This window comes from Triturus cristatus, chromosome 12 (genome assembly GCF_964204655.1).
Source record: "Triturus cristatus chromosome 12, aTriCri1.1, whole genome shotgun sequence".
In the NCBI taxonomy this organism is placed as follows: domain Eukaryota; kingdom Metazoa; phylum Chordata; class Amphibia; order Caudata; family Salamandridae; genus Triturus; species Triturus cristatus.
Genome location: NC_140595.1, coordinates 126,368,563 through 126,440,651, shown reverse-complemented (window position 1 = coordinate 126,440,651; position 72,089 = coordinate 126,368,563). Strand labels below are relative to the sequence as shown.

The 72,089-nt window shown below is 46.0% G+C and overlaps 1 protein-coding gene across 1 annotated transcript; it reads right to left on the bottom strand.

The window, feature by feature from the left end:
* Positions 1 to 14,925: 14,925 nt before the first annotated feature.
* Positions 14,926 to 46,754, bottom strand: LOC146772862 (RNA-binding protein 8A). Its single transcript, XM_085637495.1, has 6 exons — positions 46,568 to 46,754; positions 41,110 to 41,169; positions 27,779 to 27,856; positions 21,243 to 21,379; positions 20,670 to 20,806; positions 14,926 to 15,410 (listed from the first exon to the last, which is right to left on the bottom strand). The coding sequence occupies exons 1-6, from the start codon at positions 46,632 to 46,634 to the stop codon at positions 15,365 to 15,367; spliced, it is 525 nt and encodes a 174-aa protein (XP_085493621.1). The 5' UTR covers positions 46,635 to 46,754; the 3' UTR covers positions 14,926 to 15,364.
* Positions 46,755 to 72,089: the final 25,335 nt, after the last annotated feature.

The window sequence follows — 72,089 nt, the reverse complement described above, 5'->3', positions numbered from 1 at the left end:
CTGTTGTGTGAGGAAGTGGGGAGTCCCCAGGAGCAGGGCGATAACAGCAGGCAGTTGTCCTGTTCACAGGAGTCCCTGTACTGGACTTGGAGCAGCATGTCTGTAAGAGCCTCATTAAATGGGAGAAGCGATTCTGAAGGAGTCACCCCTGATAGAAGCACTTCCGGTGAGACATTCGTCTTGAACTGGGGTGGTGTGGTGAGCAAAATAACGATGGATTAAACCCAGATCTGTGACTGGGGGTGAGTGTTTTGCCATTGTGCAACATTCCGTCCATCATCTTGTGTGTTTTGCTGTTAACCCTATGTGGGAAGGGTATGCCCAGACGTGGGTCCCGTGCTCACTACGCCACTGGAGTCAAGCTATCCTGGCTGATGACGGCTGATAGCCAGAAACCGGTCCTAGGATGCTTGATTCCGGTCCAGGGAAGACATGGCTTGGCAGTTCGGGCTGGACTGTTCCCATGAGGCACAGGGTCAAGACTGATTTGCATATGGCCATGTCTGAACTGGGGTGGTGTGGTGAGCAAAATAACGATGGATTAAACCCAGATCTGTGACTGGGGGTGAGTGTTTTGCCATTGTGCAACATTCCGTCCATCATCTTGTGTGTTTTGACATTCGTCTTGACCACCACAGAGGGCAGGCTGAGGTCCAAGACTTCCACCGTCCTTCTTACCACCATTGCAAATGCCGCTCCCTCCTCTGTAGCCACGGTAGGGGGTAGAAAGCATGCCAGTCTCTGGAGGTGTTCAGTCTGTTGGCTTTCCCCAAATCCTCACACCAGTCCATGTTTGAATCAAAAGGCTGGTATTCTTCAGGGTCCATCGACCCTCTCTCCAATCCTCCTAGAGTCCTAGCCCTTAAGAATAGGGCTCAGGCTCAGGCCTGGAAAGCATGGCTCCAGTCTGCACCAGAGTCTGTGTCAGGCAACGCCCACCTGGTCCCATGTCGGAGCCGGGGATCAGAATGGGTCGGTGGTACCAGCATCAGGACCAGGGTCGAGAAAGGGCTAAGTTATACAAGCCGTGCTGGTCCAGATCCTTCCGTGGATCCAGGGGGCCAGACTGGTGCTGGGGTTGGAACTGTCAGCATAGATCCAGTAGCAGCCCCTCCTGAACCCGCAGGGCCCGAAGCTGCACCAGCAGGAGAGGGCCTCTCAAATACGAGGTGCTTGGCCTCAAAACTCATGAAATTGAGCGGGGGTTGCTCAGGCGCCTGTAAATTCTAGGAAGCGCAGACCCAACCCAGGTGCTGGCTCAAGGAGCAGAGCCAGGCCTGGACATTCGATGCTCCCTCATCTTATCGGCTGACAGACAAGGTGAAGCTCTTCTTTTTGTGGTGGACTTACCAGAGCGAACCAACCACTTCAAGTTTTTGGTCTCCGTGACTGATCCCGGGACCTTCCACTTGACCAGGATGGTGATCACTGCGGCGTCGCACGTTGAGCCACCAGGAGCTTGAGGGACCATTCTTTCAAGGCCTTCGGGTTCATGGCACAACAGTTTACTCAGGTCTTAAGCTCATGGTTGTGCTCCAGGCACCAAAAGGCATACAAGATGAGAGTTCGTCATCAACCTTGGTCGGTGACAGGCACCGCAGGGCTTGAAGTAGGCCTTCCTAGAAGAACTCTCAGAAAACGTTGGACACAAGTTAAAAAAAGCTCAGTCTCAGTCAAAAAGTGATTGAAGGATAGCTCTCTCCAGATCTGCTAGCACTGGCGTGGAAACAAAAGAACTGACGTCAGCACTGGGATAGCACCTAAATAGCCACTGAGCACATCACAACTGGCACGCATGGCGCTGAGTGGAGCTAATCGATGTCACTTACCATCACGCAGAGGTACTACTCATGCAAAAAATTCCAGATCCAGTCTAATGCCTTGGGATAATTTTACGGTAAGGAATCTTCGGCTAGAAGACACGATCAGATTGAGTGTGCACCAAACATAGTTACGTCCACCCCTGCCTCAGCCAGTAACCATTTTACCCAACATGCCAAGTGGCAGAGGACACTGGACCAAAGGGTTTGTGCAGAGTAATCAACAACTTCTCCGAAGGATCAGGTCTGATCAATCGGGTTACCAGCTTGTAAACTTTAAGGTACTGGACAACACACAAGTGCGGATTGTCAGAAAGCTATGATAGGTAACACATTTAGAGACTGTTTGTGTGCCTGGAATGTTGGAAAGATACTCCTTCTGGAGTAAACACTCAACCTGCAGCGTCAAGAGCTTTGACGTCCAAGACTCTGCTGCAGGAGATGAGGCAAAGAAGGGTAGTCAATTTGGCTGTCAACCGCTTAGGCGATAGAAGGGAGTTGTCTGTCCAGTTTTGTATGAATCAAAGCAATACATTTACATCCCAAACAACAGAATATCGAACCCTCAGGGGTTTTGAGACTTGGATGCCATGCATGACCCTGAAAACCAAAGGATGTTCTCCGACTGGTTTACCATCCAGGGGATTATGACAAGAGGAAAAGGCCGAATGGAACTTTTTCACTGATCGATAAGCCATACCATCTGCTGTGAGAGTAGGCAAACAATTCACTACATGGAGTACAACTGCCCAATGGGAACAATACGTTGTGGATCACACCAGCTGACCCATAGATGCCATACCAAAGCACATTGTTTATGGGTGTTGGAAGACCATGACTGGCAGACCTGTAGTTCAGCTTGTTGCGAAAGTCCCAGAAAGTTCCAGCGCCTCCTGAAAAGTACCAAGCCATTAGACGGAGGTTCTTGCAGAACTAAGGGTTGTGGATTCTCGGAAGGGTCTATCAGAAGTTCTTGCATTAGAAGAGGCTATACTGGAAGATCACAGGACAGATCCATCAGAGTTAGGTACCGAGATTGAGATCTTCAGAGAAGGGTCACGAGAACCACGTTCGCTATCTCACACCTCACTTGAGCTACCACTCGAGGAATCATAAGGAAGGGGGTAAAGGCACCCTGGGGGTGAGTGCTTGCAATGTTCAACACTCCGTCCATCATTCCCTTTGGTTTTGCTTGGTTCGCCATAAGTTGGCAGGGTATGCTCAGACGTGAGTCCCTTGCTCACTTTGCCACTGGATTCAAGCAAGCCTGGCTGAAGACGGCTGAAATGTCAGAAACCGGTCCTAGGAAGCTTGTTTCCGGTCCAGGGAAGACATGGCTTGGCAGTTCGGGCTGGACTGTTCCCATGAGGCACCGGGTCAGACTGATTTGCATATGGCCATGTCTGAACTGGGGTGGCAGAGTGGGCTAATTGCTGGCAGAGAAAACTGAGGTGATGTGGTTTGGGAATAACACCAGTTTTCGGACTCCTTCCTGGTGGCCGGACTTAATGGGGAAGGCCCCCGTGCCAACTAGAAAGGTTAAGAACCTGGGAATTATACTGGACGACAAACTGACCTTAGGGCTTCAAGTAAATGAATTAGCTTCTAAAACCAGCTATACTATTAAAATGCTGAGAAAAGTCCTGCCCTTATTGCCTAGGGACAGCAGACAAACTGTAGTTGGTGCGCTGGTAATGTCCAGATTGGACTCCACCTCAACATGCAATTAAAAGGATTAAAAAAACTGCAGAATGCAGCAGTTAGATAACTCATGGGCCCTTCAAATTTTTGCTCCGTTTCCAAAGAAAGGAAAGCCTTACACTGGCTCCCAGTAAAGAGCCGTATACAATTTAAAGCACTATGCTTAGCCTTTAAGGCCTTACATGGCATAGGTCCAGAGTTTCTACAGCAGAGACTGCACGGGTACGTCCCAGGCAGACATCTGCGGTCTAAAGATGCCAACCTGGCTTGGGTGCCTCGTATAAAGAAAGCCCGTTGGGGAGGCAAAAGTTTTATCCATGGCACAGCGAAGGCTTGGAATGAACTGCCTCGCTATTTGAGATCTATCACAGAGCTCTTACCTTTTCGTAAGGAATTAAAAACCTGGCTCTTTTCTAAAGAGTAGGCCGCCTCCTTTTTACTCTTTACCTGCCAATCTCAGAGAATCAAGAAGCGCCAGGACACCTCCGGGTATTTGTTGCGCTCTACAAATGACATTAACATTAACGAACGGTGATTGATTAAACTCAGATCAGTTGACTGGGGGTGAGTGCTTGCAATGTTCAACACTCCGTCCATCATTCCCTTTATTATTGCATAATATCACTGAATTACACAACCTGTACCTGCAAGCCTTTAAATACAGGAGATGCCGTTGCTATTTAAGGCCACGGGGTGGTAGTGGTAGTCTCTCGAGTGGTGCGCACGTGGCCATCACGCAACGCAAAAGTGATTGCGATCAAACGCGCTGCGAGCGATGCGCTTATTGAGCATGAGGAATGCCATATGGCGCCTCTGCTCAAGCGCGCACATGCACTGCAAGCTGTAGCATTTTTTGAAGCCCTTACTTAAAAGTCTCGCCAGACCAGCGCACGCGCTGGGTCAGGTAAGACCTAAAAACAGTTGAGCAAATTTACAACTATAAAAAAATTCACAGTGATATAAAGAGTAGAAAAATATCATAGAGAGTCCAGGTGCGATTAAGACACTGCATGCATATCCTGTAGTGTAAGACCTTTGAGAATGGAGAGCAAGTCATACCATCATAAAGGACATGGTGGCTTCAGCAGCCTTCGATAGATGTACACCATGAGGATTAAACATAGAAACACTTCGGAAGAAATAAGAAAAACAAGGGAGAACCAGGAGTATATAGGGCCTGGGAGGAGGGTAGAACCAATTATGGTAAGAGGGTGGTGGGCACTAGAGCAATCATACTCACTTATGCGTAGTTTTTACGGAGAAGGGGGGACCACTATCAGTTTTCCGCGTCGTGGGGGGGGAGGTCCTCTCGGGTGGTATCTCTAGAGAATGGTAGGAGAGTCCTCAAAAAGTTCAAGAGCACGCAGTCTAGGAGGGACGTAGCAGGCATGTTCAGTTTATGGTCTATAAGAGGCTTCCAAGTGTGTTTGAACTTAGTATCTGTATAGGTGAGGCGGGCTGTCAGCAATTATATTGCCATGACATGTCATAGGCGCAAGAATCATGCAGAGATTGGGGGGGGTGGGGAGATGTTGACTTCCATTGGAGGGCTATAGATTGTTTCGCAGCTCCCAGCATCTGCATAAGGCACCAATCGGAGTGTGTCATGGCTTTGAGTTGCAGTGGTCACATACCTAGTAAGATTACATGGGGGGAGTTTGGTATAGGGAACCCCACTGTGATCTTGATGTGGCTTAGGACCTCTTTCCAGAACACCGTCAATAGTGGTCATATCCACCAGATATGAATGAAGTCCCCTGTCGCCGATTGACATCTCAAGCATAGGGGGGGGAGAAAGTAAGAAGCATTTTCTGTAGGCACGAAAGGGTGTAGTACCAGCGAGTCATTCGTTTATATGCTGAGTCGCGTTGGGTGGTGCTCCTATAAATTCTAGGGATGTCACACCATAGTTGTTCCCAGTTTTGTCGGGAGAGCTCTTCTCCTGTGTCAGCTACCCATTGCTTTTGGTATTTATGGGGGTGGTTGGGCTATGCATGTTGTAGCACCCGATATGTGTGAGATATTAGGCAGCGGTGCCCTCAAAGGTTTGGAGCAAGGACTCAAAGGGGGTCAGCGGTCTAGTGGAGTGAGCAACCAGTGGCGAAGTCTGTCGGCTTCAGTGATATGGAAAGATTGCTTGCATTGGTCAAATGTTTTAAACGCAACACCCTCAAAGAGGTCCTGGATAACTTGACACTCCCCCCGACTCCAGGATAGAAATGCGTATGGTTGTAAAGCCAGGGGGGGAACATGGGATTGCAAGTGATAGGTGTATTAGGTGGGGGGAAGGTTGTCAGGCCTCTAGAAATCATGATCCTGTCCCATATCTCGAGAACTGTTTTCATGGGGGTTGCTATGTATGCACTTTGGAGTCGCACTGTTCTGGAGAGCCAGGCTATGTCCCACAAGGGCCTGCAATCTACTGTCCGGTCCTTGTGGAACCAGTGTTTTTCCGTTCTCATGAACCACCCATTCAGATATATATCGAAGATGGGATGCCCAATAATATCATAGAAGATTAGGGCAGACGAGACCACCGCGATCCTGAGGCAGCATAAGCACTTTGTTCAAAAAGGGAAGGCGACCCTTACCCTAAAAGAAGGCGGTTAGGCCCGGTTATATCCTTCATTTTGAAATGGCAATAACAAACCCAGTTGTTGAATTCCCGGAGGTTCAGAACAAGCCTGTGACCTCCTCCCTGCTTTGGAACTAAGATGGTATTGCAGAAACCTATTAAGTGCCCAGATGCTGGGTAAATAGAGCATTTGGCCATAAGACCCCAAATCTCCTATGAAATAACCGCCTGGTCTGGAAGGAAGAAGACAAGAGGGCAGGGAGGAACATGATGAGACAGGGTTCCATAAAACTATCTGATAGCCCTGCATGGTTTGGAAGATCCAGGTGTCATGAGTATTCTGAGCCCAATTGTGTATGAAGAGACGTAACCCCCTCCCCCCCCCCCCCCAATGTTACCCGAGGAGAAATCAGGCTCATCTGTAATTGACACTTTTACTCTGCTGTGCACTCCAGATCGGGAGCTGACCCTCCCAGGCCTGGCTCTGTGGGAGCAGGTGGGGTAGAAGTTATCACTGCCGTAATTCTGCTAGGTGTTACCTGGGAGATTGTCAAATCCTCGTTGGAGGCTTCAGAAGAAGGCACGGCCAGGCAAGCAACTCCTGGCCCCGGCAAAAAGGTTGGAGTGGAAGACTCTTTTGAGGGAGGATTGGACCTTGTCAAGAGCTGTAAAAGTATTGCTACATTTGCCCAGGTGTTAGATGAAGTGTTTACCAAATAGGTGGTGGGTGGCTACAGGCCCGGCTTCTGCAAAAGCTAATTCAGAATGTTTTGGGTCTATGCGCGGATTGACTTTGGGACGGATAGGACTCCCCGTTTCCTTGGCATCGACTTATCACTAGGGTCTTTGCCAGCAGCCCAGTGACATCTAGCAAGCGATCATGGCATGATTGCCAGGCTCTATCAACGCCTTTTTAGTGTCTTCTAAGAACTTTTTAAGTAAAGTATTCATGTTATCAACTTGCAGAGTATCAGAGACCTTGCTTTCCAACATCGAGTGAAGGCATTCTGTTAAGAGCCTAGCTCGTATCTTTGTTGAATGGTTGGCATACGTAGGCATGCATGCATGTGGTTACTTCATAGCGTGGGGTCCAGTCGCATGGTCAACGGTGTACATGTCCTCCGGGTCAAAGTCAAGGAGATCTGACTGAGACAGATCCTGCGCTGGGGTAGATCGTCTCCTCTTGGACAGGATGATCATCCGGGGTGAGGAGATGGATCAGCCTCGGTGTCGCTATCTTGAGGCAAAGGGCTTGGGGGAAGAGGGGCAGAAGGTGGTTCGGAGACAGCATAGGTGCTGTAAATGTGGTCCATCAAAACGGATTAGGTCAGACAGGCAAAAACGTCAGTTTGTTGAAGCTTATCCTCCTGGGTCCAAAGTGGTTCGTGGGAGGTGCCTGGAGTTGGCTAAAAGAGGTGGGGCAGAATAGGAGGGGGGACTAGGAACACGTTATGCAATCACGTGAAGCTGGCAAGTAAATGGTTAGGGCCTTGGCCACTGAGGTTTGGACTGATGATTCTAATGCCTGAACTAGTTCCTACCCCAGTCTGCACTCATCCGGATGATAGGGTTTAACTTGGGCCAGAGTGGCAGACTGATCGATAGCGGAGTATAAGCAACAATCTATATGTGCACCCCAAGGATATATGGAGGAGAGTAGGGTATATCGGGTATAATCTGGGGGGTAGCAAGGACCCGAATACTGTTAATAAGGAGGTGATGAAGGAAAAGGTGGAGAAACATCAAGCCAGATGCAAAGATTGGTAGGATTGGAAGACAGGGAAATGGGTTTTAGTCCGAAAACCCAACAAGTCTGAATGAGTTTGATACATTTCACAAACCAGGAAAAAGAAAAAAAAACTAAAAAAACAATTGACACTTTTTTTGTTGTAATTCTAGAAGACGAGGGTATGTGGAGCATGGATAGATTAACACCCGAGAAACCTGCTTCCCAACAAAGAATCTGCACATGTGGTGAAAAATGAAACCATAAATACCAAATTTAGTCTAAGAACAAAAAGGAAAATCCATTCTCCTGGATGGCTTAAAAACCATGAGGTGTCATAACTCTGTTCTGATGTATGTAGTTTTTCTTTAATGAACATGAACATTTTTTCAGAATTCTTCCTTTACAGTGTGATAAAATACCACTTTGTTGTGTGTGGTTGAGTTTTATATTTTAGTGTTCAATAATGATTTTGTTTTAATGATTGATTGTTAGTTATTATAAGAGGGGATATGTGTTAAAATCTTGATACAGTTCCTATGTTTACCCCCCCCCCCCCATCTCTACTATGAGGTCTCATCTTTGAAACTTTCAGGCAGAGCGGTTACAGAATGTTGGGGATTTGTGTCAAATGGTGTGGCACAGCTGAGCTGGCAAGGCTGGAGAAATCTATTCCTTTGTACTTAATAAAGCTTACTAAACCTACATTGCTGCAGTACCATCTTTTCAGTGTTAGACATATGCAAATACACACACAGTCAATGAAAATGATATACACTACTCAATAGACTGCTGTAATAGTCTGTACCTCAATCTGAAACAAAACCATCTGTTCAGACTGCAGATGGTACAAAACGCGGCAGCGAGACTGCTGACAGGCTCTCCTAAGTATGTTTCAGTTCGAGAAGAAATAAGGAAACTCCACTGGCTCCCGTTTCACAGACGCTCTCAATTTAAGGCCATGTGTACGGTGTTCAAGGCATTGGCCCAGAGTCTGAGGGACTGTTTCAGGCGGTATGTGCCAGGGAGGGCACTGCGCTCTGCGGAGAACAACCTAGTGGTGGTTCCCAGGATAAAAAAGGCCAGCTGGGGTGGAAAGATGTTTTCCTATGGCACGGCCACCGCATGGAATTGCCTTCCAGCACATCTTAGGAAAGCGGAGGAACTTCTGTCTTTCAGGAGGGGGCTGAAGACCTGGTTGTTCAGGGATTAGACCCTCGTTCTTCTGGGATGCTCAGCATGACAGCACCAGGACACCCTCGGGTATTAGTGCGCTTTATAAGCTCCTAAATAAATAAATAAGGAGATCCACACCAATTTTTACAAAAAATAACATGCATCGTTATATATATTTAGCCACCAGAATCAATACGCTCGGGTTAGTACGTTTCAAGGTAGAAATACTTGTAGGTTTTAAAAATGGACACAATGCAATTTTCACATGTGGCAATCTTAGCCTGTGGGAGGAAAAACAAAGACTGCATACAAGTTTTGTAGCGACTTGTGAGACCAATCTTTAGGACTTCAGGTGCCCGGGTGCAGTGGTGCAATACAGCGTCGGGTGCCCAATGTTAGTCTATGGGGATCACTCTTCATGAAAAGAGGCTTAAGGTTTGGACTGGGAGGACAGTCCGCTGAACCAAAAGGAGGGCTCAGGACACACGAAGCTCAAGGACATTGGGCCCCCTTTGGTTCTCTTCTCCATGGGCGACTGGTGCAGAGGTACTTTGTGGCCTCTGGTTTTTGTCACCAGAGACACTCGCGCTTGAGGGGTCCTGCACACAAAGGCTGCAGGCAATGTCGTGAAGTCCAGAGATGGCAAGTTCAAGGTGGCCTGTCTCTGGAGGGTCGAGGGACCACGCTGGCACAGCTGGCCAACTTCAGCTTGGGATAGGTGGCTCTGGTGCAGTGGTGTTTTCAGGTGCCAGGTTTTGGCAGTCCAGACCCCTCAAAGGTCTCTTGGGGTGTCTGCAGGGGAGCAGCTCTGCTGCTCCACAGGAGTTCCTGGTTTGTGCGAAAACGGCACTTGTCAAGATAAAATTTAAACATTCCTATTTCAATGGATCTCAAATAGGATTTCGCTTTGGCAAATTACATTTCTTTGATACCTAAACAGAACGCTATTTTTAATAGCCAACACACAACCTGAATCTTGAAGGAGCTATTCAGTGCTGTGCTTCCGACTCTTAAAATCCGATGCATAGCAGAATACAGATGAAACATGCTGAGATCAATACATGTCAATCATTAAAGCAATAGTATGCTCTAAATCTACATATGCGTGAGAGTTATTTTTAATAAGCTGTAAGAGAATTAATGGTTTTAAAGGACGTGTTAGACTAACAACTTGTGAGTGCTGACTGGTCCTAGCCAGCCTGCCACCACAGATGAGTTTCTGACCTCCAGAGGTGAGAAGCTTTGTTCTCAGGAGGTCAGGAAGAAAGCCTTTCCGACAGAGGGTATTAACAACCCCTCCCACAGAATGGCTCACAAATAAGGTTTTCGGTGAAACAGTAAAAATGAGCCGCACAGTAGAATTAACGTGGAATTAGGCAGATGTGATCTCGGGTTGAGGAAGGAAGCCTGGCGTGTTTGAGGCTTTTGGGCGCGGGGTATGTGATCAGATGTACGTTTTATGTTACCAGTCGATGAGATTCGTGGACTTAAATACAAATTATAATTGTAATCGGTGAAGTTCGCGGACCCAGAGTGACGCACTCAGTGTCCCAGCTCATGGACTATATTAACAATCTCGTCGGGTCTCGTCTCCCGCGCTCTTCGCTTCCCGCCCTGCGTGTGTGAGTCCTTTCGTCTTCACGCAACCCTGGAAGGGCCGATCTGAAGGGTTCTGTTCGAAGCCGGGGTGGTACGGTTAGTGCCAAGTACCTACGAAGGGCACACAGAGAGAGGGATTTTACGCTGCCCGTTCTCCTAAACTCTGAGCTCAGACACACCCGGCCCTGAACACCGCAGAGACACTGTCAGAAACTGACAAGTGCTCGTAGGTGCACCGCTGGACCTCCAGGACAGACCAGGTATCGGTACACCGCTAGTCCAGTGCCGGACTGGGCATCGGTAATTTATTTATTTGGTTAGTTTTGTAGAGCGCACAGCTACCCACCTAGGGTTTCCCAGCGCTGAAAAAACAGACAGAAGACCCTGAAGTACAATAAAGTGTAGCTATTGATTAAATAGCCAGGTTTTTACAGACCTACGAAAATTCATGAAAGAGGGTTCATTGCAAATGGCAGTTGGAAGAGAGTTCCAGAGCACTGGACCCAAATAGCCAAAGGAGCGGCCACCCACTCTAGTCAATTTGACTCTGGGCACCATGAATTTACCCTGGGAGGCCGAGCGCAATGCCCGAGATGGTATAGAAGGATGGACCAAAGATTGTAAGTATTTAGGCGACAAACCACTTTTAATTTTATGCATAAAACACAGTGCTTTAAACTTCACACGGTTAGTGATCGTAAGCCAGTGAAGTTTGTGAAGAGCACTGGAGGTAGAAGAGTTTTTGGGGAGGTGGCATAGAAGCCTAGCTGCAGAATTTCGAATCACTTGAAGCTTTCGGGTAACATCCTTATTTGATCCCAAATAAAGAATGTTTCCATAGTCCATTCTTGAAGTCACAAGAGCCTGGACTACGGTTTTCTGGAGGGAAACCGGAAGCATCCAAATGATTTTCCTCAGCCATTTTAAAATAGTGAAACAAGTGGCCGCCACCTTCACAGCCTGATGTTTCATGGAGAGATTATCATCAATCAAAACTCCCAAATTGCGGACAAAAGCAGAGGGTTGAGGAAGAGTGCCCATCTCACAAGGCCAGTGCTGAGGACCCCAGAGATTTTTATTTTTCCCAAAAATGAGGACCTCGGTCTTTTCACCATTCAGCTTAAGGAGATTGTCATGCATCCATGATGCAATGTTTCTTAAACCGGTCTGGAGGACCGAGGGACCGCCTATCTGGCCCGAAGAAAGGAAAAACCAATCTGGGTGTCATCCGCATAGGAGAACAAAGACAACCCAGATTCGTCAGCTATCGTAGCCAAAGGTCTAACATACAAGTTAAACAAAAGGGGACTCAGAATAGAACCCTGAGGCACTCCATGGGCAGCAGGATAGATTATAGAAGAGGCACTGGATGAAAAAACTTGAAACGTCCGCTTCGTGAGAAAAGATGTGATCCAATCCAGTGCAGTGCCCGTAATACCAAAGGATTGCAGGGAGTTTAGTAATACAAAGTGGGACACCGTACCAAATGCCGCGCTCAAATCGAGCAATATCAGGGCTACAGTGTCACCACAATCCAACCGCTGCCGTAGTGCCCCTGCTACTCCAAGTAGAGTTGTCTCAGTGGAGAAACCTGCCCTAAATCCCGATCGAGACGGATGTAAAAGGTTAGAAGCGTCCACAAACAGATTAAGTTGTTGATAGACATGTTTCTCCAAAATTTTGGAGTAGATAGGAAGCAGAGAAATTGGTCTAAAATTAGACAGCTGGGCGGGATCAGCATTTGTCTTTTTCAGCAACAGGAGGACCATCGCATGTTTCCAATCTGAAGGGACGGTTGCTTCTACAATAGAGGCATTTAATAGCTGCATAATGAGTATAGTAACCCACTGCACCGTCTAAACCTACAACAGAACTGGTCATCGGCAGTCCCAGAGGTGCACCACCGGTCCCTCTAGGACCAAGGACGAACTGAGACTCACCCCGGAGGTAAAACATTGGCCCTTACAATCTACAGGCAAAACGGAACTTCACCGGCCCAAGAGGTACACCACGGGAACCTTCCAGATCCACGGCAGAACCGGGCTTCACCAGTCCCCGAGCTACACCCCCAGTCCATGCAGGCCCACGGCAGAACCGTGCATTCCCCCGGCACACAATGCCGCCAGCTCTTCCAGACCCACGGTGGGGAGAGCACGGCCGGCGTGCATGGCAAGAAAGGGCGGGCGCCTTTACTTCTCGCTTCACTTGCACATCTTAAAGTCAGTTTAAAGCATTCAGACTGAAGTACTGCAACAATGTCACAAAAAGCCTGTTCCTTCTTTTTCCACATTTTTCTTTCCTAAGTAGTTATGCAAAGCAAATTTTTTTCTTTCTTTCTTCCCTCTATTGCCTGCCCCTTTTTCTGTTCATTCTCCTACTTTTCGCGGGCTAATCTGTTGCTCATCCGACTTTTGAAATAAAGCACATGAGCAGGAATCCCATTTACTGTAGCCAAAATAAATAAACGTGGGTAAGATTTCTGGTTGCTAACGCGGGGGCCCTTCAGAATGATGTAAGTCTTTAAACAGGGATCTGGCAATGCAATAGGTGTGGCTTTTGGTATTGCAAATAACAATGGCTTTTAATTTTTTTAAAGGCATTGCCATTTACAATGCCAATAGCGCCAAAATTCGCAGTTGGGAGACCTATTGCATTGTAAATGTTTGTTTATATTTGATCTATTTGCATCAGTCTTCTCCAGGGCAATTTGACATTTTGAAAACCTTCAAAACTCACCTGTTCAAATAGCCATCCAGTGAAGTCCGAATGCCATTATGCCTTACAGTGAGTTGGTTTTCAGGTCTTAAAAAAATACAGACACATTTTATAAAATGCAACACAGCATACAGATTACAACGCCGTTTGCAGTGCTTAAAAGCCTTGCATCTTTTACAGGGCAGAGAAAACTGTACACAGCACAACTATATGCCCGACAAAACCAGTCTAAAAAGGACAGGACAAGTAGCAGACATACTACCAAATTGTACCAGATTATGCCAATGAGGAAATAAAAACATTTGAAAAAATGGGCAAAAATAGATATCTCAAGCCCCAACCACTTGATGGCACAATAATGCACAACAGGGGAATCCAGAGAGATTCAGTTTACAAAAGAGGCAACACATTGAGCCGTTTCTAAGAGAGGAGCAGGCTTTATTGTGACTGGACCAGAGCAGGAGACGAAACGGAGCAGGAGCCTTGTTAAAATGTGCATGTGTTTGGGAAAGGTGCATAAGTGAGGGCTTCTTACCAGTCTGTGAAATTAGTCGAGTTTGTATGAGTGACCAGAACGAATGGGCCTTTAAGTAATGGAGACATCTCTCCTCTTCAAGGAACAGGTTGGCTTAGGCTGCAGATGGGGAAGGGGAGGGTATGGAACATACTAGATTGTGCAGGAGGTACTGGATCGTGCAGGAGAATGGAGCTAGACTGAGGATAGCATGAACGTGATCAACAGTTGGCACAATGGGTGTCTTGAAGGGCTAAAATCTGAAGAGGCGTTGTCTGCACAGGGTGGGCTTAGAGTACGAAACTGAGGTTTCAGGGAAACCAGTGGATCAGTTATAGCGGGCACTTTCCTTTGACTCATGCAGTGTGTGCTACGTACAAGTGGAAAATGCTTCATGGTTTCCAGTTTTGATTAGCTTAATCAAACAATATGCTTACCCAAACGTGAATCACCAAAATACAGTTCAAGGATATGCCACTTGCACTTCCCAAACACGCGGAACCTTAAGAAGTGTTAAATGTTGCTGTTCAAATGCCTCTTTTTAGAACTACAGTATCTAGGTGTTAGGTATGTGTAGCATGCATGAGTAATCAGCAGAGATCTGACCTACAGGTGGAATGGGTGCTGTACAGTGTTGGATGTGTGGACGTCCCACCTGGAGTCCTTTTGAGAGCTCCTGAAGGAAAGGGTTGAGCTTCTTTAACATCTAGACCCTGGTGCGGTGTTTGTATATATGGAATTGTTTATATGGGGTTCTACATTGTTATATATACTTATCGGACTTAACCTTCTATATGTGGACAGCAAATACTACCGTAGCAAATAAGCACCACTTGGACAATTTCCCCTAAAGTTCTTTTTCTGGTCTAAGAGAGCAGTTGCATAGACTTAGAAAAGGCTGCACAGCCAGTTCATTTCTAAAGAAACGGAAATGTGTCACAGCGCTGATGCTCTTATAGTGTGCGCTTTATAACCGGTATTGGAACCATGAAACGATCCCGTGCAGTTAAAAAAATCCAACAGCTCTTTGGTCTTGATGTCGAGGATCCAGTGAAGGGGAACTTATACCTTGATTTATAGAAAGCAATGGAGCTAGGTTACATCAGTACACTTTATTCAGGTTAGTACAGGCCTCTACATGAACACTTTTGGTGGGAGGGGAGTTGTATCCTCCAGTTCAAAGGCTGAACTATTTTCTTCATAAACTAGTTTTCACAAATAATTTCCCATTTGTTCGTTGATAAGCCTGTCTCCGTGAGACCAGCTGAATTTTTATAACATGAACATAGGGATAAAAATGCACCCACTTTGTGGGTTTCACATGTATCTCCAGTCAAAACATTTACACACTACATAAAAAGCATCCGATGTGGACTGAATGAAAATAATAAAAATATAGCCATGTACAGATGGGGAAAAAAATAATTCAGTACTGGCTGCAGCTTACACAAATGTGTGTATTTATTTAAAACTGAAGTCCCGAAAACGTGCTCGGACGCAATTCACATCCAAAGATTCACAAGGAAAAAATTGACAGTTTAACGCCGTCTCCTTTCTGGTGTCCTGCTCCTCCTGCGTCCGCTCCTGAAAAAGAAAAACACATTTAATTTTGCAGCAAACAAAACACAGAGGCAAGCAAAAACATTCAACGCCACAAAAACTAGGAGTAAAAGAGTCTCTCCTCGGAAGAGTTTTCAGGAGTAACAAATTAAAAAGATTGCCACTTACAGATGTTAGTAATGTGCAATTGTACTATAATCTTGATTTTAGAAAAAAGAAAAAGAAAATGTAGTCAGGCAGAAACCCTGGCCTTCCCCCCACAATTCTGAATTTGGAAATTCGGCAAAAGATAACATTTCTATCCAGGGTCAAAAGGTTCAAACTCTAAGAGACGAGCAGGCACACATCATTTGTTTTATAAAAGGAAAATCTGATGGGGACTATTTTTTTTTTACCATGCTAGAGTCCCAACTGGTTGTCCCAGGGTATTTTCTTTTCGTTCTCATGCAGTAAAAAACGTGTTTCCAAACACTTTCATCCAGGTCTACAGTGGAATACCCTTTATAAGACTGCAGGAGGCTAGTGATCAGGCGCAATGTTTAAATAAAGGTTCAGGAAGGAACAGTATAAATGGAACAGTGTCATGTTACAATAAAGAATGTTCAATAGAGCATTGTCGCTGTATCAGGACAAGGCTCCTGGATGAAGAGTCAAAAACTAGCTGTAGTGCAAAAATAAAATACCACAATACTATAGCTTATCAATAACGGTTTTAACTCACACACCCTTCTTTGCCATTTTTTGCCAATGTTTTACTTTCGAATACCAAACTTAACACAATTTCCGTAAACAGTGTTTAGGATATACTAAAGAAAAAAAAAGTATGACTGCCAATTAGTGAACTAGTTTAAGAAATACAGGAAATGGCAACTGAAGGGATAGGACAGTAGCCAGTGAAATTACAATATTTATTGGAGAGTGTGAAGAAAAGTTAAAAGTATACCATTAAATTTTTCTAATCTCACCAATTCTACAAAACTGTTGTAAAGGAAAATAGAATTTAGGGCTAAAACGTGTTTGGTGAATAACTAAGATTCTAACCAAGTTATTCACATTAGACAAAAGCTTGTAATCTAATTTGAAAGGCAGGAAGCAGCACATATTGACAGGTAAATAAATGCTGAAACCGATCTGGCATCTACCAGGCCGCTCTTATGCCAAGGTATCGTTTGAGGAGGGAGCCTCTGAAGCAGCTGGAGCTAGTACGCAAAAAGCAAGGGGAAAAAAAATCCCAGAGCAGGCATGCAACCACTGGGCCTCTGGCAATGAGGGATTGCATGCCCTGCCCATGAAACTCCCATGAAGACTCAGGACTCGTTACTAGAAAATTCAAAGAATAAGAATCATTGTGTTTATTAGCAACAATTCAGGTTCTTCAACAATAATGCAACGCATGGAAACATATGTCCAGTTCTAAACTACAAAAGAGTAAGGGAGATGCCAGTTTAGCAAACAATTACCAATGTTTTGGAAAAGGAAAGCGTAAAACCAGCTGAAAGAAATTCAGGCATTTCCTGAGCCCAAATACTTGCTGAGACTCATGTCATTTAAATATACAAAGTGAGGTTTTAGACCCCAAGATAAGTGTATCGCATTAAACAAGATGTATGCTTTAAGTGGAATCAGTGATTTACCAAGAAATTTTGCAATGCTTGAATGTTTTTAAGTACAAGTCGAGGAATGAGCAGCAGCATTAGCAAATGCTATTGTTAACAAAGACGACCATTTTTTGCCTGCGCTGAAAGTTGCACATGAAATGCAACGATGTCGTTACATTGGCGTATTTTAAAAATCATGTTTTTGTAAAGTAAGCAATGACTGGGAGACTCAAAAGTTAATGGCGTGCTTCACCAGTGCTATGATACATGTCCCATGCTTTAAAGTCTTTCAAATGAGAAATTTTCTAGCTCTGTTACGGTGAAAACCCTCAAATGTTCCCGATAGGGAAAAGCTACAGCGTTTTTAAAATCGGGGGCCAACAAAATGGAAGCAATAAGTGAAATAATCTAGGATTTTCTATCTAGTGTTTCAGCCGAAAAGCGTTTATTCCGTCAGCATCAATAACAAGCAGCATGGCAAAGTCAATTGGTTCCCCCTTTGGGACTTGTAGGCTTTGCCAATGCCTTTTGGTGATGCAGCATCAACAAATTAGTATGCAACATGGCCAAAAGTAACAAGCACTTGCAGTGCAATAGGTCTTGCATTTGCGAGAGTTTGAGCTATTGGCATTGCAAATGATAATGCCTTTTATTTATGTGTCTATAAAACCTGCAAGTGGCGTTTACGCACCGCTTGCAGGTTTTGTAAACACATAAATAAAAGGCATTATCATTTATAATGACAATAGAGCCAACTCTTGCAAATGCGAGACCTATTGCACTGCAAGTGCTTGTTTCAGAAGGGATCTGTTCGCTGCTGGAGCTGGGGGATGCTAGCGTGTGCACTTTGAGCACAGAAGGCAGTGACCCCATGCCAGTTCTTCCCCTTATTAGGAAATAATGATCTGTTTAACCATAGTGCTTGAAAACCCTCAAAAATAAAATAAGCAAGGATACTATAGCAGAGAGATCCCACTGTGATACAGAGGAAAAGGCGAGTGTGTGGCAAGCAGAAAGGAGATACAGCGTTAGCAGCCAGTGCTGTCATTTGTTCCTGCCAGGCATGTGGGCCTGTTTATTTATCAATGGCAACCCGTTGTATTTCAAGATGCCATGTCTCAATTCTTCAAAAACAGCTGTACAAGCCTCGCCAGGCAGCAAAACACCCCTGCAAGCAGGACAAATTTATAATATGCACCTTGGCCAGCTATCTGCAAGCACTCACATCTCCAGGTGGGCAGTGGTTTGTTTTCAATGAAAAAAAAACCTTGCAAATTAAATATATATGGACTTACTGTAAGCAAATATTATTAAAAATGGAACGAGCTGGACAATAAATATATCTGCCAGGCAGTGCATGCAGTGGTCTGCAACTGAAAATGAACTGAATCTATTAACTAGCTCAATGCAAAAAGTAATGCCACGGCGGCCCGTGAAGCGGGCGCTCTGGTTAATTAAGTACAATACGCATTGACCATGATCAGACTCACAGCTTGAGAATGGGTGTCTGGATAAGATTATAAAAGAATAAAAACAAAAAGCAATCACCTAATGTTACAGAAAGCTGTGGGCCCCATGATCCCCATTGTAGGCGCTTCATTGGAAAAGTCCATCAGACGTCCGGGGCTAGGCATCATCTACGATGGGAAATGTTGCATCGGGGAGGTCACTTCCCCCTGTCTTAGTATTCCTTTCTGCCCGGGAAAGAGCACCTCCGCTCGCGCTGGTATTTGGTGTTTGTAGAACTCCCACTGCTCTTTGAGACTCTCCGGTTTCAGTCTAAGTCGAACCAGTGAACCGCAAAGATGTGTCTGTTTAGAAGGCAACTGCGCCAATTCAGGCTAGTCAGACCCAATGCGGGTGTACACTGGAGCAAACAAAAAGTTTGCTTCTCCCTAGCTAACTCTACCTGGGGAGCATACAATCTTGTTTCTGTAGGGTGCTTGAAAGTAAAACGGATCTTGCCTTGGTTAAGCATAGTGAGAAAATAGAGATTGTGGAAACAGGGGAATCAAAAGCTATAGGTGATCAAGCATTAGGTAAAACAAATGCCTTCTCAATAGCAGGTTTAAGGTTGTATGCGGAGCGCTGCGCCCCTATTTAAAGTATACAGCCTGCATCAGTTGCTAGGCTGAAGGAATGGAGAAAGTTGCCAGGGAAACCACTTGCATTCTTTGGAAGACAACCTCCTCTCTGATAGTCGCGGTTGTTTGTAAAGTGCAGAGGTTGCCTACACACAGAACAAGAAAGTGAACGAGCGGTGTGCGCTCGCTGGGGAAAACAAGCAGACAGCGAAGCAGTGAAATCATTTGTAACCTGACCCAAAACAGGTGGCAGACTGCGCGCGCTGCTGACTTTATAGCTGGAGAACAGGGTTCGAGCCTCGGCGTGGGCTGCATTATTTAATTATTAAAAATAAACAGTGATCTCGAAGTGGGGGCGGGGAGAGAAATTAAAAAAATTACACATGTAGAGGGAGACAGAAAATTAAAAAAAAAACACAGCTGAGAGGAACAAATGTAGCATCTGAAACCAAGTACAACAAACGGTGCGAGGAGGTGGCTCAACAAATAACGCTGCCGACTTTGGAGCAGGAAAACAGGGTTCGAACCTTGGTGTGGGCTGCATCATTTAAGCGTGATTTAATTATGAATAAATTAAACTTAAATAAACAGGGTCGGGTAAGTGCAGGAAGCTGCCAGATGTGGAAATGCGAGCAGCAAAGAAAAAAAGTAGTCCCTAAATAAAAATATAACAGCCAGCAATGTAAGTTAGTAAACTGTAGTTGGTCGATGCTTCTTCCTCCAGAAATGGAAGAAAAAGGAAGTGATGTATCGGACCACAAGCAAACAATAAACAAGATAAGAACAGCAATGCCAGATTCCACCAATGGCAAGCGACAAAACAAAGACAAATGCAACGGGTGGAGTTTCAGTAGTAATACTGACTACTTGATGCCTCATAGAGGCAGGGCATGCGCTGCCTATGCGAGACCTAAAAAATACATAATAGTAATACAATAAATGAATGTAGGAACAATTCAGCCAAAAAGGTGCAGTGATGCCGCGGCATTATTTTGCAGGTGTGCGCATGCATTATGACGCTTGCACAAGCATGCACCATAATGCAAGTGCACCTAAAAAATAAAGCAAGCGCCCCATTTTTTTTTATTTACAGATTGAAGATAGACCAGTAAATTTTAAAAAACAATGATTAAGCAACAGAAAGTGAATAGGGGGCAGGGAATTTGGCAAGGGGAGAAGCACAGAAGAGGTGAAAACACTAGACAGAGCAACACCGAACACACCATGGAGAAGCACACAAGGAAGAGAGCTCAAAAACATGCACTCTCATCGAGAGATTAAGGAAAAAGATGCAAGCAGTTCCCTGAAAGTGAGCAGCGGAAGCATAGAACCCAGCCAGTCAGAGAGATAGTAAAGAAAGTATGATGGAGGAGACGGACAACCACAACATGGTAGTTGGGACAAGAAAAACCACTGAATACGAAGCCAGCAAATGACAGTGACAAAGCCAACCAATCGTAAGCACAAGGGGTCTGTAAGATCTGCAAGTTCTTGGTACACTTACAATCGGTCCTTTGAAACCAGTAAGCTTGCTCTGTCTGGTAGACTTGAGCTAAAAATGGAGGATTATAATAGTTCAGTAGTGAGAATTATATTCTTACCTCCGCTTTCCTTTTGGAGGTCCTCTGACAAAACCCCAATCTACATTGATTGGCTGGCCCATTAAGTCCTGACCATTGAGGCCTTCCATTGCTGCCAGGGCCTCTTTATATGTTTCATATTCCACAAGGGCATAACCCTGCAACAAGAGTTTGGAAGAAAATTATAACAAACAACCTTACAGTGCCATGCCCCAACCTTTCTTACACATGGATTGCGACAGAATAATTAATGAACTATCAAACAACAAACTCCATTTTAAGTTAAAACGGAGAAGTGGCCCAGCTGCCACTGTGCTGGTCTGTAAGCTAGTGCCACGAAGTACACATATTCAGTGCACATACCGTTTGCTTTCATTTTACTAGTGCTTTTTCAGTAACTTATTTCACATTAAGAAGGCCAAGCATTTCTGTTTCCTAAAAAGATCAGTACTCCTTAACAATTTTCCAAAGAGAACACACAAACTGTGATATCCCAATTACAAGCAGTCAGCATAGGTACATTCACCATACAATGTTCTAAAGCATAAAGAGGGTTATTGTAAGCTCTAGGAAGACATTTATATTCCTTTGTACCTTTAGATAACCGGTTCTCCTGTCCAGGTTCAAGTGAATGTTTTTAATCTCGCCGAACTCTGCAAATTTGTCATGAACATCCTCTTCTGTGGCTTCTTCATGAACACCAGTTATAAAAAGAATCCAGCCTTCGACAGCTAATGCCACACGAAAGAGAAAAAAGAAAGGCCTCAAAACACATGCACGTTTCAATAATATGCAAAAAGGAAAATTGATGGACAGAATGTTAAACAAAGCCAAACATTCACCCCAGTACAGAGATCTGGGCCTAAATCCATTGTTTTTTTTGCTCCCCATGCCATTCCAGTTTAAACCCAGCCACAAGTTAATCAGTCTTGACCCTGCTTCCGATGGGAACAGTCCAGCCCGAACTGCCAAGCCAGGTCCTCCCTGGACTGGTAAACATCCTGGGAACGGATTCGGGGTTCCACCCCTCATCAGCCAGGCTAGCTTGATTTCAGTGACACGGAGAGCACGGGACCCCCGTCTGGGCATACCTGCCGCACTCAGGTTGACAAATGAAAAAGAACAATTGATGGACAGAATGTTGAACAATGTCAAACATTCACCCCAGTACAGAAACCTGGGTCTACAGCCATCTTTTTTTTTGCTCCTCATGCCATTCCAGTTTAATCCAAGCCATATGCAAATAAGTCTAAGTGACCAACTGGCAGTCATCAGTAGGTAGTAAGAATGTAGTTTCCATAGGAAGAGCATTTATTCATTTGCAAATAAATTTGGCATCATTTGACGAATCCTCGCAAAAGTTTCAAAACTAGTTTAAATCTCACTTTAGCAGCGGTCTTGAAAGTTTCGGGGTGATCCTTCAAACGGGGGCCGAGAAAAAGGGGGGGGGGGCCGAAAAGGCGCATTCCCCATACTCATTTCTATGGGAGCTTTAGACAAAGCTACATCCCAAACTGCTGAACGGAATTACATCAAATTAGACAGAAAGGTAGCTGTTGGTCCAGAAAGTGACCTTTTTGTGAGTTGGTTTAAATCCGTTCAGTAGGTTATTAGTGAGGTTATCAGTGAGGTCACTGACCAGGTCATTAGTGATATATTGTGTGAGGTTATAAGCAGTGCATTGCGGGGGAGTAAGTTATAGTTAGCTCAGGTAAATATAGCTGCCGAATTTCACTGGTTGTCTATGAGTGACATCAGAGCCTAACTATAACTTCCTTGTAACCAGTGAATTTCTAATGTGTTTTTAGATTCTTATTCCTAACTGCACTCAGGAGGGAGTGAATAAGGTATTTACTCACGTTGCTCTAGGCCCTGCAACGCGTTTCGGCCACTGGCATGGGGAAGTCATTGTGATACATACATCTTCAATACCAAAAGAACCACCTATTCGCAATGTTCAAGCATAAACATAAATGACAGACTGGATTCCAGTAAGGTATCAGAGTATATAAACTGTGTAGGCCATCTTATAATGTGCACCATAACTTTCTAAATGTTCCAGCGTGTGCTTAATCGTAGCTTAACAGCGCGACTGCAAAATTATACAACAATTCATAGCATGTCGACAGTTCAATGTGTATGGCGAATAGTGCGGGGGTGAGCCATCTGTGCAGAGGTAGAGGCGTCGAGACCAGGAGGCATCTAATCCATGATAGGGGAAGTCAGCGGTGAGGCGTCTGTTCTAGAGAGCCGATGCGAAGTCAAAGAGTTTGATAAGTCACCCTTGTTGGTAATCAGCTCCACAATAACAGGATGCTAGCGGGAAGGCCGATAACTGCAAGCGTCGGAGCTGCGGTGCAGGCAGGACGGTGTGTTGAGCACTTCACGAGCAGGGCCCCCGGCATCAGTCCAGGCCGCAGAATCACTGGCGGCGGACAGTGTCAGTTGTTTTTCTTGCTTTGCAGCACTGACCAAACAATTCTCAGGGCCCAGGAACTGGAATTGGCACCCTTTTGAATGCAGGAGTCCACACAGGATTTCAGGTTCTGGTCAGTGGGTTGCAGGTGAAGTCTTGTGTCCCTGAGACTTCAGAACAGGAGGACAGCACACACAAGCCCTTGGAGATTCTTCTTCAAGCAGGTTCACAGCAAAGTACCCGTTTTTGTCCTTTCCTTGGCAGAAGCTGGAACTGCAGGCCAACCCAGCAAAGCACACAGCAAAGGGGCAGAACTCCTCAGAGCTCTCCAGCTCTTCTCCTTGGCAAAGGTTCCTCTTGAGTCCAGACGTGATCTAATTTTCTGGGGTTTAAGGTCCAATACTTCTAACACATTCTCTTTGTGGCAAGGGTCTCTGAGCCCAGTCCAAACCAGTTATTCCTCTCTTGTGCAGCATCACTACAGGAGGTAGATACAGCATTGTGCAGAGGAGACACTGCCTATTCAGGGGCTGGTGAAACTCCTCCCACCACTCTAAATGCAACCAAGGTCTATTCAGCTCAACTTCAAGTCACCTAGGAAAGGCAGGACACACCGTAACCCCATCTTGTGGCGGTCTACAGTGAATGTACATCCCCAGCTTCTGTTACTCGAAAACCAGACTGTCAATCCACAAACAGAAGAGGCACACAGAAGGGTTAAACAAAAAAAGCCTATTTTCTAAAAATTGACTTTTCAAACACACAATTTAAACACCATCTCCCTAAACACATGCATGATTAAATTCGGAGTTCAGAGAGCCTAAACTCCATTCCTCCATCTTGTCCCAATGGAAATACTAGTAAGATGTTACAAAGCAACTCACATGTTAGCCTATAGGACAGATAACCTTTCAATTGTATTTCACTATCAGGACATATGACACATACCAGTACATGTCCAACCTTTCAAATACACTGCGCCCTGGCCATGGGGGTACCTTGGGCCTACTTGAGGGGTGCCTTACATGTAAGAAAAGAGAAGGCTAGGGCCTGGCAAGTGGGTGCACTTGCCAGGTCGACATAGCAGTTCAAAACAGCACGCGCAGAAACTGCAGTGGCAGGTCTGAGATACATTTATAGGGCTACTCACGTGGGTGGCAGAATCAGTGCTGCAGGCCCACTAGTAGCATTTAATTTACAGGCCCTGGCACACTCAGTGCACTTTACTAGAGACTTACCAGCAAATCAAATAAGTTCATGGATAACCAATCATATTCATAATGTACACAGAAAGCATCTGCACTTTAGCACCGATTAGCAGTGGTAAAGTGCCCAGAGTCCTAAAGCCAACTAAAACAGGTCAGGAAAAATAGGAGGAAGACGCAAAAAGTTTGGGGATAACCCTGCAAAAAGGGACATATCCAACTGCAAGTGACCAAAATGCGTTGTAGTGGATGAAGCACATGAATAAACTCCTTATTCACTGCCTCCAGAGTGAGCGTGACTTGTTTGCATTAGAGTGTTTCGACTTTATTTTTACAGGGCGCCACATCCGCCACCACGCAACAACCCCGGGAGACAGCACAGCAACTGCGGACTCCGAGCATGAGCTCTATATATATATATAAAAAAAAAAATCAGTGGGAAAAAAAATTATATATAGTTGGAGGGATGGTATAGTTACTCACATTTCACTCGTACAAAACTAGTGAAATTCAGAAGTTTTAGTTAACCTTGCTAACTATAACTTGCGCCCGCAATGTAATGCTTATGACTTCACATATTACAACAGTTATATTGTGGTCAGTGACATCAAGGATGTTTCCATATCTCAATAAAGCATTAAAGACTACTATTTTCACTGTCAATGATGCAGTAAGTTGTTTCATAATGTAGGCTGAACAGGTGTTAGGGGGCAAAAGATGGTTTAGCATGAGTAAGCAACTCCACAAGTGAGATTTCCTTGAAAGAAAATAAGAATAGCATCTAACTTCATAGGTCTTTCCCCAGGACGAAAGCATTCAAGATGGGAGAAGGAAAGGGAGTTGGATTTTTTTTTTTTATGTCATAGCTTACCTTATATATATATATAAAAGAAAAAAGTCAAATACAAATTAGAGGGAAGGGAGAGGGAGTGTGTGTGTGTGTCAGTCACAGTGGGCAGCAAAAAAAAAAAAAGGGGGGTCCCAGGATTCTTGACATCTGCTAGAATTCCTCTGTCCGCAAATACTTGATGAAATAAAATAAATGATGAAGACTCAGCAGATGTGACAAGCTTTTAAATTAATTGATATGTAAACCTTTAATATCCTCACAGTAATGACTTCCTCCAAGCAACCATCTACACTTAAGAGCAAACCAAAACTCTGATGATGTTCCACCATAAAAACACAACCTGGTGGCCAGTTCTGCATTATAAATAAGGCTGCCTGTTTACCGTTTTTATGGATTTTTACACATAAATACAGACAGAAAGCAATGTGTTTTCTATCTGCATTTATTTTTAAAAATGGATAAATACAGACAATTGGGCTTCTTTAAAGGAGGCTGTAAAGCGCCATACTAGTGATGAGGAAAAACAAGACTCAAACACACTTGGCATTCTTCCAACTGGGACGCCTTTGGTATTGGTCGGCACACTGCTCTTCCACAGGCCATCAAGTTAGAGCTGGCCAGGAAATTGGAGTAACACCAGAAATTGCATGCACTACCACACCAGATATTCATGTTACCCAAAATTTAGAGGCTTTCAATTGCACCTGCTTTTTTTCTGCTCTTAAAGCTGAAGATCAGCACTGCTGGCACTAATGGGTATGCTGTCCCTCCCCTGCGCTATGAGGTAGTGTTGAAATATTGATCAATTGTTAATACTAATTCTCTTTAAATTGCTAAAGTTGTGGTACTTATGTTCCCACCTGTAAATAAAACTTACCGGTGGCGTTTTGCTTCTAAACAGATGGCGGTAGTATCCATCATCAACAGACTACGTGTCACACAACAACGTCCCTTCTATGCTAGGCCTCCACTGCTTTCACAAGAGCAACGCAAATCTCCCTACATGCACCCTGTAATGTTCCTGTAATGTTTTTTATATAAAGAATGAACTTGGCCCAAAGGCATTAGAGTACTGAGAGATTCCATTACACAAGGACATCTTTTTTTGTCTACAAGTCTAGGGTGTTCATGGCCAATGTCACCAAAAGAAGCAGACAGGACCTTGGTAAAATTAGGATCTGTGCTATGTCCCATCCAACAGAGGTTTTTCCTGATTAAACGAAAACTACACCCCAGACACAGCAGTCGTTGCACATATCCCCAGTGACCAACACTGGGGAAAGACTAACCAAGTCTGAATATGTAACGTGCTGCTGCAATTATGCAACCCTCCAAGGCACAACCACTAACCAGCCAAGGGAAGGCAAGTGGTAGAAAGATAATTCAATTATTTTCCAGCCTGGAAACCAAATTATTATCACTTCCACTGGTAGAACTAACTTGCATGAAACATCCTGGCCATAGGTACGACCTCTTTAAACTGAAAGCTCAAATTAAGATGCTGTGGTGACTGAACCGGGCTACTAAATTGAGAATCTAGCAAATAATATGCCCCATCACAGCTCTAAATAATAACACTTGGAAAAAATGGTGATATGTGGGACTCGCCATGAGACCTGTATGTAAAACGGCATGTTTGCAACACATTTATGGCAAGAACTGACAAAAACATACATGCGAGTATTATCAATTGTCTGCCTGAAGAGCTACATAACAAACTTAGTTAATTAATTGTGTCAACATACATTTGTGGTGTAATGCCAATATTTACCAGTGGATGATTTGCTATATGATATTTGGCAGCTGAAATAGCTAAAACAGAAAGTAAGAGTGCACGCCTATCAGTTAAATAAATATGGAAATTTACAGTTTTACAACTTCATTTAGCCGCAAAACAAATATGGATAAATACAGACGGAAATGCTAAAAAAAAAAAAAATACCATAAAACCGGGAGCCCCAATTATAAATCCTATTTTTTAGTTATTTGTGAGATTTATAAAAATCACAGCTAGTCTGTTTGTCTTCAATGCAGGCAACTAATTTCAGTGTTTTTTTAATGTTTCTTCAGACACAGTGTGAGAATGCTTGTATATAACATACCCCAGAAGAAAATAACGAACCAGTCTTTGTTTACAGAATAGGAGTATTATTTTTGAACCTGAACAAACCAAACTTCATTTTAATTTCAAACCAAGATTACAAACACGTTAACCTTTCATTTTAACCTGGTATTTGCAGTTTTCATTGTCAGATATTCCGGACAGGCCAGCAATGAAATACTCCCTTTCGCAGTTCCAATGGTGGACAGGATGTTCCAAGGACCCACCATTCAAAAAATGGTTTTGCTTTAAATATCACAACAAGTAATAACATCAGAGGAATTATTGAAATCCTTATGAAAAAACAATTGCACTAAAGTTTTTAGATCACTTGCTTTCAGGTGCAAACTATTAAATTCACAGCAGCATGGTTTCCATAAAAAGAATTGTCTAAACCCAGAAAAGAATATGGCTACTGGAAAAAAAACACAGTCAATAGCTTTCTTTTAAATGTATTTGTATTGCAGATGGTTACATTGATTCATCAGTATAATGCACTCTAGGTCATTGCAGCTATATGCTACAAACACTTTAACGGAGTCGTGGTTGGCTACTTACATCTTTGTGGACCAGGTTCATCTCCATCTTGTTCCACACTATCATAATCTTCACGCACTCTTGCCCTTGATCCTTCCTCTGAACAAGGAGAAAATATATCTGTTATAATACGTGTACATGGTATGCAGTTGATTGTTTTGTACATGCTAGGAAAAGAATATCTGGAAATGCTACAATCTCAGAGTTACTCTTGGTTGATTACAACTTTGCATAAAATATACTGTTAGGTGTGCATTTACAAAATAAGCGGCGCAACTGCACACCAGCACGTTGACCAAGTAAAGGAATTACATTTGCAGTGTATCTGATATAGAACACACACTAATGTAGATTACATTTGAAACATTTTTAAAGGTTATTGTTGACCGACATGCAAAAATAAGCTTCTAAATAGTTTGGCTTGGGGGCTTTAAATAGGATTTTGTTATTTTTTTTCAGTGACTTGGAAATATAGTCAGAACTGATAAATTAAAACAAAGGAGAAAATCAATATGATGAAAACTGGAATACATACTCATCAGTGAGTCTTGACTGCTAAAGTATAAACTATATTGGCAACAACAGAGAATTGATTAGTAAGAAGAGTCCTGTGCTGGTAAATAAAGGTCGAGCAATCATCCTTTTTTCTAGGCCTTTGCTAGGCCTTTGAGGCACATTTATTCGTTTAAAGTACTTTTTTTGTTTTAACCCAGTATTGAAAGTGTGTGTGTAGTTATGGGGTGGCCTTTCGCTTCCAACTTGCTGTAAATTATGAATCCGGTATACACATGGAAATTAACCATCACCTGCAATTTACAAATGGTGACATTCCTAGATGCACTGAAATTCCCAATAATCCTAAAACTGCATTTAGATTCAGGTGTTCACCTAAACAGTTAAGTCTATAAAACGACCATTCATCACTATTCCTGAAGCACGGACAGGTTCATATCATATGGACCCATATTCCATGGTCTAGGAACCTAGGACACTGGTTTCATTTATGTACATATGTGGAGTGTTCTAAACCACACCCTTGGCAAATTGCAGCATTTTTTCAATTAGCGCTGAATTAACGCTTGCAAGTTGCAGTCACAGCTTAGGTCAAAGCATCAGAATTTATCTGAAGATTGGTTTAATCCTTCCATTTAATCTTTATTTATAACCAAATTTGTTGTGCTTTTGTCCCTCCAAAGAGGCTTAGCTCATTGGCAAACCCTTGCATACTTAGGCTTACCGGCCAACAAAACTTCAACTATCCGTTTATAGGTTTGAGTTATGCAGAGGACTAAGTTACTAAGTTTATTACATGACATTTTTTATTTTTTTTATTTAGAGTTTTATAGAGCACGAACGTGACCTGATTAGGATATCAGAGCACTTCACAGGGAAGAAACAACTTTCAGTGGAAAAGAGCAAGCAATCACAACTAACGTCAGAGGGAGAAACAGAGGCAAAACACAGAGCAGGAGCAGAACAAAGGTGACTACCTCAACATCTGCCCCCTAAGGTTACACTGAAGTACACATTTTGCACCATCCTAGACAACATACAAGAGAGAATAATTTACAAATAGCAAATTGGGTAAAGCAGGCCGAACAGTGGTCAGCCTCTCAGGGAGGGGGGACATAGGCCATTAAGTTGAGTATGCAAAGATTTGCGAGCCGAGGTTATGCCCCGACGAGAGTTAATGAGTAAGCTAGGCCGCAGTTCGGTGATTGCTCTGGGTGAAGTGTTATAGCAGGAATTTGCCCATTAGAAAAATCTTGCCTTACTTCTAAAATCTTGACAAGTTTGGGATTCTTCTAATGTGTACGGCAGCATGTTCAACTTTAGGTGCAGCTCCGGAGAAAGCTCTGTTGTAGGTTTTCCTCTTCCGGAAGAAAGATGGTTTCAGCACCAGGTCCCTGGCGCTACGGGAGTGCCTGCCTCCTCCGGATAACACTATTTTCTTGGCTAGGTACGAAGGAGTCTTAGCATGTAGCGATTTGTGTGTGATACAGGACAGTTTGAGTTGGATTTTGGCTTCGTAGGGAAGCCAATTCAGTGCCTTCAGGTGTGGAGTAATGGACGAATATTTTTGACCCTGTTAAGAGTCTTGCGGCTGCGTTGAGACAGGCATTTAGGGAAGCAGTGGAGATTTTGGGCAATCCTAAGAGAGTTGTACAACCGCATTCTATCCTGGAGAGGACCAATGCCTGCCCTGCCATTTTAAGGTCCAAGTTATCTAGTAATGGTTTGAGTCTTCTTAGGTAGCTCAGGTGAAACCTGGCCTTTTTGGCGACAGTGTTTATGAGGGACCGCATATTAAGATTCTTGTCCAGCGTGACTCCAAGTAATTTGGCTGAGTCCACTAGGATCGGGGTGCAGTTCAGCACTGTGATGGACTTGGTCCATTCTAAAATGTCAGTGGAATTTTTAGGAGGGGATATTAGTAAGAATTAGTTTTTTGCTCATTACGTTTGAGTTGATTACTGGCTAACCATTGCATAGTCAGCTTTAGCGCCTTATTCATTATCTTGACCTCCTCAAGGGATGAGATTTTGATGTAGATTTGCTTGTCATCTGCTTACATAAGGAAAGAAATGTTAGCTCTAAACAGGATCACCGATAGAGGTTCCAGTTATAGGTTGAAAAAAGTAGCAGAGAGTGTTGAGCCTTGCGGAACTCCGATCGTAATCAGGGAAAGAGGATATAGGTTTCTATTAACTAATACTCTTTGAGAGCGGTTCCGCAGGAAGAATTTAAACCATTCAAAAACTGTTCCTCCTAAACCCATCCTGTTTTGGAGTCGGTCTAGTAAATTCGCATGGTGAACTGTCTCAAAACGCTGATGATAGGTCCAGAAGAATTAAGAGACAGGTTTTGTCTTGGTCTAGCGCTTGTAGGGCGTCATCCACACTATGGAGGATTGTGGTCTCAGTACTGTGATTTGACCTGAAGCCCGTCTGACATTCATCAAGAAGATTACATTTAGTGATGTGTTGGCAGAGTTGTTGATGCACTTATTTTTCAACCACTTTCGCTAGAAGTGGGATATTGGATATAGGACTGAAATTGTCCGGCACAGCCTTTACAATGGGTATGACTTGGCCTGATTTTGGATAGTCTGGTATGGAACCTTGTTTTAGGGATGCGTTGATTATTGTGGTGCAGATGGGAGAGCATCCCAGACCACATGCAATAAAAAAAAAAATCCGCTTTCTGAATCTGACAATTCTGCATCTGTTACTAGGGCTTTATCAAATATTCATCAGGGAAATCTCTTTTCTACTACAGTGAATTCCTATCCTTAGGCTTCAAGGCCTATGGTCAGAAACCATAGAAATTCAGCATTCATAGTTACCTGTGCTAACTATAACTTCCGCCCCCACAATGGACTGCTTATGACCTCACATATTAAATCACTGATGACATCTCAACTGAAATTACTATCTTACACACCATGCAGCATTCCATACACCCACACACTCACATACCCACTCACAAACCCATAAAAGTGGGCTACTCACACAGACTCACTCGTACAGGCACTCACCCACACAGATACTCACACACCCACTCACTTACTCCTACAGTTAGTAACACATGTACTCAGTCACCTAAATAGTCAGTGAGACAACCACTTAGTCTCCCATCAGGCCTCTCTCCCACTCACTCACCCATACAGGCACTCGCACACCCACTCACTTACCCATATAGCTACTCCCACACCCATACAGCGACTCACGTACCCTCAGTCATCCATACAGACACTAATGTCCCTGCTCACTCGCCCATACAGCAACTCATGCACCCTCTCATTCACCATTTACAGCCACTGACACAGCAACCCAAACACGGAGATACACAGACACTCACATAATGTATGTTTTAAGATTGAATCACTCAGTAGTACACAGAGTAAATTAACTTTTGTGATGCCTTAGTATATACGTTTAACACTCAAACTTTTAGAAAACACTCACAATCACTGGATGATTTAATCAGTGATGTCATTGACCAGGTCATGAATGATGTAATATGTGAGGTCATAAGCCGTGCATTGCAGGGGCATAAGTTATAGTTATGCTCAGCTAACTATAGCTGCTGAATTTCTATGGTTTGGTACGAGTTAAATCTGAGCCCAACTATAACGTCCCTGTAACCTTTATTTTTGAATATTATATATATACGTAAAGTTACTCATGCCGCAGCGCAAGAAGACGCCTGCACTCCAGGAGATTGTCATGAAAAGATTCAACTCGGCGGCGCGTTTCGACCTGTCCGGTCTTTGTCAAAGCCATTTTAACAATAATGAAAGTGCCCCATTTTCCATAACCACAGATCAGTGACATAAATCAAACAGAGACAAAAGACTTGTGGGAACTCACTCCACACATGTGTATTATCAAGAGGAAAACTAATTAGTTTAAGCATGTTTACATATATACAGTAAAAAAAAAAAAAAAATTAAAAAGGAGAACGATTACTTTGTGGATCAAATTCAATCATACCGCTTCCCTTCAGGTTTCTTTGTCCAATTTAAACACACGTGTTGTTAAGTACATATTAGTTTTCTACGCGCTTATGATTATACTTACCTCTGCAACATGCAATGCCGGAATTAAATTCACAAATAAGGAGGGAACCAATTTCATATTTGCTGGCCACTGCCATATAAATACAAGATCAGAGTAATGTACACTGAATTTATATGTGAATAATTATCAAAATATTCGCCTAGTCATTGGTTAATGGCAGACGGTGAGAAATGATTTTCTCACTTAACTTTTGCTTCACCTATCTTCAAGGAGTTTGCTTGCTTAACAATGGGTGAGGTTATACGAAAGAGGTTGGGTGTGGCCAGGATTCTGTTTGATGAGAAGGACACTCGCCTGGAATCGAATACAGCAGGAGGGGCTACGGGTTTCTCTGATGGAGCGAGAACACTGAAACAAGGTTTGTTTCTCTATGAGAGGCTGTGTAATAAAGAACTTAACAGAAGCTGGGAGGTTATTTCACTCGACAACTATATTGAGGTAGGTAGAGTGCCAAGGTATGTGTATCCTCATTGCTCCTACCTACCAGAATCCTAGCCTTAAAGTACTCGAGGACTGGTCACTTCTGACGGCATCAACATGCAAAAAGATGCTTTGGCTATTGTAGAAATATGCAGCCGTGGAATTGGAACAAGTGTTAAAGCAGATTAAAAAGTTGAAGGAATCTCTAGACAAGCACCCTATGCAGGAAGAAGTTCAGAATTTTCTGAAAGAGATGGAAGGGCGACTATCCAAATATGAAGAGCGGATTAAATTTTAAAAAAATTAAAAAAGGGAGGTGGAAATTAATTCGGGACAAGAATGATTATGCGACTGGCCATGTCCTTACATTTGGGAAGAAATATGATGCAGCACGGAGAGAATTCAGATGTACGGATTCCCTGAGGCAACATGTACGGATTCCCTGAGGCAACAAGAACTTGTGACCTCAGAATCAAGTTCAGATGCTGCATCTGATCTATTATGAAAATCTCCTGGAGTTTGGGTGTCTTCTTGAGCCGCGGCATAAGTAACTTTACACATTATTACATGGGCCCCGCGCCAGTCTTGTCTCGCAACAACCACATATGGTGGAGAGGTCGGAAGAACTGCAGGGAGCAGTTTGCTGGATATATATATATATTTGTGAATATCTCGAGCTGCCAGATCGCAAGAAGAGTCGCACTCAGGATTTCAATTTTGGAGTTGTATTTAAGGACTTGATGCGTTTCGACAGCACGGTCTTTGTCAAAAAGAGATATATATAGGTGGATTTGTAAAGCGTGGCTAATCACCAGCTGCTGCTGGTCGGGGGTAATTCGAATAACCAGATCTTGAGTCCTCTTCTGAATTCCAGCAAGGAAGATTAGGTCCGTAGGTGAAATGGGAGCTTGTTACAAGCGGAAAGGTGGGTGAGGAAAAGGGATGCACAGTGTAGGTGTTTGGATGGGAGGTGGAAATTAAGTTGGTGGTAGATGTTGTACTCTGGCCCTAGGTTGTGGACGGCTTTTAAGGTGAGGATCAATATCTTAAACTGGCATCTTTCGTGCACAGGGAGCCAGCAGAGCTACTTGAGGTGAGGGTGACGTGGGTTCGCTAGGGGAAGTCAAGGATGAGCTTTGCTGCAGAGTTCTGTATTGTGTGTAGCCTCTTGCGGAGTTGTGGGGCGATACCTGCATAGAATACGCTGCTGTAGTCCAGTCGGCTGGAGATCAGGGCTTGTGTGAAGGTGCGTCCAGAGCCAATGTTGACTCTCTTGAAAATCTTGAGGAGCATGCAAAGGGTGAAGAAGCAGGAGGGAGAGGCAGTGTTGATCTGTTTTGTCATGGTTAGCGTATTGTCTAGGATGATGTCATGGTTGCTGGCGTGGCTAGTCGGTGTGTGTGGGGGGGTCCTAATTCGGAGGGCCACTTGTTGTGGAGGAAGCCCGTCAGGGAGTCGCAGAGTTCATGTGAGGGTGTGATGTTTTCAGTAGCTGATGGGTGGGAGAACCCCCTGATGTGGAAGAGCTCCTTGCTGTGATTGGAGCTTGCGGTCGGCCAGGACTCTTCTTTACGCCCTTTTTTAGGTCTCGCTAAGACAGCGAAAGCTGTCTCTTTGAGACATTTTGTAAGTGGGTTTTCAAAAGTGCTACCCACATGGTTTTGCTGGCATAGAGCTTGAGTGCACAATGGCGTGCACGTGCACAGCTGCTCCTTGCATTCCCCCCTCCCTTCTCACCCAGCCCTTTGATGCTCTGCTCGCATCTCCCTCCTCCCTGGGCGTGAAGGGAGACAGAGCCATCCTGCTTGATTAATGGCTTTGCATTCCCATGTGATCCCGCAGTAAACATGCCCGAGGCGCCAGCCGAGCACAAGGCACACGGAGACATTCTCTTTACCCTCGTTAGTCCCCGTATCTCTATTTCCTTCAGAAGCTCTTGCTTTTCCTACCTTTCTGCCCAGAGATTTGCTTGCCAGCACTGCGTGTTTACTGAAGCTGCTACTTTCTTTTCGATTTTGCTCATACCTCTTTCAGCTGATCCTATTTTTCATGGTCTCCCCTATGTGATAGCCCTGATTCTCCTGGTCTTCCACCTCCCTCCTCCTCTTATTCCTCTCAATGTATTATTTCTGCGATTCCCTTTTCCTCCTTGTCTCCATTCGTCTTCTCTCTTTCTTCCCCATTTGCCTTTGTATTACGCTCATTTTATTTTCGCCACGCTTTTGTTCAGTAAGAGCAACTTTTTTCAGAAATGAAAGGGTACTTTATTGTGTGCTTTTTCCAACATAGCTAGTCAATTTTGTCTCGAGAAGAATAACTAGTTAAAAATATAAACAAGCATTTACAATGCAACGGTCTCGGCATTGTTAAAGTTGGAGCTATTGGCATTGCTCATGACATTATTTTTGTTTATGTTTTTAAAACATTTAAAGAAACGGCATTGTTATTTACAATGTCAATAGCTTAATCACTCTGAAAAGCGAGATTTATTATGCGAGCATTATTTGGGAAGTTTGGCAAATCCATAATTATGAGGAAAACTGCTGCAGCATCGCAAAATGCCAGTGGCCCAGACTAATATGCATGATTAGTATTTGGATTCCATGCCCATTCCTTATTTGTCCTCTCTGCTGAAACTGCTGTCTGAAGTGTCAAATGTTATTAATACTAAACAAAAATCGCACTGCCGTGCCAGGGCCAGACTTGGCGTGGATAATGATTGTTTGAAAAGGGAACTTTGAAAGGATACGAACTTGACCAATTCTGGTTTCAAAATATAAGAGAACACTGTAGAGGCATGCGTCTACCGACTGTTCTATATAATTTGGGATATATTTCTTAATCTGTCGAGTTCAGCCACTGCATGATTATATTGTTGTCTCTTTTTGAAACTCAGGAGCAGTAACATTGTCGTGGTGTCACTAGGGCTTCAAGTGGATGCTTTTTCAATATTATATACAAGCCACAGTTACTGCTAATTTATCTTATGCAACTAACAACGATTGACAAAGCCAATAGTTCTAACTTGTTGTAGGTATCATGTTACTTGTTGCATCATTATGCCTGGATGCAATGACAAAAGAGACAGCAAAATACAAGTCGTATAGACCCCGCGCAACACCGCCCCCCACCCATTTTTTTTTATCCCACTTAAAGCCCTGGGTAGGATACTCAACAACAGGGCCGAACTGGAACCCCAAAGTAGGCCTGGCAATTATGTCGGACCAGCTGGAGGGTCATGGGGGAGGTTAACTGTGAAGCACTTTTGCTACAGGAAACGCCCGATGCCCGGGCAAGCCAGCCCGGCCCTGCTCAACAACCCCGTTCTGTCCCGCATTTACCTGTGATCAGGCGCGCAACACCCATTGAACTCAAAGGGCTTCAGCCCCCCCCCCGTCGTGTGTGGCAGCCCGGGATGAGACCGCTTCCCGGGCAGACACAAAGCCGCACCCGAGCACTTCACAGGTCTTAACATTTAGAGACCCATGAAGAGACAGGGGAAAATGGAGACAGCGGGAAAAATACCACTAACGTTATTTACCAAATTGGATTCACTTCCCTGAAACATTTACCAAGCCATCGTAGGGGGTATCGTTGCGAACAATTGGTCCCTTTTCTAGGCAAAGATGAATTGCCCTGAGCATTTACAAGATGCCCCTCCTACAATACTACTTTTTCGGTGACTGATCTTTGCATAGTTTATGAATGTTTTTGGGTGACGGGCGCGTTGTGTGGGGAAATGTAGCGCCTCGACTGAGCTTTTATTTTGCTTTGCTCCACGGATTTAGCCGTAGACTACCCGGGGCTAATTCTGCAGTTCGAACAGGTTGTGAATTTAAGCGGCAGCTAAGACTTAAGGGCCTTCAACCCCCTTCTGATCCACCCATATAACCTACAGAAGAAACTACATTTCTCAGGCCTAATATTCTGCCGCAGGGCTGCCAAATAAACTTAACTGAATTCCTGGAGATTAATTCCGGGTTAGGCCACAAAGATAAAGAGGTGGTTGTGGATCACATTCCCCCCCCCCGTGCGATTTAAACAGGAGGAATTTTCAGGTTGCATCAACTGGGGGAAGGCTGGTTTGGCTTTGTGTACCGAAGAGGTCTAGAAGTTACTTTGTCTGACCTTGCCACAGAACGGCTAGGCTGGATTGATAGTTTACATGTTCATTTTTTATGCAGGGTTTTGAAGTCGATAGAAGAAATTGCTTAGGCGGCGCACCTTACTTTCAAACGTAATTCGGTGGATATTCACAAACCAAGATTAGGAACCGCAGTGCTACAGCACCGTCAAACGGTTCTCTTCCAATATTTAATTTGGGGTTGCGTTACTCGTGTCCCTGCATTTTCGTATGATGGCGGGACAGTGAGCGCAACAATACCATATTACGCTGGCGCTTTCAAATCTCCTGGTCCATTCCCATCTGCTTTAGATTCTGGTCCCTCTGCAGGGCAAGAGCTTGATGGTTCGTCACGTACACATCCCAAACAGTCTGCTGACTGCTGCGTGCATAATGTGGCACCCTACCAGTTCTTACGCAGCGTAAATGAATCTAGATGCAACACAAGACATGCACCTATAACAAGCCTGGACAGTGCTTTGCAAATGGATGAATGTACTCTAAAAAAGCCGAGAATTGGATGTCCCTATATTCTGAACAACTTTTTGACCAACTGAGGGACACTGCACGAAACTCGCACTGCCTCGAGTCTGAACACCAGAGCGCGCTCTCGGAGGCTCATTTCAACAGTAATGCCAGAGGAAAATAAAATTTACAGAAACATTAGTGGGAACAGCGAATACTAAGAGTGCAAGATTAGTAAAACGTGAAATATAAACGGACGCTAAATAACTGACCTGGATTACATGAATTGTTCAGAAATAGTCCGTGCTTTTCCCCAGTAAAGGTAAGGACAAGACAATGGGGATCCGTTTACTTGTTCGTTCTAAAATGCTACAGGGTCTGGGACTCTGGCCGTGTTTTTTTAGGCAAGGCAGCACTCGTACAGTGAAAAACAAGTAAAGAGGAACAAGCCGAGGGCACCGGAAGACACCACCGCCTTTCTCCGAGGCAGAGCAGAAATGCCTCGGAGAAATGCAGCGTCCTTTTCGGATTCGGGGGCGTGTTTTGCTGTTATCTCCTCCAGCCCCCCGATCCGAAAAGGACGGGGCATGATCGGAGTAACGGGACCTCTTCTCCAATGGCTGGCCAGCATTGAAGAGGCCAGCCAATGGAGAACAGGGGAGAAGAGGGGCGGGTTCAAGCCCCTCTTCTCCAAAACATTAAATCTCTCGACTTCGGTTCTGCCTTCGGCAGACCGGATGGTCCCGAGACCTAAACATTAAATCTCTCGACTTCCGGTTCTGCCTTCGGCAGACCGGATGGTCCCGAGACCTAAAAAGGAATCCAAATACCTCCTAACATATTCCACCTTCAAACTTTTCACAGAGCGCACACTCTGCCACATGTACAGCTCGGGAATAGTTTTGTTTGGAATGCAATAAGTAACAGAGTAATTGTAGGCACACACTTTTAATTTTGTATGGCGCCTGAAAATGTTATTTCACTTTGTTTTTGTAACCGTAATTTTGTAGTGAGGTTGAGCGATAATCACGAAGAGTCTCTGTTTAGATGTTGGGCCCCTCATGGCAAACAAGTTATATGCCATGCTGCTGCTCTGTAGACCAAGTTTAGCAAGGTGTGCTCTGTTGCAAAAGGGCCCATCCCCCCTCCAGGAAGCTTTTCCTGTCTTTCGCCGTCTTCTGGGGGTTTTCAGGGACAAGTCTCTTGTCATGCTAATTAACCTTTTGAAATGCACAAACACGCATTTGCACTTATACGAACAGCCATCCTGAAGTTCTGCTCTGAATGCTGCTTTTCGGTTTCTACTCTCTCAAAAGTAATCGTACTAATAGACATTTTGGAGTTTCTTATAAACATTTCCCTGTTTAAGGAGTAGAAAATATATATATTGTAGGGTGGATTGGAATTTAGTGTTTAATGTATCTGCTTTGCAGTGGGTGCATTAAGCTGCATTGAATTTTCAAACTTTCCCAATTAAACATTTAAAAAATCATGCATGTCTGGAAAAAATGCATAATGCGATTTTGTTTGAGACAATATTTATTGAACCACTCTAGTCTTGCAATCTTCCCTACTGGGGGGGATGTGCGCCTCTTCTAAAGTAAACACCTTTCAACAGAGCAGTAGTGCGTGCGCGCTTCACCTGAACGGAGACAAAAAGGATCGAAGGCCTCTAAATAGAAGCGGTCTCCAAAAACAGACTTTCTCTCAGCGTACCTTAAGGCTTACAATAACTTCCAGGTGCACATGTAACTATAATGCACAAATGGCAGAGGTGATATCATTTAACAAAGTATTAATGCTGCCTCTTCTTCTAAAGAGAAGGATAAGCAAAATAATTCAGAACCTGTTTATTTCTAGCAATTCCCAAACCGGACAGTTTATGGAAACATCCCACAGCAATTCGTTTTTCCCTTGGATATGCTTTATTTACATATTGACTTTATGATATGCAAAACTCTCTTGTTGCTAATGTCGTAAGAAACGTAGCTGCAGACAAACATCCTGCTAAGTGTGCTTTGCTACGAACTCAGCCTCCAAACTGTAAGCAATTTCAAGATTTGGAGCACCCCAACAAGAGCGTTGATTCATGCCATCCTTATCTAAATTGCCCCATACATTCTATTTTGCGGAGAGCTGCTGCATATAAAAATATTACTAAAACAGTAAAAACCTCTGCTCTCTTTTTTCTCTGAAACGTGACTGCTACAGGTAAGGACACCTAAATCTGTGAAGCATTTAGGTTCCTGGACAGTACATTTATTTTGTATCTTGTTCCGCAACGCTTTCCATGAGTTGAAATATTCATAATGCCAAATAAGAACAAGCATTGGCATAGCCAATAGGTCTCACCTTTGGGACCTTATAAGTATTCAATTATGCAACACAATATCCTTGGTGCAACATAAACTGTTGCATAGCTAAACACTTATAATGTCCCAAAGGCGAGACCTATTGGCTATGCCAATGCTTGTTTTTTTTGGATTGGTGGTATTGAGGGAGGTTTTGAAATCGGTTTGGTCTGAAGGTTCTTTGCTGGTGCACCATCTCCTTTCGGGTTTTTTGCATGAACGCTAGGAGGTTCTTAATTTGTTCGTGTTCCATCACATACACACACATATATTCAGACTTGACCTGGTGAGGATTTTTGACATTGTACCATCTAAAATGGATGGGCTATTTCCAATAGGTATGTGAATGTCCACCACTACTGGCAAAATAAACTTATGTCTCATAATAAAAACCAATTAAATGCAACATAAATACTGTATCCGGATGGTCTTATTTCAGTCAATGGAGCACTTTATATATAAAAAATACTCAAAACGTATAAAACGAAATGTGTTCATTTCTGCAGATTTTTCTAATGCTCACATTTGGAAGCCAGAATAGGGATTTTATACACTCTGCAGCACTTATCATAAGATAGGCTAGAGGTGAACTTGGCATTGCATAGAACCTCTGATACCGAGCTACAAAAGATACAACAGATAGAAGATTCGGTGTGCTTCCCGAAACTAGAAGGCATTAATAGCGTAAAGAGTACAGGAGATGAGAGCAGAGCCTCTACTCTCTACATAGATGACCATGTTTTAAAAAATGTATTATAGGATCCAGGGTGTGGGATAGGCTATGGTAGAAAAGGAGGATTGCTTTAGAGATGCTGACAGGCGAATCATCGACTAATGAGTGGGTTGATTCAGGACTAACTGCATCGAGTAAGATGTAAGTTGTACATGGCAGAGCATATAAGTGTTGAAACTAAAGATATATAATTGTTGCAGCCACCTATTTGTTACTATGGTAAGGTATTAGACTTGGAGATGTCACATTCAACCTAATAATTGTATTGACTAAGTAATTATCATGGCAGTTCTTACATGACATGTGTAGAAGAACAGTACATAACAGTGAACTTATTGTAAAATATTAACAATTGTGTATGTGTGTAATACTTCTGCAGCTTGGGATGGGTCACCAAATAAATCACTTGTAAATAAGAGATACGACAAGTATGTCTCATTCATAACACTCCTATCCAAAACAAAAAGACACTGAGAGGGTCACCAGAAACTGGTTTTAATTTTTCCCAAAAAGATCCGTTTTCTTATGGGGCTAGGAATAATACAGAGTTCGACGAAAAGAAAAAATACAAAAATATAGGTTAGTCCCTTATTAGACAGCCTGAATGTGTATGCGTGTTGGGGAGAAGGAATCGATGAGTGCAAGGTGATATAGAAGAAGAAAGGACCAACTCTCACCTGAACCAAAGCCTCTTCCTTTCCTCTTCTTTGCTTTTTCCTTTAGCTTGTGAATACTTTCTGTAAAATTTAAGGAAGGTATTTCGTAAACATCATTAGTGAACTATAAACACAGAAAATGTATATTAAAAAAAACAGTTATACTTACCTGAATAACTTTCACTCTTGAACCAGAGACAAAAGCATGGGTATTTGAAACTCAACACCACCAAAAACAAATTTTCAAAAGACCTTTTCACAGAGAAGTGCCCTGGCTATTTCAAAGGAATGAAGCATTTTGAGCCAGTATTGGCAAAGATGTGTTTCCCTCCAAAATATGTTTTATGTTACTTTGGGAACAAACTGTGAACAATTAAGTAACATGATCTTCAATTGAGGTTTTTTCAAATGAAGGCCAAGAGTTATCTAAATAAATAGAATGTCATGGTACCTTTGGAGGTTCTCCAAAAATTTACACAGTTGGGACAGTTGGCAGGTCACCTACACAAAGATCGCCACAATCGAGGTGGCAAGGGAACCTGGTTGATTTTAGGATGGGAAAGTCACCTGGCAAGAAATTATGAACTGTGGCAGTGGAGATCATTTGGCATGTAAAGTGGAAGTTATGTGTGCCAGATCAAGTGGCAGAGGAAGGGTGGGGGACTGCAGGTCATCTAGCAGGTGCAGGCGAGCATGAACCACAGGTTACCCTAACGGTGAAGGGTGAAGCAAAGTCAGGTCACTCGTCAGGAAAAGGCAAGGGTGGATGGCATGTCAACCAGTAGGGTAGAGAACAGGCCAAATGGCTAGTCACATAGCAGCAAAAAAAGGAAGAATTGATTGCCAGATCACCTAGCAAGGAAAGAGAAAGGGGTTGAACGCCAGGTCGCCCAGCAAGGAAAGAGGACAAATAACGATACCTTCCTGTGCCTTACTCACGGACATGGAGATCAATCTGCAGACTACATTTGGCTCCACCCCATATTCTCCTCAAAAGATGACATTAACTCAAATCCTTCTTCAAGCTAGTGCAGAAGTGGTCATCAAGAACATACATTAAACCCAGCACCACTGCCATTTAGGTTGTGTTATTCATCAACACTTCCAAACTCAGAAAAGTTTGGTTAACTGATGATGTAGAATGCTTTATTCATCAGCAGTCATAACTGATTCACCCCCGGAACAGAGCTCATCTTCAAGGCGAACATTGTCTAGGCAAGCACAGCAGGATGATATCTGCTCTCCCTACTGATAAAAGTGAAACCATTCTTCCAGAAATAGACTTCCAAATATCAGTGCCAACGGCTGGATCTATTGTAATACTCAACGAACGACCTGTGCCCCTCAACAGCATTGTACATGCTTCTGCACACCTCAGAAGTTTGATTTATTTCAATCGAATCACAACATGCAAGAATTTACATGGGCTCTTATTCCAGGACATCATCTTCAGGAATTAGCCACTTTAGGCAGGCTACATCATACCAGTATATCACCATTTTTTTTATGAAAATTAGCAACAAAGGCAAAAAAATAAAATATATAGAATGTAGACCTTCTGAATCTATGCACCAAAGATATGCAAGAGCATTCACACCGGCACCCAAATTATTGCAAAACTCATAAAATTCAGAAGGAAGCTAAAAACTCATCAATTCAAGAAACTGTGCCCTTCGTCTTACCTGCCTCCCTACAAAATACCTTGAACCTTAGAGCCCCAGTCCACTGTTCACTGCACAGGTGAATTTCAACAGGGATTGTGCTATACAAAGGTCTCACCAACAGTGGATTAGTAGGTTGGGCGTAACCGGCAGGGGAAAAGGTCAACCACAGAAGGCACGTTGGCCAGCAGGGCACAGGGTGGGAGTTTGACAGGGCAAGGGGTGGCCAGCATGTCGGCCTGAAAGCGGGTGGGTGCAGTCGACACGTCAGCCAGCAGGGCAAGGCAGCAGATTGACCGGCAGAGGCAATTCACCCGCAAGGAATGACGAGGGATGAGGGCAATTACCTGGCATGGAAAGCCGAAGGATGAGGGCAAGTCACCCGGCAGAGAAAGGCAAGGAACACCCACATTTACATGAGGGCATGTCCCGCGGCAGGGAAAGCCGAGGTATGAGGGCAAGTCACCCGGCAGGGAAAGCCGAGGGATGAGGGCAAGTCACCCGGCAGGGAAAGCCGAGGGATGAGGGCAAGTCACCCGGCAGGGAAAGCCGAGGGATGAGGGCAAGTCACCCGGCAGGGAAATCCGAGGGATGAGGGCAAGTCACCCGGCAGGTAAAGCCGAGGGATGAGGGCAAGTCACCCGGCAGGTAAAGCCGAGGGATGAGGGCAAGTCACCCGGCAGGGAAAGCAGAGGGATGAGGGCAAGTCACCCGGCAGGGAAAGCAGAGGGATGAGGGCAAGTCACCCAGCAGGGAAAGCGAAGGGATGAGGGCAAGTCACCCAGCAGGGAAAGCGAAGGGATGAGGGCAAGTCACCCAGCAGGGAAAGCGAAGGGATGAGGGAAAGTCACCCAGCAGGGAAAGCGAAGGGATGAGGGCAAGTCACCAGGCAGGGAAAACCGAAGGATGAGGGCACGTCACCCGGCAGGGAAAGGAGAGGGATGAGGGCAAGTCACCCAGCAGGGAAAGGAGAGGGATGAGGGCAAGTCACCCAGCAGGGAAAGCGAAGGGATGAGGGCAAGTCACCCAGCAGGGAAAGCGAAGGGATGAGGGCAAGTCACCCAGCAGGGAAAGCGAAGGGATGAGGGCAAGTCACCCAGCAGGGAAAGCGAAGGGATGAGGGCACGTCACCCGGCAGGGAAAACCGAAGGGATGAGGGCACGTCACCCGGCAGGGAAAACCGAAGGGATGAGGGCACGTCACCCGGCAGGGAAAACCGAAGGGATGAGGGCACGTCACCCGGCAGGGAAAACCGAAGGGATGAGGGCACGTCACCCGGCAGGGAAAACCGAAGGGATGAGGGCACGTCACCCGGCAGGGAAAGGCGAGGGATGAGGGCACGTCACCCGGCAGGGAAAGGCGAGGGATGAGGGCACGTCACCCGGCAGGGAAAGGCGAGGGATGAGGGCACGTCACCCGGCAGGGAAAGGCGAGGGATGAGGGCACGTCACCCGGCAGGGAAAGGCGAGGGATGAGGGCACGTCACCCGGCAGGGAAAGGCGAGGGATGAGGGCACGTCACCCGGCAGGGAAAGGCGAGGGATGAGGGCACGTCACCCGGCAGGGAAAGGCGAGGGATGAGGGCACGTCACCCGGCAGGGAAAGGCGAGGGATGAGGGCACGTCACCCGGCAGGGAAAGGCGAGGGATGAGGGCACGTCACCCGGCAGGGAAAGGCGAGGGATGAGGGCACGTCACCCGGCAGGGAAAGGAGAGGGATGAGGGCACGTCACCCGGCAGGGAAAGGCGAGGGATGAGGGCACGTCACCCGGCAGGGAAAGGCGAGGGATGAGGGCACGTCACCCGGCAGGGAAAGGCGAGGGATGAGGGCACGTCACCCGGCAGGGAAAGGCGAGGGATGAGGGCACGTCACCCGGCAGGGAAAGGCGAGGGATGAGGGCACGTCACCCGGCAGGGAAAGGCGAGGGATGAGGGCACGTCACCCGGCAGGGAAAGGCGAGGGATGAGGGCACGTCACCCGGCAGGGAAAGGCGAGGGGTGAGGCCACGTCACCCGGCACGGAAAAGCGAGGGGTGAGGGCACGTCACCCGGCAAGGAAAAGCGAGGGGTGAGGGCAGGTCACCCGGCAAGGAAAAGCGAGGGGTGAGGGCACGTCACCCGGCAAGGAAAAGCGAGGGGTGAGGGCACGTCACCCGGCAAGGAAAAGCGAGGGGTGAGGGCACGTCACCTGGCAGGGAAAGGGGAGGGGTGAGGGCACATCACTTGGCAGGGAAAGGCGAGGGATGAGGGCACATCACTTGGCAGGGAAAGGCGAGGGATGAGGGCACATCACTTGGCAGGGAAAGGTGAGGGATGAGGGCACATCACTTGGCAGGGAAAGGCGAGGGATGAGGGCACATCACACGGCAGGGAAAGTCACCCGACAGGTAAATCAGAGGGATGAGGGCAAGCCACCCGGCAGGAAAATCAAAGGGATGAGGGCAGCCACCCGGCAGGAAAATCAAAGGGATGAGGGCAAGCCACCCGGCAGGAAAATCAAAGGGATGAGGGCAAGCCACCCGGCAGGAAAATCAAAGGGATGAGGGCAAGCCACCCAGCAGGGATGAGGGCAAGCCACCCAGCAGGGGGAAGGGATAGCTGAGGGAAAGTCACTAGGCAGGGAAGGGAATGGAGTAGGGTCAAGTCACCCAGCATAGTAAGTGGATGTTTGAGTGCAAGTCAAGAGGGAGGGGACGACTGGGGGAAAGGGATAGCTGAGAGCAAGTCGCACACAGAGGAAATGAGAGTGGGGTGGATGGAGGGTCAACTAGGAGGTGACATTTTTGTATGGAAGGTGAACCCACGAGGGATCGGGGTCACGGGCAGTAGGTCACCTCACTCCAGAATGTAAATCAGTACACAAGCAAGAGTGTGTATAGCAGCGCACCCACAGTGGAATGGATCTGTGAAAGACAAGTCAACCAAAAAGTAAAGGGAAATATGGATATGGGAGCAAGGCCACAAAGTCACCAGCAAGAAAGTAGCGGGGGCGGTTAGAGGGCTTCTGGTCACTCCTATGAGGAACGAAAGTGAGGAACAGGAGCATAGGCCAACCCATCAGCTTGATTGTAAGGGGGGGGGGGGCGTTGGGACGCCCTGTAAGAGGGGTGGAGGTATGTCAGTTAGTTTGTCTCCGTATAACATGAAATTGGGTCAGGAACCCTTTTCACGGAGAGTTAAGTATCTACGTGATCTCCATTACTTTAATAAAAGTGTCGAGCGAGGCGTTTTAACACTCCGAACAGGGATATAGTCACCGACTCGGAGTAGGAAATAACTGAAAACCCGCATGGAGTAAGCCACCATCCCGTGTACATAGATAATCCCTGCAAGCCAAGTGGCAGGAGTCACCCCCGTGGATGAATAGCCAGTCCACGCGTCAAGGAAGATGTCAAAGACCAGGGGGAAGTAAAGAAAATGCAGTGGAAAAGGCAGCAGCAAGGAATAGGAAAATTACACCCTTCAAAGTAAGGAGGGACTGGACAAGGAGGGAGCCGCAAGGAAACTCTCCAAGAGAATGAATGGAGATTTCTTTTTTTACAGATTTATAAAACGCAAACTCGAACCCGGAGATATTGGACCACCAGTTACGCTACACAAGGGCACATTCGTTTTTGGTAGGCACCGGGATTTGCCCGTTGAGCCGAGGCTCGAACCTGGTTCCCCAGCTCCAAAGTCGGCAGCTCTGGCCGTAAGACCACATACTCTCGCCGGATAGAGATGGACGTGATCTTCGATGAATGATGAGAAGGAAAATACCTAACACAATTAAGTGAATTCCGGACAATACCTACGCAATTCCTTAGTTTTCCTCACTTACCGTCACCATCCTCATCCATGGCAAAGTCCTCGCCACTCGCCTCGTGAAGGTCTAGTACGTCAGCCATCTTCAGGCAAAGTTAAAACCGCCGCCTGAAAAGTAACTGCACAGACCCAAATAAGAACCGACAGAAACAAGTGTGAAAGCTGCAGCAAACTAGTAGAAACTGACGAAGGGCTTAACCCGGAAACTACTAAGTTAACACCGGAAGGTAAAAACCAAGGAAGAAAAGGAAAGAGCGGCTAGACCAATGAGAGAAAGGTTCACGAGGACTGATTAAAAAACACGAAGAATAGAGCGCTAACTTCCTTATTTAATTGGTTTTATTCCGCACCATCCTGCTGCTTGCAACAACTTTAGAATGTATTATTCGGCCTGTCATTAGGTTGAACTCGTAATCAACAATTGGGCCGTGGTCATTTGTAGTAGTATTAGTAAAGGACCGTAAGAAAGGATGCGAGGGAGGATGTGGCCTGATGACTAGAGCGATCTACCTCGAAGCAGGGGAAGGAGGTTCGATCCTCAGCAGGGACGCTCAACGTCCTGTGATTATGCACAAATCGCTTAATTTCCTTGTGCCTAACAAGAAATGAATGTGTCTATCTAACGCAACTGGTGCTCATGTAAAGCGCTCTGATACCTCATAGTTGCCATCATTTGAAAAAAAATTCCAGGGAAGTTTTCCAGCACAGCTATTTAAAAAAAAAATTATTTTAATTTTATTTAGTGCATTTTTCTAAAGCGCAGGCATTTCCCGAAGCGAGAGCGAGAGCGCTGTACAATAGAGCTAGTTACGTTACAAGAGAAAAGTGGTACAAAATAGAACATTACAAAGAAAAACAGGAGACTAAAAATGAAGGGTACACAAACACAAAATCCAACACAGCACGCAGGGGTGAGGAATGTACAGGAATAAATACAAATTTACAAAGTAGAGCGAACTTCCAAGAGGGGCCTGAGAATGAAAGTATTAGTTCTGAAAGTGTCTTTGGAAGAGAAGAGATTTGAGATCAGCTTTGAAGATCTCGGTAGAGGAGGTGGCACGGAGCAATCGGGGAAGTGAGTTCCAGATTCTCACCGCATTGCCTGAGAAGGATTGCACCATCAATCTTTCCCTTTTGAAGATGGGGGGCTCAAGCAGAAGATTTTCCGCATTGCGAGAGGGTCGAGAGCCTCCGGACAATACCAATTTATTTGCCAGGTAACAAGGGGAGGACGTGTGCAAGGCTTTGTGTGATGCAGGCAGTTTTGTAAATATATCTTGCCTCGATCGGAAGCCATCGAACAGAGGACAGGATAGGAGTGACGTGGTCGCTTCGTTTAGACCCTGAAATGAAGCGAGCTGCTGAATGGAGGATGGATTTGAGAGGGGAGAGGTGGGATTTGGGTAGGCCCGTCAGAAGATAATTGCAATAATTCAGTCTTGAGAGAACCAGCGATTGTACTAAGGTTTTTAAGTCTTTCTCCGGGAAGAACCGACGGATCCCACACAGGAGGCACAACTGGTACCGTGCGTTCTTGGCAATAGAGTTGATGTGGGAGATTAGGTTGAGTCTTTTGTCAAGAATGACACCTAGAAATTTATTGCTGTTGACAATGATGGGTTTGTTGTTGAGTAAGTTCAGCTGATTCCTCCACGATTGAACGGGAGGAGGTGAGAGAGGTAGAAAGGAGGAGGAATTCAGTTTTGGCGGGATTTAGAATGAGTTGGTGAGCTAACATCCAGTTGTGAATGGAGTTGAGAGTAGATTTGAGCAGTGAGAGATCGTGTGCGGAAGACACTTTGAGGTAGATTTGAGTGTCATCCACATAAAGATGGTAATGGATCCCAGATTTGCTTAGGAGGTTCCCTAATGGTTCCAGGTAGAGATTCAACAGAGTGGGTGCCAGGATAGAGCCTTGAGGGACACCTTGACCTACAGCCAATGGAGATGAAAGACTATTCGCTATCTTAATCATTTGGGATCTGTTCGAGAGGGAAGAGGCAAATCATTTAAGCACTGTGCCCTCCAATCCCATTATCTGTTGAAGAGTGTTGGGGAGGGTGCTATGATTAACAGTGTCAAAGGCTGCAGAGAGGTCTAGAAGAATCAGAAGACACGATTCCCCAGAGTCGAGTATATGCAGCGCATCATCAATCACTTGCAGCAGGGCTGTTTCAGTGCTGCAATTTTGAATGAAACCAGATTGGAAAACGTCGAGGAGATTATTGTCCATAATATGTAGGGAAAGTTGTTTTGCAACACATTTTTCGGTGATTTTCGAAAGAAAAGGGAGGTTGATGATAGGGCGGAAGTTGTTGAGGTCGTTCGCATCAGCGGAGGTTTTTTTAGCAGAGGGGTAACCTGTTCTGATTTAAGTGCAACAGGGAAGGAGCCTTGACTGAGGAAGAGATTAACGAGCCCGATCCAGTAAGAGAGAGTATGGGTGTAGAAATCAATGGCGATGACGCTAGGGATGGGGTCAGAAGAGTGGTTGAATGAACTATCCCTAGTCGCAGTTTAGTAAGGACATGCTGATGAGAGTGTTTAGTGACCAATTTTAGATACTTTGAGAAGCCAAATTCAGCCAAATTATAAGAATGGTAATATATATGGGTAGAGAACTGGCATGTGGCATCACTACGTAGTTTAGCTTTACCCCCAAATAAACATGTTTTAACTCCTTCTTCCGTATGCTTTGGAGTGGAGCGACATTGTCGATTTCGACTGCTAGGACTGAGAGGCACTGAGAGGTGAGAACGTTGACATCAACGTTAGGGTCAAGTCTAGGATGTGACCGCATAGCAGAGTCACAAAAAGTGTCAAGATCAATGTTTGTAGTGTTGCGGAACCAGGTAGTAGCTCTTTTAGGTTGGCCGAGAGTTATAAGGTGTGAAAGATGAAAACGGAAGGGAATGAGGAAGTGGTCAGATCAGTCTACATCAGTGGTCTTCAAACTTTTTGATGTCGAGACCCCCTTGTCAAACCTTCTTAGGTGTAAGGACCCCATCGGACAATATTTTCTTGAAACTGGTTCTCCTCATCATCAACATCTATCGATAACTATAAATGCCCCTATTATACCTGCCATCTTTTGGCATGTTTCCCCTGTTTCTTTCCTTTCTGACCTAGTTTTGACTCTGTTTTTGCTGGTTCAGTGTCTCTGCACTTTCTCACTGCTGTTCAGTGTTAAAGTGCAAGTGCTCATATTATAAATTGTATTATGGATTGGTGTTTCCATGATTGGCATGTTTGACTTACTAGTAAGTCCCTAGTAAAGTGCACTGAGGGTGCCAGGGCATGTAACTCAAATGCTGCTGGTGGGCCTGCAGTACTGATTGTGCCACTCACCCATGGAGCCCTGAAAAGGGTTATCAGACCTGCCACTGCAGTGTCTGTGTGGTTTGTAACTGCCATGTCGACGTGGCAAGTGCACCCACTTACCAAGCCCTAATCTTCACTTTTCTTACATGTACGTCACCCCTAAGGTAGGCCCAAGGTACCCCTGTGGGCAGGGTGCCGTGTATATTAAGGGTATGGCATGTACTGGTGTATGTGACATGTCCTGTTAGTGAATTACAGTGTGTTTCATTTTTCACTATGGAAAGGCTATCTGTCTCATAGGATAATGGGAGTTTACTTTTAACATCTTATTGGGCATATCTTCCCATTGGGACAAGATAGAGAAATGGGGTTTAGCATTCCTGAACTCAGAATATAAAAATGTATCTTTTAGTAAAGATGATTTTTATGTTCTGTGTTTGAAATTACCACTTTTAGAAAGTAGGCATTTTCTTGCTTAGCCATCCTGTGTGCCTCTGCTGGGTTTGTGGATTGACTGTCTAGCTTTGGAGTGATAGGGGCTGGGGATGTGCATTCTCATCAGACAGCTACTGGGGAGGTCAAGGTGTGTCCATCCTTTCCTGGATGAGTCAAGGCTGAGCTGAATAGACCTGGGCTGTATTTATAGTAGTGGGAGAAGATTATCTTGCACCATATTGGGCCTGGTCTGCCTTGGACAATGCTGTCTCCACCTCCTGCCAGGAAGCTGGGCCAGAGAGGATGGAACTGGTTTGGGCTGGGCACAGGCACTCTCTGCCCAAAAGCACAAAGAGAAACGGAGTATAACTATTGGGGTCCAGACCCTAGAACTGTAGAACTCGCTGGAATAACGGAACCTGCCAAGAAGAGCTGGAAGAACTGCCAAGAGGAGTACTGCAACTTTGCTGCGTTGTTGCTTTCTTGGTTTTGTCTGCAGTTGCTGATTCTGCCTTGGGCAGTGAAAGGACTGGACTGAACTTTCTTTACTTGTTGCCTCCTGTTCTGAAGTCTCAGGGACCACAAAGTCTTCACTGACCTCTGGGTACCACCCCTGGAACTGTGGTTTCATTTGCAACAGAGGGGGGAAAGCAATGAACTCCATCACTGACTCTGCCGCTGGCTCCATGCCCTCAAGGCACTGCAGAGGGTACCGCTGCATCTTGCACCACAACCCTGGTCTCACTGATGACGCTCACCGAGCTGTTGCTTCCACCGTGACCTGTGGGTACTGCACTCCGCACCGCCTCGATTCACTTCGCTGCCCTGAGTCACCGACGCCGTCACTGACTTCTACAACCGTGACGGCACCGTGGCTTGGGGGCACTGCTCGTTAAGTTTTGCGACACACTGCCCCATCCCACACTGCAGTTTGGACCAACCGACTGACGCCAGCGCCCCGCAAAGTGCATGTTTTTAAGTACTGTATGTTGGATTTTTATCGTTTTAGTCTTGTTTTGAATATATAAAGAATTGGATATTTTTCTAAACTGGTGTGGTGTCCTTTTGTAGTGTTTTCAGAGTATCGCTGTTGGTTATGTGCAAATACTTTACACACTGCCTCTGAAATAAGCCTGACTGCTTGTGCCAAGCTACCAGGGGGGTGAGCAGGAGTTATTTCAGTAGTGTATCCCTCTTACCCTGACTAGAAGGAAGGGTCCCTACTTGAGCAAAGGTGCAAACCATTGCCAACTAGAGACCCAATTTCTAACAGCCCCCAATTACCACAGCAAGTATTTTTAGGGTGGGGAAATTGTATTAAACCGTGTTTAGCAAACCAAAGGTAATTGAGTGTAGGGATGTAGCCAAAGGTGTAGCTAAAAACAAAGAGCCTTATTTATGAGGAATTGGCGTAGGACAGCGCTGCAAGTCTTCTTGCGGCGCTGCCCATTGCCAATGTGAAAGGGCAAGAATACACTGTAATTATGAAATACGGTGCTATCCAGTCCTTTTCCCTTCCCAAATTGCGACCTAGCACCAACGAAGGCAGAATTGTTTTTGTACAGGAAGAGGCACCTTCCTTCACTAAAACAATCCTGAGGGGCGTTTTCCTATTTCTATGAGAGCTGCAGAATGCAGCACACATGGAAAGAGAAAAAACGAGGAGAAATTAAAACATTTCTCCTCGTTATGCCTCCACTATAGATGCATCCGTTTTTTGAACTGCCCCAGGTTTACATGATTTTATAAATATGGGGCAGCATCAAAGTCCATGGGCTTTGCGTGGGAACCCCACACAAAGCCCATGGAACACCTCCTTGACGCAGAGTAAGGCAACGCAGTGACTTGCGCTGTTATGTCTTACTGATTACTCCATATCTATGAGGCAATTCAAAGCCATGCAGGGTGACTTTGCACTGCCTCATAGATATGGTTGAGATGGTTGTGCCACCGGAGCATCAAAAAAAGTGATGCTCTGGCAATGCAAGCTTCTCATAAATAAGCCCAAAATATTCTGTACGTTTTTTAGGTCTTTCACCTTTAGGTATCTACATAACAATAATGGGCAGTGTAAATGAAAAATAAATAAAATAAGTTATTGCTCAGTGGGAAATGCACTGTAGTACATTATGAAACATCTATTAGTTAATGCACTGCAGCGGTCTGTGCGTAACCAGAGAACCACATAATTAAATCTTGATTGGTGCAGTGGAGAATAGTGATGTGTATTTGTAGTGCTATGAAGTCACAGCCTGTGACGGAAAGCACTGTGAATATGTAAGTACATTTTTTATACTTGCATTACACACAAGGTAAGATACAATGCTGCAAAACGTGTGAATAGTTTTACAATAAAATGGTGCTTTCAAAATGTAGGTTTTAATAATACCAGAGCATATGTAATGCAGTTTTCTGTTTTCTACAAAACTGTCCCTTCAACACCTCTTTAGGGGCACTAAGGGCTGTGTACATGCAGTTAAAATTAAAAGTAAGAACTTCCCAGCTCAGTAGTTAACTCTTTGCACTTCAACTAAAAAAAAACACACATCTTTGTCTTCACAAAGAGCCAGAACTGCTCCCAAGCATCCTTTACACTTGCAGATTACCAGCGCATTTGCCTTTCATTCAGGCAGGCAGCTGATAACAATCTCAATTAGCCGTTCCAGGACGGCTGTCTTTTTACAGGGACAAGTGAAGCTGGGGAATCTGCGACCCCCTTCCTAGGACTCCAGGACCCCCCTGGGGGTCGCGCCCCACAGTTTGAAGACCTCTGGTCTACATGGATGGGGGGAGCAGTAGTCAGCAGATCTGCTTTGGATATAACAAGATCCAGAATTGAGCCCTTGGAATGAGTTGTTTCCGAGCAATGTTGGAAGAGATCGTTGACTGAGAGAAAGGTGGCAAGCTTGTTTTTAGCCGAGTCTTCCAAAGAGCCCCAATGGAAATTAAAGTCACCCAGGATGATCTGCCCGTCACTTTGAGAAAATTGGTCACTGATGAAGTCAGTGAGTTCCTCCACAAAGGAAGAGCAGTTACTGGGTGGGTGGTAGATGGCATGGAATCTAAAGGGTGAGCCGTGATGTATTTGAAGTTCTAGGGATAGGCATTTGAATGTACGGAAAAGGGTGGTAGGGAAGGCTTTCATTTGAAGGGAATTCCTGAAGATGATAACGACATCGCCCCCAATTTTGTCTGATATGTCATTTCTGAGGAGTAGTCAGTGGGTACCAGAAGATCAAACAAAGTATGAGAGGCGTCATTAAACCAGATCTCAGTTAGGAAGAACATGTCAAGATTCTGGAGGGTGATAATGTCAGAAATTTCCAATTTGTGTTTGCAGATCTGCAGTTGTGGAGCAAGCAGTGCAGCTCTGATGCAACTGTTTTGGTGATGGGGGTGTTAGGGCTGGTAAGGGAGATAGGGATAAGATTCTTGAATGAGGGTGCCTGGTAAGAGGGAGGTTGGTAGGTTCTGACAGAGGAAATGGTCTAAATAGTGAACTGCGTAGAATTATTAGGAGGGGAAGGTGGAGGGGGAGTGACGTTGGTGGTCTTGTAGCTGACTAGTAAGTTGGAGATGTCTGTAGTGGACAGACTGTGGTTGGCTTTATTGGGGCGGGGGAGCACGGAACTCCTCGGGAGGATATTAGGGAAGGGGGACATCTTGGCGCTTAAAAGTGAGATGGACGTTACAAGCTGGGAAATAGAAGAGATGAGAGAATCAAGTTTATTTTTCAGGGAGAGGAGAGCTGAGCACGGAGTGTTGGGTGGCTCGATAGATAAGGGCGGGAGTGCGGAGGGTGAGGGGGTACGGGGAGGGGTGGGGGAACGGGATAAGGGAGGCGGTGCAGAGGGTGATTGAGGACGGGGAGGGATGGAGGAGCGGGAAACGGGAGGGAGAGCAGGGAGTGAGGGAGGACGGGGCAGGGTGGGGGAACGGGATAAGGGAGGAAGTGCAGCGGGAGAGGGAGGGATGGGAGGGGTCGGGGAGTGGGTGGGAAGTTGGGGAGCAAGGGTAGAAGGTGGGGAAAGATGGTGGGCGATAGGAGTGGATGGTAAAACAGTGGTGAGTGGAGAAATATTTTTACTGGTGTTGAACAGAGGGGAAGAGTAGAGATAATAAATAGGAGGAGAAGGTTGAGGAGTAGGAGGGAGGTCAGATGAAGGCCAAAGGTAAGGGGAGAAGAGGCTGAACAGGGAGGGAAGGACAGGGGGTTAGATGAATGCCAAAGGTTCGTGGAGATGAGAGGAGAGGGGTCTGTACAGGGGGAGAGGAAGGGGGGTCCAAGGAAGACCAGAAGTATAGGGAGAAAAGAGAGGATGGTGCTGGACAGGTACTGTAGGTTATGAACAGTGAATGAAGGAGGACAGGTAACAGGTGGAGTGAGGGGGATTGGGCTAGATAGAAACTGAGGGTGTAAAGGACTGCAAGGTCAGAGGGAGAGACGAGGAAGGAATTGTCGAGGAAGGAGGCATGGTTAGGAAGCAAAGGAAGAGGGAGGGGAGTTTGAAGAGAGAAGGGAGGTGAAAGAGAAAAATTTAGGGGACGGGGGATGGGGAAGAGCAAAAAGGGATGAGGTGAAAGGGGGAGGGAAGGGAAGGAAAGTTGATTGGTAGACCAGGTTGTAAGACAGGTGTAATAAGAAGGGGGATGTTGGTTGGATTAGAGGGAGGCGAAAGCGGTATAGAATCGGGCAGGTGCAGGGTGGGGATGGGGAGTGGAAGCCGGAGGCAAGGCAGACGAGATAGGGGGAGGAACATATTGGGAAGGGGAAAGAGTGGGAGAGGAGGGAGCAAAAGTAGGGGGGAACAAAGGGTAGGCCTGTGACTCCCGGGAACACAGCCTGATGGAGTATCGGGGAGTTGGGGGGAGAAAGGGAGAAAGGAGAGGAGCTCAAAGGAGAATCTAGGGAGATCATAGTTGTATTAGTTGTACGAAGGGAGTGGAAGAGATGGTCAAAGAGAGAGACACAGGAGTCTGTAGCTTGTATCATGACAGTGCCATTATTGTAAAGTGTAGTGGTGAGAGAGCCATTAAAGCTAGCGGAAGGGGAAATTTTTAGCCGCTGTCCATGCGGGATAGATGAGGAGGAGGAGACGTTGAAGGAATTGAAGAAGCTGGTGGACCAGGAAGGGATATCGTGAGTAAAAAAAATTAAGTCATTTTTGAGTTTTACTAGGCACTATGGAATTGATCAACAAAGAGGGAATCAGGGAACTCTTCAATGGTGTTGTGCCTGAACCGTTTTGCTGCTGCTTTGGACTGATTAGGAGAATAAATGACTTTGAAGCAGTTAACTCCCGACTTAATTAGAATGGAAGCCATGATAGGGAGAGGAGGGGACACTAGGGTAGCGGTAGCACAAAGAAGAAGAATAATAAGAGGAGGGCGCATATTCTGGAAGTCGAGTGAGGATAATCAAATAAGATTGTGGACAGGAGGCAACTAGAAATGCAGGGCCAGGGACTCTGGTATAACTCCCCTCTCAACCATCATACTGGTGTGATAGAAGGCTAGCTTGTCTCCAGAATCAATTACTTACTTGAAAATTCTATGTCAGGATCGGAGGTAAGGATTATGCATTACTTTCTTCACTTTTATTAAACAGCAGTGTTTTACATGCATGTTCTTTTACAATTTTAAAGATTGTTTATTTAGAAGTAGTGTTACACTTGTGTAATAGATAGCCTGCCTTTTATGTCCAATTAGATGAAGCCCGCATTATGATGTTACATCATGGAATCCCTGTGCTTTTATTTACATGATGTATTGGAATGTTGGATCATTCTTTGCATGCAATTCAGTCCAGAGCAGTGCATCTGGCTTTCATCTGTGTGTGTGTCAAGAATTCCTGTCATGCGTGGGGAGGAAAACGGTAACCAGCGACAACGGACTACATCTCCCAGGATGCTTAGCGGTTGAGAGGTTATGAAAACAGGAGAGCTGTTACAGAACTCAAGGAAAACACGCCCTTATTTAAACAGGAGAGCTGTTACATAACTCAAGGAAAACACGCCCTTATGTAAACAGGAGAGCTGTTACATAACTCAAGGAAACACGCCCTTATGTAAACAGGAGAGCTGTTACATAACTCAAGGAAACACGCCCTTATGTAAACAGGAGAGCTGTTACATAACTCAAGGAAAACACGCCCTATAAAGGGAGGAACCGGGAGGTACAACGCGGTCGGATATTTTGTAACGCCCTGAACGTCTCAGGATCGTTTAACAGACACGATAATGAGGACGCAACCACTTGTGAAGGGTAAGTTATTTTAATGAAGGCACAAATAACACTAGGAATAAACAAAAGTTATAGTCACTGGAATCCTCCAGGCTATGTACGTTACCAGCCCACCGCACGGATGGTCCTAACCGTCCTCTGCATATACGCCGGTCCCGGCGTATGCCAACAGAGGGCAGAAATGAAATGGCCGACAATGCCAATCGGTAGGCTGTGAGGGGCACGAAGAGTGTTGGGGAGAATCAAGGAGTCAGGGAAACACCCAGCCGGGGTCTCTACCTGAAGGGAGCAGCCGCTCAACCTCTTCCTCAGACTGCACCGGGACGCGGAGTCACCTCCTGGTGATGCGTCACCGATACCCCAATCAAAAGTAAGAAGATTGAACCGAGAGCAGCCGCTCGATCGATCCTGTGGACTTCCGAGTCTGTAACGCGGCAAACACCTCCTGGTGTGCGTGACAGCTGGCAGTCCCTGTATCTCTGGTCGGGCTGGGAGTTACGACTCCAACCAGCAAAAGCGCCACTGCGCTTTGACTCAGCCGAGTCAAAAAGCGAAGCTCAATGGTTGACCGGTAGAGCTTCCGGGTCCTTCACAGGTGACGATGGGGCAAGACACGGCCCAGGGAGTAACGACTCGACCTACCTCCGTTCTTGCCTTACTGGAGCACCACTCCGGAACACTGCTCTTCACGAAGCAGGTACGTCGGTGTAAACACAATATCCGACAGCGTTGTACCTCCCGGTTCCTCCCTTTATAGGGCGTGTTTTCCTTGAGTTATGTAACAGCTCTCCTGTTTACATAAGGGCGTGTTTCCTTGAGTTATGTAACAGCTCTCCTGTTTACATAAGGGCGTGTTTCCTTGAGTTATGTAACAGCTCTCCTGTTTACATAAGGGCGTGTTTTCCTTGAGTTATGTAACAGCTCTCCTGTTTAAATAAGGGCGTGTTTTCCTTGAGTTCTGTAACAGCTCTCCTGTTTTCATAACCTCTCAACCGCTAAGCATCCTGGGAGATGTAGTCCGTTGTCGCTGGTTACCGTTTTCCTCCCCACGCATGACAGGAATTCTTGACAGTACATCCTCCCTCTCAGCGGCTCCCCACGGGTCCAGCGCTGGCAGGAAAACGCCGATGGAACAAGGAGACCAGGCGCGGAGCATGAACCCCTTCAGCCGGTTCCCATGATTGCTCCTCCGGGCCATATCCTTTCCACGCAACCAGGTACCACAGCTTCCCCCTGCGCCATTTGGACGCCCGTATGCCCGACACTTCATACTCCACCTCCGACTCCACGCATATCGGCCTAGGTGTCCCAGACGGCTTGGAGGGTGCTGGTTTGAGCAATGATACATGAAAGACAGGGTGTATCCGTAATGACTGGGGCAAGCACACCTTCACGTTCACGGGACCCATACACTTGGTAATTCGATAGGGGCCCATGTACTTGGGATGGAACACACTGTTCTTTCGAAACCTCATGTTTCTTGTGGATATCCAGACGTAGTCTCCAGTGCGGTACAGCGGCCCGGGCCTTCTCTTCCTGTCTGCCGCAGCCTTGTATCTTCTCTTGGCCTCTATTAGGACAGCCCTTGAGCGCATCATCGTGTCTTTTATGTGTGCCACCCTGTCCGCTGTGGCGGGAATCCTGTCCTCTCTGAACGGATGTAGAAATGGCAAGAACCTGGGATGATGGCCATAGTTGCTATAGAACGGAGATGACTGTGTGGAGCTGTGAGTGGCGTTGTTATAGGCTATCTCTGCAACCCATAGCAAGTCGACCCATTCGTCCCTGCCCTGGTCCACAAAACATCACAGCTACTGAGGAAGTCCAAGGAGTTTGTCTGGTCCCCTGAAGCGAACGCAGCCTTTGAGGCCCTGAAAAGCGCCTTTGGTAAGGCGCCGGTGTTGGCTCACCCGATCTGGATCTCCCCTACGTGGTGGAAGCGGACGCATCGGATGTGGCGCTGGGGGCTATCTTGTCCCAACGCAACCACGACACAGGGGTGCTTCATCCCGTTGCGTACATGTCCCGCAAACTCAACGACGCCGAACGCAACTACCATATTGCGGAGAAGGAGCTTCTCGCAATCAAGGACGCCTTCACCGAATGGAGGCATTGGTTGATGGGGGCAAGACATGTGGTATCGGTGTACACGGATCATCGGAATCTTCAGTTCATGACGGCCACACGACACCTTTCTCCCAGGCAGCTGCGGTGGATGATCTTCTTTGCGGGGTTCAACTTCCGCATCACTTATCGGCCGGGGACGGAAAACCGGAAGGCGGACGCCCTGTCCCGTCAATCTACGGTTAAGGAACCATTGCCTGCGACCGAGCATTCCATCATTTCCCCGAGGATGGTATTGGGAGTTATCCAACCGGATACGTTCCTGAGGGGAATAAAGAGAGGGATCAGGTCATTCGCATGGCGGAGGTGGCTCCTCAGTCACAGAGAATGGCAGCTGAAGGACGGGATACCCCTGAAGGGCAGGTGCCTATTGATACCCACGCCTAGGCTAAGGAAACAAGCATTCATCTGGTGCCATGACTCTCCATGCGCAGGTCATTTGGGCTTTGAAAAAACGGTGGCTAGCATGGGACGGCATTTCTGGTGGCCAACCATGAGAGTGGATGTCAGGAGGTGGGGACAGGAGTGTCCTACGTGTGCCACCATGAAGGCCGACCATGGCCGAACCCAAGGGCTCTTACATCCACTTCCGACCCCGGATAGACCATGGGATAACATATCACTGGACTTCGTAGTGGGCCTCCCGGTAGACCAGGGGATGACGGCAATACTGGTGGTGGTGGATTACTTGACGAAAATGGGGCACTTCATCCCCTGCAAGAGAGTCCCTACGGCCGGGGAATTGGCGTCACTACTCCTAAAGAATGTGGTACGACTGCATGGATTACCTGGGGTGATCGTGTCGGACCGGGGGTCGCAGTTTACTGCGCAATTCTGGAAGACGTGGTGCACAGCGCTGCATGTTAAGACCGCCCTGTCCACCAGCTACCACCCTCAAACGGACGGCCAAACCGAGCGCCTGAACCAAACGCTCAAACAGTATCTGCGATGTTTTGTGGACCAGGGCAGGGACGAATGGGTCGACTTGCTATGGGTTGCAGAGATAGCCTATAACAACGCCACTCACAGCTCCACACAGTCATCTCCGTTCTATAGCAACTATGGCCATCATCCCAGGTTCTTGCCATTTCTACATCCGTTCAGAGAGGACAGGATTCCCGCCACAGCGGACAGGGTGGCACACATAAAAGACACGATGATGCGCTCAAGGGCTGTCCTAATAGAGGCCAAGAGAAGATACAAGGCTGCGGCAGACAGGAAGAGAAGGCCCGGGCCGCTGTACCGCACTGGAGACTACGTCTGGATATCCACAAGAAACATGAGGTTTCGAAAGAACAGTGTGTTCCATCCCAAGTACATGGGCCCCTATCGAATTACCAAGTGTATGGGTCCCGTGAACGTGAAGGTGTGCTTGCCCCAGTCATTACGGATACACCCTGTCTTTCATGTATCATTGCTCAAACCAGCACCCTCCAAGCCGTCTGGGACACCTAGGCCGATATGCGTGGAGTCGGAGGTGGAGTATGAAGTGTCGGGCATACGGGCGTCCAAATGGCGCAGGGGGAAGCTGTGGTACCTGGTTGCGTGGAAAGGATATGGCCCGGAGGAGCAATCATGGGAACCGACTGAAGGGGTTCATGCTCCGCGCCTGGTCTCCTTGTTCCATCGGCGTTTTCCTGCCAGCGCTGGACCCGTGGGGAGCCGCTGAGAGGGAGGATGTACTGTCAAGAATTCCTGTCATGCGTGGGGAGGAAAACGGTAACCAGCGACAACGGACTACATCTCCCAGGATGCTTAGCGGTTGAGAGGTTATGAAAACAGGAGAGCTGTTACAGAACTCAAGGAAAACACGCCCTTATTTAAACAGGAGAGCTGTTACATAACTCAAGGAAAACACGCCCTTATGTAAACAGGAGAGCTGTTACATAACTCAAGGAAACACGCCCTTATGTAAACAGGAGAGCTGTTACATAACTCAAGGAAACACGCCCTTATGTAAACAGGAGAGCTGTTACATAACTCAAGGAAAACACGCCCTATAAAGGGAGGAACCGGGAGGTACAACGCTGTCGGATATTGTGTTTACACCGACGTACCTGCTTCGTGAAGAGCAGTGTTCCGGAGTGGTGCTCCAGTAAGGCAAGAACGGAGGTAGGTCGAGTCGTTACTCCCTGGGCCGTGTCTTGCCCCATCGTCACCTGTGAAGGACCCGGAAGCTCTACCGGTCAACCATTGAGCTTCGCTTTTTGACTCGGCTGAGTCAAAGCGCAGTGGCGCTTTTGCTGGTTGGAGTCGTAACTCCCAGCCCGACCAGAGATACAGGGACTGCCAGCTGTCACGCACACCAGGAGGTGTTTGCCGCGTTACAGACTCGGAAGTCCACAGGATCGATCGAGCGGCTGCTCTCGGTTCAATCTTCTTACTTTTGATTGGGGTATCGGTGACGCATCACCAGGAGGTGACTCCGCGTCCCGGTGCAGTCTGAGGAAGAGGTTGAGCGGCTGCTCCCTTCAGGTAGAGACCCCGGCTGGGTGTTTCCCTGACTCCTTGATTCTCCCCAACACTCTTCGTGCCCCTCACAGCCTACCGATTGGCATTGTCGGCCATTTCATTTCTGCCCTCTGTTGGCATACGCCGGGACCGGCGTATATGCAGAGGACGGTTAGGACCATCCGTGCGGTGGGCTGGTAACGTACATAGCCTGGAGGATTCCAGTGACTATAACTTTTGTTTATTCTTAGTGTTATTTGTGCCTTCATTAAAATAACTTACCCTTCACAAGTGGTTGCGTCCTCATTATCGTGTCTGTTAAACGATCCTGAGACGTTCAGGGCGTTACAGTGTGGGCCTTTTAATGTTTATTACTTTAAATAAATATCCTTCTTTTTAAAATATTGGCCTGCTGTCATAACAAGCAGGCCCATATAACATTAACCACTTCATAGTCATTCCTCTTTCTTCACTGGTTTGCGTTAGTTAAGTCACTTTTTCCCCCATATCCTGACTAAAAGTAGTACGGGGGAGATTTGGGCTTACTGACGCTGTAGTTTTGCTGAGGTTTATAAGCGTTTTGAATAGTGAGCGCATACACTCTAATTTCACAGGTTTCTCTCTACGCGTGGCAGACAACCATCCCAGTGTGTCTTTTTGGTACTGCACGGGTACCCTAGGTGGCACCCTTTTGCGCTCCCGCACCATAGAGCATCTCGGTCAGCACTCTTGGGACTGCGTTGCGCTGGAGGGATCTGAGCGGTTCTGCTCTTTGTGCCTCTTGTCTCCCCCGCCAACTCTCGCTTGGCACTGCTTTTGCCGTAGGATCAAGGGCCAAGGCCCTCTAATTTTAAAATATGATACTGGTTGTAAATACATTCTGTTTGTTGTCCAGAGCACCAGCGAGGGTGCAGCCCCATTAGAAATTGTTACAGGGCGTAGATCTAGTGTGCTCTCACCCTTAGACATGCCGTCCCAACGGGACCACGATTATTCACCCTCTTTTTCCTCAGTGAAGGAATGCCCCCCAGCAGCGCCTTCCTTTAGAAGTGGACAAGCTACTCACCCAGGCCATTTCTGAGGCGCTAGCCCCTCTGCAGGAGAGTGTCGCTCAGGCTGATGGTCCAGGTTTCCAAGGGCACAGGAATCTTGGGGGTGCTGGGCCTAGCCGGGCGATCTTGGTCCCCATGCGCTAGGCCATCAAGCTTGACGCGGGGCACCTGGAGGGCTTTGACCGTTTGGCTGAGGTCTTCCATAAGAGTACGAGCAAGCTGAGGGAGGCACCCTACCGGGAGGAGGAAACATCCAGGTTAATGTGCGATGACATTGCAATGGACTTTGACCCCGAGGAGGGGTTCCCCCATCAGGAGGAGGGTGATCTAGAGGATGATGAGGATTCATCAAATGAGGCCCAGGACTCGGGTAGATTCTGGCATCTGAATTCGGCTGCCTCAGAGCCATATATAAAGGATGTTACCCCTAGCGACATGTTTGACTCTGAGGGTATATAAAGACCTTGCTCCTCGAAGTGGGTACCTGACAAAAAGGTGGCAGACTACGTGGCGAGTAATATCCGCCAGCCTCTTAGCAAGGAGATGCGAGCATGTCTCCGAGCGGAGTGTCTGGCCATCCTTGGGGGATAGGGTCACAGCTACCCCTGATATCGACCCTAAGCTGTGTACCTTTTTCGGCAAATACATTAAGGACCCCAAAAAGGGGTTTGATTGCTCCTGAAGGGCGTGTCAGGATAAGCTGCTCGATGTGGTAGGATCCATCACAAAGATTATCAAACTGGCAGAGCAGGCAAAGCAGACTGGGCAACCCTTCCTCACAGAGGATGTTGCAGGTTGAGCACAAAGGGCGGTCTGCTTCCTCGGCAATGCCAACTGTGCTCTCTGTGTGGAACGTTGCTGCTCCCTTCTGATAAGAATAGACTCCAAACTGCGGGAGCTCACTTCCTGGGAGACAAGGCCAGTAGCACTGGGCCACCTGTTCAGCGAGCCTTTCGTCAAGGAGTTGGGGAAGCTTGTCTCAACCTTTTCAACCCTTGACAAAGCCCAATCATCCAAGAAGAAGATCTTTCTGGGGAAGGTTTTTGGAGGGGCCGGTTGAGGCAGGGGTCGCTCTTCTGACCAGCAGTCCTATCAAGGTCCTAACAGAGCACAAGCCAAGAGGAACAGTGGTTGGCACGATGGCCGCCAGGGGACATTCTACCCCACCTGCGGCGGTGGAAGTGGAAGGAACAACCGGGCCCGGGGAGAGCCCAATAACAGCAGCAGTTATAACTGTAAGCTGCATCCTTTCATCGCCTCTCCGCTTGAGGGGGAGACTGCGCTTGTTTACGCACAAGTGGGCGGAAATCACGGCAGACCAATGGATGCTGGAGACTGTCCCAGGGTACCACATAGAGTTTTACGGAACTCCGGTCCAGTCAGTAAGGCCCCACCCACTGTATTTTTCCACACAGGAATCGCTTCTGATCTATCAGAATGTACAAGACCTACTAGCCAAGGGCTCGAAACCCGTATCCGCTCTCCACCCCAGAGGCATCCCCAGCAATCTCTTTCTGGTGGAGAAGAAACACAAGGGCTTTTGCCCCGTAATCAACCTCAGATCCTTTAACGAATGGCAGGTTTACCGCCATTTCAAGATGGAAGGGATCCATAACCTCTGAGGCCTTCTGCTCCAGGACGAATGATTAAAAAGTCTAGACCTCAAGGACGCCTACCTGATGGTCCCCATTTTTCCTCCTCATTGCAGGATTCTCCAATTCAAATGGAAAGGACAAATCTTCACGTTTCGGACCCTCCTGTTCAGTCTGTCATCGGCACCGTGGTGCTTTACGAAGCTCCTCAAACCTGTGGTGGATCACCTCTGGACACTGGGCATCAGGTTGATAATCTACCTCGACAATATTCTCTTGGTGGATCAATCACGCAATCTTCTGGTGTCTCACCTGGACACCACCATTTCTTTGCTCCAGAACTTGGGGCTTGTCATCAACCAGCAAAAGTTGGATTTGATTCCCCAGCTGAGCATGACTTTTCGGGGCTTTCACATAGACTCCAGAGCGGCGACCCTGAGCTTGCCAGACCAGAAGCTAGCCAATATCAAGACCGAGCTGAGGAAGGTTCTCAGGAGGGATAGGATCTCTCTGCGGCAGTTGACCATCATTGTTGGGTTGTTATCTTCCTCAATACAGGTCATTTTCCTGGGGCTAGTCCACTACAGGGCCCTGCAGAGACTGAAGGCGGCCCATCTTCGAAGAGGTCTTACGTATTCAAAACTGGTGGCATTGACGCCGGAGGCCAAGACAGAGTTGCGGTGGTGGATAGACTGCATGGAGACATGAAAGGGGTTGGTGATTTTTGGTTCCCGTCCGGACCTAGTGATAGACTTGGACACCAGTAGCCTCTGTTGGGGGGCCAGATGCGGTTCGTACTCCATGGGAGGCAGATGGTCAGAAGAAGAATTGAGCCTACAGATCAACTGTCTCGAGTTACCAGCGGGATTGTTTGCTATTCGGTGCCTCACAAAGGACAGGGTATCGTGCTGTGTGCTACTGAGAATGGACAACACAACACAAGTCCAATATATCAACCGGCTGAGTGGGACCTGCTCACATGCCCTGGTGGAACTAGCCAAGGACTTCTGGCACTACTGCCTCCAACAGCACATTTCTGTGACAGTGGAGTACCTTCTAGGAGCGCCGAACTCCGTGGTGGACTGGAACTACAGATACCTCAAAGGATGTCAGCGATTGGAGGCTCCACCGGAGAGTCTTTCAAGCTCTGATGACATGGTGGGGCCCTTGCCAGGTGGATCTGTTTGCTTCCAGATGGAACACACACCTTCCCCGTTACGTCAGCTGGAGACCGGAGCAGGGGCAGTGGATGCCTTCCTCCAGGACTAGTTGATGGACCAAGCTTACTCCTTTCTACCGTTTTCTCCTGATTCAGAGAGTGGCGGCTCAAATCAGATGTCAGCGAGAATCTCAGGTACTGATTATACTGTTATGGAGATCACAAGCATGGTTCACTTCTCTCCTAGAGCTGGCGTGGGCTGCTCCGGTGCTCCTCCCATCGTTTCCAGAGATCCTGACGGATCCCCTGGGCCATCCTCATCCTTTGGTTCTTCAGGGCCATCTTCATCTCATGGCGTGGGAGATTTCATGCGATTTTGGAAATTCAGACTTTTGCAGTGAGATAATTCCTCATCCAGCAGGCGTGGGCTCCAGGAACTAACAAAAGGTACAAATAGGCACGGAGGAGATGGTTTTTTTGGTAGGTGGTTTAACACCTGGATCCCGTGGACACCAGTGTTACTGACATTTTGAATTTCCTGGCAGAGCTCTTCCAGGAGGGACTGGCATATTGTACCATTAACTCATTCAGGTTAGCTATTTTAGCGGGCCATGTACTGGTGAACAATATTCCGGTAGGTGAACATCCTTGGGTAAGTCAGCTTCTCAAAGGCATCAGGATATCTTGACCCTCCGAGCCTCAGTTCTCGGGTCTCTGGGATGTCAATCTGGTCTTACGCCTGTTATCCTCCTTGCAGGACAACCAGTACCTTTCCAGGAAGAAGATCTCAGCGAAGCTGGCTATGATGCTCTGTCTTATATCTTTCTAAGAGAGGTTCAGATGTGCGAGCTTTACATCTGTTAGCCAGGAACTTTACTCCGGAGGGGGTTACCTTCAACATTTCCAGGAGGAGAAAGATGAGTACCAGGTCGGTATCTTATCCACTTTTTCCTAAGGCCCCCAAATTGTGTGTGGTCAGGGGCCTGAAGGCATATGAGGACATGACAAAGAAGGTATGACCTCCAGGGGAATGGCAACTGTTGATTGCCATCAAGAAACCATTCAAAGCGGTATCCTCTTCGACCATTGCTAGGTGGGTAAGATGGGTCTTTGCGGATGCTGACATCAATACCACTACTTCTGGGACTCACTCAACTAGGGCGGTGAAAAGAAGACGATGAGGACGATGTAGGTAAGCGAAGGAGAGCTTCTTTATTACAGTCCAGACACTCGAATTCCCCGGCAGCAACTGCCAAACCTGACCGCTCCACATTCCCTGCACGGAACCTTCACTCCAGGTTCCGTGCAAAGAACCCGAACGCGGTGATGTAAGAACCCCACACACCCCCCTTCCTTCACAAAAAAAAACACAAACCCTTCATCCCGTAAAAACAAAAACTACCCACATACAGACACATTAATCCCCAAATACAGAAGGTCAAAATCTAATATAATCCCGTAACTTAACAGGAGATGACCTAGACCTAGCAGGAAGAAGCTTGGTTCTCGAAGAGCTCTGTTGAGAAGCAAGATTATTCTCCGAAGTGCGACCACCATGCTTATCGATGCTGGAAGGTAGAATTGTACCCTGAGTACCAACACCAAATTTGGCTCTCACAAACTCCACCTTAGACCTAGGTACCACAGAAACAGCAGACTTATTCCAGACCTTGCCATTATCCAGGACAACCACATGATCTCTCACCTTACTGACCCTCATAGGAGCAGAAAAACGAGAGGAACCCTTACGAACGAAAACAGGTTTTTTAATCCTCACCCAATCCCCTTCACACACAGAAGACTGCTTAGGACAATTAGAACCATACTTGGCTTGAGTGGCAGCTCTAACATCCGCCACCGCACCCAACCTTAGTGGATCCACAACCTTCCTTAGCATCCAATCCTTGTTGAGCTTCGAACCCGCAACCCTACCCCTTAACAAGGAAAATGGAGACATACCCGTACTACAGTGTGGAGTTGTCCTCATTGCCCACAACACATCCGAAATCACAACCTTCCAATCAAGACCATTAACAGAGGCCAACTGTAGCTGTTCCTTGACGACACGATTAAAACGCTCAACCAACCCATTACTGCGTGGGTGGTAAAGGGAGGTAAGTGTGTGTTTGATGCCATGCTTGCTCAAAAAACTTTGCATCTCAGTAGACACCAACTGCGTACCATTATCTGTCACTAATTCTTCTGGAAATCCCTCCCGAAGAAAAACCTCCAACAGAAATTTAATAACCACACTAGAGTTGATACCATCCACAAATTTGACCTCCGGCCACTTGGACATATAGTCAATCAAAACTAGCACGTATTTGGGAGAAGCCCCTAAACCACTGAATGGACCAGCCACATCAAAAGCCAATTTAAACCATGGTGTTTCCTTGACTACAACGGGACTGACGGAGGACGTACAAGTTACCTGAGATTTGTCACTCAGCACACACGCGCCACAATCCCTGACACAATGTTCAATGGACCTATCTACACCCGGCCACCAAAAATCTTCCCTCACCCTCCGCTTCATTGCTCGAATGCCCAAATGACCTTCATGGGCTAAGTCTAAAACTTTCTTCCGTAATGACAAGGGAACAACCAGTAACCCACCCCTGCGCAAAATCCCATCAACCAGAGACAACTCATCACTAATTCTTGAATAGGGAATCAATTCCTCGGGAATAACAGCACTGTTGGGCCAACCCTGGATTACCAAATCGATTACCCTGCAAAGCTCTGCATCTTCAGAAATGGCCAGTTTCCAATCCCCTTCAGATAGAGCAGCTCCCGTATCAGCAATAGTGCTGACTGCACACACCATTTCTACAAAGTCATTAGCAGGTTCACTAACACTGGCAGAAAGAGGCAGCCTAGACAAACAGTCAGCCACACAGTTCTTCACACCAGCAACGTACTCCAGGCAATAATTGAATTCATTCAGTCTGTACTGCCATTTGGCAATACGAGGCGTAGCTCTGCCACCACCTTTGGTGGTAAACAGATCTACCAAAGGCTTATGATCAGTTCTGAGGACAAAATTGTTACCCCACAGAAAATTACGAAAATACTGTACACCCCACCATAGTACCAACGCCTCCTTTTCGATGGTCGAATAAGTCCCTTCAGCACCACGAAGTGTTCTGGATGCAAAAGCAATGATTTCTTCCTTATTGTCCGATCTTCTCTGCATTAAAACAGCACCTAGACCAACATTGCTGGCGTCGGTGGTGACAATGCATTTGTCGTTGATGTCAAAAAGTTTGAGTGGCTGTGCCTGTACAATAGCCTCCTTGAGAGACCTAAAATCAGACGCACATTGCTCAGACCAAGTGTACTTCACGTTTTTCTTAAGAAGACTACGCAAACATACAGTTCTGTCTGAAAAGTTGGGTACAAATTTAGCATAATATTCAACAAGCCCTAGAAAGGAACGTAACTGGTCTTTGTTTATGGGTTCAGGTGCATCCTTAATGGCATCCAGTAACTCATTTTTGGTTCTACCCCCTTAGCGGAGATATGGTGACCAAGGTAATCCACTCCCTCTTGCAGAAATCTGCATTTGTCTCTCCTTAACGTCAGACCACTAGATTTGACTATGTCCAACACATGCTTAACACGGACATCGTGCTCCTGTATGGTCTTCCCGTGAATAAGAATGTCGTCCTGGAAAAACACCACCCCCACAGTGTTCCTGAATAAGTTTCCCATGAGACGTTGGAACACTGCGGAAGCCGATGCCAATCCAAACGGCATGCGTAGATAACGGAAAGCTCCATCAGGAGTCACGAATGACGTAAGATGTCTGGAGTCCTTGCACAGTTCGATTTGATGGTACGCAGAGGATATGTCAAGAGAAGTAAAATACTTGGCACCCTCCAAGGTCGACAACATCTCATTGATGTTGGGTAGAGGTTGTCGATCGACCCAGATGCACGCATTCAGATCGCGCAAGTCCACACACATCCTGAGAGACTTATCGGCCTTGCGCGCTAAAACAATGGGTGACAACCACTCAGACCCTTCAATAGCCTCGATCACACCCAGTGCGCATAACCGTTCTAACTCAAGCCTCAATTCCCCACGCATACTGAGTGGTACCTTCCGTACCTTGTGCGCCACGGCCATTGCACCATCCTTGAGAACTATGCGGTGTTGAAATCCCTTGAGTTTGCCCAACTTACCACTAAATACCTCAGGATAACTTTTAATCCAATCACTCATAACGCACACATCAGACGTGATAGTATGTATTGGAGGGACCTCCGAAAGACTGGCATAGTACTGTCTAGCCTCCCGTTTAGATAACACCATGTCAACGTGATTAGGATCAAGAATGATCCCAAGTTCGCCTTGTTCATGCCATCCTAACAAATTCGCACCTTCCTCCACTATAAATATAGTACAGAAAATGCACTCATCCTTGAATTCTAACTTCCCCTTGAATTTGCCAACTACTTTCACTCTTTTACCACCATACGCAAAAATTCTTATGTTAGAGTGGACTACTGGAAGATTGCCCAGAGTTTTAAAATCCTTGACATTAACCAGAGTAAAAGGGGAACCGGAATCAGCAAGAAACTTCATGCCATTCCCATTCACATTTATGATGCACACAGGACTTTTCCTTCTTTGACCCTCACTGATGGAAGCTATTTCTACAACCCCTTCTTCTTGTGTCGGAGATGAAGATAACATTAATAATTCATAGCGCTCGTCATCCTCATACACACAGTCCTCTTCTATGGCCCTCACAGTACGAGGAGGTACCCTCTGTGGTACAGTTGCCTTGCACATTCGCGCTAAGTGTCCTTTCTTGCCGCACTTGAAACAAGTCTGATTTACGGCATAACAAAATTTGAAGTTTCCCAGATGAGAGGTGCTACCGCAACGATAACACGCAGGATGTTGTTCAACTCTTGTTTTCGGGAAATTAGACGAGGATGGTGTCCGGGAAGCATTGACACTAATACTCTTGGTCAACTTGGGGGGAGCGTTTGTGGTGACCAGCTTGACCTCAGATGCAGAAGTGGTTTAGGATGTCGACACAGGAGTATTTAATTCTTTCATGCAGAGTTGAGAATGTTCAACACTCTTTGCTAAGATAAGGGCAGTCTCAAGATCAGGATCATCAGAGGACAGAAGCTTCCGTTGCACTTTCTTGTCACAGGTACGCTCAATTAGCTGATCACGAATTATTTCATCCCGAAATTCTCTATAATTACATTTAAGAGCTAAAATTCTGAGAGCCGCAACAAAGTCATCAATGGATTCGCCAGGCATCTGTGCACGTTGTAAAAATTTGTGTCGTTCCAGGACTACATTGCGCTTGGGATTGAACCTTTTATCGAGAGTTTTTACCAAAGAAGCATAATCATCGACAATTAGTGCATCCCCATCTTCACCACCGCTGGTGCACGTCCACACTGACTCCAGAGGTAAAGTTTGAAGGATTGACCTTGCCTCAGCACCAACATTGTACATTAGTAAAGCCTTCTTTTTCTTGGACGTGAAAGTGTCACCATCAATTGCTTCTAAATAGGCCTCAAAAGTGGCCTTCCATTGTGGCCATAGCATAGGAGGAGGACCAGGTAGCTGTAAAAATGGAGGTGGAGCAGCAATGTTATCCATAATCAATCTTGCGTGGGTGAGTTGCTGCCACTAAGATTAACACTATGCTGCAAATGTCACTTAAAAATAAAAATCAATACTTCCAATGAAACTTCAAAAGAAAAGCACTCTTCTGCTTAAGAAAGGCTACATGTGCGCGTAAATTGTCATTTCCTGCATAAAGAAGGTGTTTTCACGTGCAAAAAAAATACATTCGCACAAAGCTTAATAATTGAGGCTTTTAAATTGCTCCGTGTGCCATCATGACACTTCGCTAAAAACAAGAAGTAGCGCTGGGCTACACGCGCTGCTTCTAATCAAAGCGCATGCCTCATAACTCCAGGTTGCCAAGGCAACTGTGCACAACAAGACGAAGGACGTCAGAACGTGACGCTCGCACATACGCCGCGCGCCGATCTACGCGCCGAACAAACAGAAGAGGCAAAGAAAAACAAAATGATCTCACCGGCGAAAACGAAATCAAAGGAGAGCAGCAGGGACTCCAAGTCCGACGATCCCCAAAGCTTGACGAGACTCAACTTCAACGATTCGTCGTCACACTTCAACGATTCGTCGTCACACAGCAGTGCAGGCAGGAAAACCACATCGCCGGACTAATGAAGGGGAACAGAGAGCTGGACCAGCCCGTCGCCAATGAAAAGAAGACGATGAGGACGATGTAGGTAAGCGAAGGAGAGCTTCTTTATTACAGTCCAGACACTCGGATTCCCCGGCAGCAACTGCCAAACCTGACCGCTCCACATTCCCTGCACGGAACCTTCACTCCAGGTTCCGTGCAAAGAACCCGAACGCGGTGATGTAAGAACCCCACAGGCGGCTATGGCTTCCAAGGCTGTCCAGGTAGGTGGCAGGCTTGAGGATATCATGAATGTGGCGGATTGGTCTTCGGACTCCACCTTCATAAGGTTTTATTTTAGACCGATTTATAATGCCGTATTAGTGATAAGTCAGCTTTAAACATGCATAATCCTCGTCTCCAGTCCTGATACAGAATAAAAAATTTGCTAGCTAACATGAAGGAAAATTTCAATTCTATTAAGGACGCAGAGGTGAGAATTATCCCCCCAGCATGTTATCTATCTGCTATGCTGCCCTGGAGGACTTACAGGGATATCTACAGTTTTGTATATCTTGAGACGGCGAGATGGATACCGGGATTTTCAGGAGATTATTGTGGTCTTTACTCAGAAACAAACTGTAATTTTGTATTGTTGCTTAGATGCTGTTTTCTTGCTATTGAAATGTATGCATATTTTGTGAAGTGATCTTGAACGGACGGCAGAGTTCGTTCCGCATGTTAGAGACTAGTGTTAATGGAAATGTAATTCCTGTGGTTTACTGAAGCTTGGTAAAGTTATGACTTTACATGATTTAACTGAGAATTGATTTGTTCAGTTGAAAGTGTCTTAACGATCTTCAAATCCTTTTAGGTTTGGATTCAAAGGCAGATTGAGGTCCAGTGTGCTTAACTTCCCACAGTGAAGACGAGGAAGAAGTATGACATGGTTAATGTTATATGGACTCATG

Bases quoted from the DNA above. Each gene is read 5' to 3' on its own strand.
- LOC146772862 (XM_085637495.1), bottom strand. From the start codon at position 46,634: ATGGCTGACGTACTAGACCTTCACGAGGCGAGTGGCGAGGACTTTGCC. The intron at 20,807-21,242 runs GTACAAAGGAAT...CTCTTGTTGCAG, and splicing joins GGAGAACCGGTTATCTAAAG to GGTTATGCCCTTGTGGAATA. The intron at 15,411-20,669 runs GTAAGAATATAA...TTTCTTTTTCAG, and splicing joins CCTCCAAAAGGAAAGCGGAG to GAGCGGACGCAGGAGGAGCA.